The sequence below is a fragment of the Mytilus galloprovincialis genome, chromosome 6, assembly GCF_965363235.1.
Source record: "Mytilus galloprovincialis chromosome 6, xbMytGall1.hap1.1, whole genome shotgun sequence".
NCBI classification, from domain to species: Eukaryota; Metazoa; Mollusca; class Bivalvia; order Mytilida; family Mytilidae; genus Mytilus; species Mytilus galloprovincialis.
Window position 1 is genome coordinate 42,230,535 of NC_134843.1, and position 72,089 is coordinate 42,302,623.

The 72,089-nt window shown below is 32.5% G+C and overlaps 6 protein-coding genes and 1 long non-coding RNA gene across 7 annotated transcripts in view; 4 read left to right on the top strand and 3 right to left on the bottom strand.

Annotated features, from left to right (window-relative positions):
• The window catches only part of LOC143079614 (lysosomal phospholipase A and acyltransferase-like), a 21,870-nt gene extending 19,068 nt beyond the window's left edge, over window positions 1-2,802 (bottom strand). The window contains exon 1 of the mRNA XM_076255055.1: window positions 2,687-2,802. Coding sequence (XP_076111170.1) covers window positions 2,687-2,762 — 76 coding nt within the window. The 5' untranslated portion in view covers window positions 2,763-2,802. The remainder of the gene's footprint in view (window positions 1-2,686) is intronic.
• Window positions 2,803-9,214: 6,412 nt separating this feature from the next.
• Window positions 9,215-24,999, bottom strand: LOC143079613 (lysosomal phospholipase A and acyltransferase-like). The gene is made up of 6 exons (XM_076255052.1): window positions 24,857-24,999; window positions 20,855-21,011; window positions 19,617-19,735; window positions 16,526-16,624; window positions 15,421-15,648; window positions 9,215-15,138 (listed from the first exon to the last, which is right to left on the bottom strand). Exons 1-6 carry the CDS (start codon window positions 24,930-24,932, stop codon window positions 14,624-14,626), a joined length of 1,194 nt encoding a protein of 397 aa, XP_076111167.1. The 5' UTR covers window positions 24,933-24,999; the 3' UTR covers window positions 9,215-14,623.
• Window positions 25,000-27,471: 2,472 nt separating this feature from the next.
• On the top strand, window positions 27,472-33,649 carry LOC143079617 (apolipoprotein D-like). Its single transcript, XM_076255056.1, has 4 exons — window positions 27,472-27,624; window positions 32,264-32,391; window positions 32,835-32,920; window positions 33,314-33,649. Exons 1-4 carry the CDS (start codon window positions 27,514-27,516, stop codon window positions 33,535-33,537), a joined length of 549 nt encoding a protein of 182 aa, XP_076111171.1. The 5' UTR covers window positions 27,472-27,513; the 3' UTR covers window positions 33,538-33,649.
• Window positions 33,650-37,714: 4,065 nt separating this feature from the next.
• On the top strand, window positions 37,715-40,776 carry LOC143078150 (apolipoprotein D-like). Its single transcript, XM_076253109.1, has 4 exons — window positions 37,715-37,926; window positions 38,487-38,611; window positions 38,916-39,001; window positions 40,489-40,776. The coding sequence occupies exons 1-4, from the start codon at window positions 37,768-37,770 to the stop codon at window positions 40,713-40,715; spliced, it is 597 nt and encodes a 198-aa protein (XP_076109224.1). The 5' UTR covers window positions 37,715-37,767; the 3' UTR covers window positions 40,716-40,776.
• Window positions 40,777-43,603: 2,827 nt separating this feature from the next.
• Window positions 43,604-46,569, top strand: LOC143078151 (uncharacterized). Its single transcript, XM_076253110.1, has 4 exons — window positions 43,604-43,835; window positions 44,300-44,478; window positions 45,688-45,823; window positions 46,237-46,569. The coding sequence occupies exons 1-4, from the start codon at window positions 43,702-43,704 to the stop codon at window positions 46,472-46,474; spliced, it is 687 nt and encodes a 228-aa protein (XP_076109225.1). The 5' UTR covers window positions 43,604-43,701; the 3' UTR covers window positions 46,475-46,569.
• Window positions 46,570-51,075: 4,506 nt separating this feature from the next.
• LOC143079618 (uncharacterized) lies at window positions 51,076-55,550 on the top strand. The gene is made up of 4 exons (XM_076255057.1): window positions 51,076-51,243; window positions 53,503-53,681; window positions 54,209-54,344; window positions 55,015-55,550. Exons 1-4 carry the CDS (start codon window positions 51,110-51,112, stop codon window positions 55,250-55,252), a joined length of 687 nt encoding a protein of 228 aa, XP_076111172.1. The 5' UTR covers window positions 51,076-51,109; the 3' UTR covers window positions 55,253-55,550.
• Window positions 55,551-63,460: 7,910 nt separating this feature from the next.
• Window positions 63,461-70,759, bottom strand: LOC143079619 (uncharacterized). Its single transcript, XR_012979447.1, has 3 exons — window positions 70,453-70,759; window positions 65,657-66,156; window positions 63,461-65,004 (listed from the first exon to the last, which is right to left on the bottom strand). It is a non-coding gene; the product is annotated as an uncharacterized LOC143079619 (long non-coding RNA).
• Window positions 70,760-72,089: the final 1,330 nt, after the last annotated feature.

The following is a 72,089-nucleotide window of genomic DNA, read 5'->3' on the forward strand; positions in this document are numbered from 1 at the left end:
GTTACCTAATTTGAAAATTGGGCGACAAAAGTCAATTTTGTATGCAAATTTGTTTAGTTTGGATTCTGTGAACTAATTTGCATACAAAACCGACTTTGGTGACACAAAATTGACTTTTGTGAGACAAAATTGACATTTGTGAGACAAAATTGACAAAATTAAATTTTGTCTCATGAAATTGAGTTTTGTCTCACAAAAGTCAATTTTGTCTCAAAAAAAGTGAATTTTGTCTCAAAAAGTGAATTTTGTCTCAAAAAAGTGAATTTTGTCTCATAAAATTTAGTTTTGTCTCACAAAAGTCAATTTTGTCGTCACAAAATTGACTTTTGTGAGACAAAATTGACTTTTGTGAGACAAAACTCAACTTTGTGAGACAAAATTCAATTTTTTGAGACAAAATTCAATTTTGTCAATTTTGTCTCACAAAAGTCAATTTTGTCTCACAAAAGTCAATTTTGTCTCACAAAAGTCAATTTTGTCTTCACACATTTGACTTTTGTGTTTTTATTTCCATATCAGGTAACAAAAGTCAATTTTGTAAGCAAATTAGTTTATATTTGCATACCTTTTTGACAAAATTGACTTTTGTCATCACAAAATTGAAGTTCTCATAAAAAAAGTCTGTATCACATAGTTTTGTACGACAAAAATGATTTTGTTATGACAGAATTGAATTTTGTAAAATACCACAAGAGTCCCATTTGGCGCCCCATAGTTTCGACATAAGGAACATATCCGATATCATCTGTGAAACGGTTATTCTATAACGGTCAACCAACTCGTGATGTCGTCAGTAAAATTAACGAAGGGATGATTTCAACTTTGAACTCTTTGTTAAATAGCTTCCTTGTGAGCAGCATTCCTCTCTTAAGGAAATTATGATAGGAAAAATAAGCCCGGATATATCGTATCAATTCGGAGATAAATACTTCGTATGCAAGCGCTGCTGGAATGTTGCTACATAGAAATGGAAAGTTCACAATTGGGAAGCTGAAATCATCTCTTTTGTCGTAAAGTTGTTTTCAATCGACCCTCATTGTCAATTTCTAGATGTAAGTCAAGATATGAGGCAGACTTAACTGTATCTGTAGTATCCTTTATATCTTGTTCGATGGGATAGATTTTCTCAATGCAGTCAACACATTTTGTATTATTTAGTTAGAGAACATCATCTATATAGCGGAACATCAAGTTAAAGGATGTTGCTAACTTCTTTCTTATCTTTCTTCCTAAAAAAATCCTGTATGAAGCCAGCCTCATAATAATAAAGAAACAAGTCGACAAGAAGAGGGACACAATTGGTTCCCATTTGAATCCCGACAGTCTGTTGAAAAACACATCATCCAAACGTAACAAATATGTTGTCAATCAAGAAATCAAGCATCTAGATAATGTCAGTTTCGGAGAATTTTCTGTTTGAATCAGAGTGATTCTTTGGAAAGTAGGATTTATCCTTCCCCCAAGACAAGATACTTGTATCTACGTTCGCCATTCTTTTTAATGAAACAAAGTAATACCAACTGTTTCAATTTGTCTTATATTTTGGAATGGGAAATACTTGTGTGAAGTGTAGAAAAGTCAAATGTTTTAATACTATTACAAGATGAGAGAGTGTTAGATTGTATGTACTCTAAAAGATCTTTGGATTATTTTAGTATCTAAATCTGATTCACGCCACCTCTAGAATAGGCAGTTTCACAATAACTTTGGACACCGGCGTTGATTGCTGATAAAATAGATGTTAATAATTTAGAAAGAGGTTTCGTGGAGCACTTGGAAGATCCAGCAATTTACCTTGTTTGTAAGGACACTTATGTAGTTTAGATACCCAATACAGTGATGGAAGATCCAGTTCTTTATCTTTGGTTGAAATTCCAAAGGAACTTAGAACAGACCTATGTTTATCCAGGATTTCCTCTTTTGTAAGTGTAGTGAGGGTATATGTTGAGTTTCCAAATGAATTGTCAATACCTAATTCATTTATTAAGTAGTTTTTGTAATGATATTTACATACAAAAACGATGTTGTTTGGGGCTTTATCTGCGGGAACAACAACATATTTGTCGTTGAGGTAGGACAAGTGTTTTGCAACATTTTTGTCTGTAAAAATTGACGTAGCGTTGGTATTGACCCATTTAGTTTCTTAATTCGGATTTGTATCAACGACATCACAGCCTTAATCAATACGGAAAGGGTATCTACGTCTTCTTTCTTGCGTTTAGCCCATTGCCTGGCATAATTTTGGACTAAATCGATAAGTATTTTGAAGTTGTATTTCCAATTAATGGATTGAGGCTCACAATATTTCGGACCTTTTGATAACAAATTTTCGCAGGGAAGTGTTTAACGTGGCAAGCCGGGTATTTTATCTAGCTGTTATCTGATCAGAAAAAACAAAACAATTTTTTTCTAAAACATTCATGTCATGGGATATATACCTTATAACATCGAACTGTATTGAAAAAAGAAGATGCAAGTTTGAGACAATTTTGAAATGTTTCCATGTTTTCTAATAAACAAGTTAGTAACGTCATGTTTTTCTTACTCATGCTAATGATGCTTCCCATCTGACATGTGCATGTGCATTTGTCCGATTACCTGTAAATAAAGGCAACAGTAGTATACCCTGTTCAAAAGTCATAAATCTGTTAAATTATGTAAGCTCTAAAACAAAGATGTACAATACCTAATATCACAGGATTCAGGATCTTACATTCACAATAAAAGATTAATATCAAACAGGTAAATATCAAACGAAACATATTTGAAAAAATCAAGCTTTTAAAATCGTAATACTCGTTATATAAGCAAAGAATCACACAGAAATAATGATTTCCGGAAAAAGGAACTTGTGACACGTTAATCGTAACTTGTGACACGGAAAAAAGAACTTGTGACACGTTAATTGACAATGAGGTCACATCTTTTTGGAAAGTGGTCACACATTATAATTCATACTAACAACGCATATTTTATAAGAACAAAATAAACAGATTTCCTCTCAATATCACTATTGACCGGATGAGGGACGAGAATAACCTTTCATTATTTTCTGTGTTACTGCACGGGACCAATATTTAATTCATATTGCAATACAAGAGTGCACACGCTGAAATGTCTCGCCTTCTATACTAAGCATTGATATTGTGTTGATAGTCCTAAGTAAAAAGCTAAGCTTAATAACAACTGTACCATAAACTTAACATTAACCAAGATAACTAAACAAAGACCAATGAACCTTGAAAATGAGGTCAAGGTCAGATGAACCATGCCAGGCAGACATGTACAGCTAACAATGCTTCTATACAACATATATAGTTGACCTATTACTTATAGTTTAAGGAAAATAGACCAAAACACAAAAACTTAACACTGTGCAATGAACCGTGAAAATGAGGTCACTGTCAAATAAAACCTGCGCGACTGACATAAAGATCATTAAATATTTCCATACACCAAATATAGTTGACCTATGGCATATAGTATTAGATAAAAAGACCAAAACTCAAAAACTTAACTTTGACCACTGAACCATGAAAATGAGGTCAAGGTCACATGACATCTGCCCGCTAGACATGTACACCTTACAATCATTCCATACAACAAATATAGTAGACCTTTTGCATATAGTATGAGAACAACAGACCAAAAAAACAAAAATTCAACTATAACCACTGAACCATGAAAATGAGGTCAAGGTCAGATGACACCTGCCAGTTGGACATGTACACCTTACAGTCCTTCCATACACCGAATATATTAGCCCTATTGCTTATAGTATCTGAGATATGGACTTGACCACCAAAACTTAACCTTGTTCACTGATCTATGAAATGAGGTCGAGGTCAAGTGAAAACTGTCTGACAGACATAAGGACCTTGCAAGGTACGCACATATCAAATATAGTTATCCTATTACTTATAATAAGAGAGAATTCAACATTACAAAAAATTTGAACTTTTTTTTCAAGTGGTCATTGAACCATGAAAATGAGGTCAATGACATTGGACATGTGACTGACGGAAACTTCGTAACATGAGGCATAGTATGAAGCATCCAGGTCTTCCACCTTCTAAAATATAAAGCTTTTAAGAAGTTAGCTAACGCCGCCGCCGTAGCCGCCGCCGCCGCCGCCGGGTCACTATCCCTATGTCGAGCTTTCTGCAACAAAAGTTGCAGGCTCGACAATATGTAGTATTAGTCCCAGTTTACAGATTGATATGGTCAATTTAAATTTAATTTATCATTTCAACTCATTTTCCTCGTTTATAACATCCCAATCTGGTCGTGAAATAAGAATTTCCGTCTTATACACGACATTTGTCTCTAAGAAAAGTTATGTGACTTATATACTCATCTCTGAATATGTTGTTTTACCTATATATCTTAATCAGAGACATTTACAGTCAGCCTTAAAATACCAAGGTTTAAGGTAGAACAAGAGGCTGTCACAACGACAGCAAACCGGATTTATTAACATTTATTTGTGTCCTGGCAATATCACAAGAACCATTACTGATGAATGGTGAAAGTGAAAATCGTCAATATCATATTTGACCTCCATTTTGTCATCAGTATCAACATATTAAAATTTGAAAAGCTTAGATTGAATGGTTCATGAGTAAATGCAACAACGTGAATGGAAACGCAATTTTACAATCTTTCAAGAACCATAACTCCTGAACGGTAAAAGTCAAAATCGTCATTATTGAACTTTACCTCTATTTTGTCATCAGTAACAACATATAAAAATTTAAAAGCTTTGGTTGAATAGTTCATGAGAAAATGCACGGACACGACTGGAAACACCATTTTTCAATCTTTCAAGAACCGTAACTCCTGAACGGTTAAAGTCAAAATCGTCATTATTGAACTTGACCTCTATTTTGTCATCAGTAACAACATATTACAATTAGGGAAGCTTTGGTTGAATAGTTCATGAGTAAATGCACGGACACGACTGGAAACTCCATTTTTCAATCTTTCAAGAACCATAACTCCTGAACGGTAAAAGTCAAAATCGTCATTATTGAACTTGACCTCCATTTTGTCATCAGAAACAACATATTAAAATTTGGGAAGCTTTGGTAGAACAGTTCATGCGTAAATGCACGGACACGACTGGAAACTCCATTTTTCAATCTTTCAAGAACCATAACTCCTGAACGGTAAAAGTCAAAATCGTCATTATTGAACTTGACCTCCATTTTGTCATCAGAAACAACATATTAAAATTTGGGAAGCTTTGGTAGAACAGTTCATGCGTAAATGCACGGACACGACTGGAAACTCCATTTTTCAATCTTTCAAGAACCAAAACTCCTGAACGGTAAAAGTCAAAATCGCCATTATTGAACTTGACCTTCATTTAGTTGTCAGTAACAACATATTAAATTTTAAAAGCTTTGGTTGAACGGTTCATGAGTAAATGCACGGACAACATTTGATTGCCGCCCGCCCACCCGCCCGACCGCCGTACATCCCTAATTCAATAACCGACATTTTTGTCACAAAAATCCGGTTAAAAAACCGACACAAGTGCCTGTGCTATTGTGTTCTATCCTTCAATTATCCTTTTTTCTTACAAAATAAAGAACTGTATTGCAATTTGGTTAGAATTTTGAATAAACCGCAACTACGTGTTGAGCAATACTAACAATCAAGTCATAGAAAGTTTATTCAAATGCAATTACGTTATCATTATTTCGTGTTTCGTAAGACTCTCATGTGACGGTCGAGTCCAAAAAAAATTTAAAAAGCTAAATAAATATGAAGTTGAGGAGCACAAGAACTCAACATTCCAAAAGGTTGCCAAATACAGCAAATGTAAACTATTCCTTGGGTAGAAAATCCCCAGTGTTTCAAAAAAATCCAAAACTTTAAATACAGTGAATCTATAATTATGGCCATATCAGTGATAATTCTTGCCAACAAAAAAAATTCTGTCTACTAGACTGGTGATACCATCGAGAAGGAAACCTACACCAGCAGTGGCATCAAGTGGTTGTAAATAAACTCGTCATAGATGCCAGGATGAATAATGTGTACGGCAAACGCAATTGTACAAAAACTCACCAGTGACGCTCGAATCAAAAAAGTTTAAAACGCCGAATAAAGTTTTGTAAACAGTTAATTTATAGATATGATCATATCAATGACTACTGGGCTGGTGATACTCTCGGGGAATTAAAACTCCACCAGTAGTGGCATCGACCCAGTGGTTGTAAATAAACTCATCATAGATAATAATAAAATTTTATATCCACGCCAAACGTGCGTTTTGTTTACAATATATTCATCAGTGACGCTCGAATGTTCATGTTTCTACTATTTGTTGTCATTTATTGTAACAAAATTATCATAAGCAATGAGAGAATTGATTTCTATGGCGTTTGCCGTACACATTATTCATCCTGGTACCTTTGATAACTATTAACACCACTGGGTCGATGCCACTGCTGGTGGACGTTTCGTCCCCGAGGGTATCACCAGCTCAGTAGTCAATATTTAAACTGAGAAATTCACATTGGACAAACAGGTGTTTTTGATGTAGTCGCTGAACCATGAAAATAAGGTAAAGGACAATGGAAATAAGACAAGTGTAAACTAGAAAACTGTTAATAACAAAGTAAATATTAGTGTCCAAGTCTGTGTCTCTACTCATGAAATTGGTGTTTTCGTGTTCTTATATCTTAAATTAGATTATTCAGTACAGATAATTAAATAGTATGCCAGTAAAAAAATATACAAAAACGAAAATTTAAGGTTCTAAAAAGTGTGCAATATTATCGATAGCAGACTAGGACCAATATAAAACATTACATTTCCGCATACGATTAAAACGTAAGCAGGTTCAAGTAGTAAGTACTTACTCCCATTCCCAATCTTTTACATTTTGCATAATCCCTTCAAAAATTATATTCAATCGTACATCATTTTAATCACAGTATCTATGATGAGTCTATTCAAAACCACTGGGTCGTTGCCACTGCTGGTGGAGCTTTCCTCCCAGATTGTATCAGCAACCCAGTAGTCAGCACTTCTGTGTTAATCATTGATATGATAATAACTATAAATGAACTTTTACAAATATTGAAAGGAGTAGGTCCAGTAAGACCCCTTTTTGGCCCCAAAATATAGCAGTTTTACAAAATTGTTAAAATAGAAACTTTTAGTTATTTGAGCTGCGTCGGATAGAAATCGACCTTATGCAAACGAAAATCAATACCTCTGTTAACCTATTTTGGGTTAAAATAATTTTTACGGAAAGTCTGTAATTGTTCCGAAAGTAGGTTTTCATAAGAAGACAACCCTTTTAAACGGACAAAAAATGCAGCTTTTATATCTTAGTTATTCCAAATTCGATCAAAGTCTTAGATATGTATATATGTACATGCACTTGCATAAGGTCGATTTCTATCCGACGCAGCTCATTTATTGGAACGTAGAATGCCTGTGCTACATGAATATGGGCTGTTTTTGACAATACAATGCAGTATATCGGGTACTAGCATCATTAAGTCATGCTAAATTACTGAAATCTTCACAATTTTAGCATTTTAGTTAAATTTTAGACGTTTCCGACTTAAATAAATGTGGCCGCATTTGTGTTCATTCTTAATATTGAAATGTAAGAGGTATTTAATAATACATAACATATATAAAGGTTGAGGATGAACACGGATGCGGCCACTTTCATATCTGACAAAAAACCATCTAAAAAGTGACATTTTTTGGCAAATTTGATAGATTTTTCATATTTAAGCTAGAATCGGAGCGTTTATAATGAGTAAATCAGTTAAACTCTTTCACATTAACTAATTGAATCAACTGAAATAGACACTTAAGTGTTTATAAAGTGTCCAAAATCTTTCGTCAGATGAAAGTGAAATTTGAGGCCAAAATCTGCCCTTAACCTTGTTCGAAATACCAAGGATTTTTTAGATTGATTAAGCTGTAATTGACAAAACCTTTCGGAAATTTGTGTCCTCAATGCTCTTCAACTATATTTGGCCTTGTTTGGTTCCTGTTCAGTGTTTTGAAGACGAAATTTTAATCGGATAGTAGTGAGGATAACGCATTAACTGACAAATAAGAGGTTAATTTAATTAAATAGGGGGAAGATTCCAATCCCGTGAAGGAATTGTTGATTAATATGAGATTTAGAAAACCTTATTTTCAGAAGCACAAGATGAAATATTCTTTGCATTTCCCATTACTTTTAACTGTTGTATTCATGATTTCTTTACGCACAGATAAAGATGATGACAATTATGGACATATTCTCTCCAAAGGATCAAACACTGTTTAATTTCATATCAGTATTTCATATTTTCGTACAATTAACGATTTTGCACTTGCTTGATTAAAATAAAAACACACTTACATATATGTCAGTCCTAGGTCATACTATTGTTTACTGAATAGAAATCTTTTTCAAAAATACTTTTAAAAACTTGAACAAGATGTCCTTTGAAGTTCATTGAAATCCAAGATGTCAAATCACAAAACTGTAATATTATGAACGACTTTGAAATTGTACATACCATAAGAAAGCACCAATAAACAAGAGGAACCAAAGTAAACAAAAAGTACCTATGTTGTAAATGTGAGTAAGAATAGTAATATTTTCCTTTGTGAGGTTTATATATTCAAATCAATAAAGGGCAATAGATCACAATATTTTCAATTGAAAGTTTTTCTAGTGTTTACATGCAGACAAAAGTAGCCAAGGTTGTTGTTGTTTGAATTCAGTATTATATTCCTATACTCACAACTCAGATCACAAATTTAAGTACTTCAATTTCAATGAAGATAATATTAATTGTAGATAACGATGATTGAACTGAAATTTGTTAATGAACACCACAAGTATCCCATTTTGTATTGGCTTCTAAAATGTTTATCACTAGGGGAAAAACATTTACAAAAAAATTAAAAGATAACCAAATTGTTCCGGGTAAAATAAATTGCAATTAAAATGACTGAGAGTCTAAGATTGCAACCATTTTTTTTTCAAAAAGAATTAAAATTAAACAATTATGGGACGTACAAACGTATGTAGAGACGGAAAAGGGTAAAACTTACCAATCCATGAACACAAACATATACCTTTTTATAATTTGTATATGTAGGTATTGAACTTTGTCAAACAGTATAGTAGCAAAATGTAAAATAACTTTCCAATTCAAATTCATCATTTAAACTATAAAGATATTTTTCATACATTTAATTAAATCAAAGATGATAAGACAAATATTGACAAGTTACCAGTACATTCAAACTGAATAAATACATTTACAATCACTTATCAAACAATAAAAATTTAGCTTAATAGATGTGTAAAACTCACATTCATTTTTTTTTAAACAATAATTTATCATTTTACACTTATGACTCAAATTTACATTACAATGCATTCATAAATGTGTTAACCATTTAATTGCAAGGGATCGAGCAATAATAAAATAAAAGTTCAAACAAAGATCAATCTAAGATTAAATCATCCTGAAGTCAAGCTGAAAACTTTTTATTTCAAAATCACAAGATTGCTGTTATAAAAATATAATAGAGTTGCTTTCTTGCAAGATAAAGGTGTACACATATTATTACCTTTTGATACAAGTCGGATTGTGTTATACCAAAGATTAATATAGTAAAGTTCACCATATAAATCTTTGGATATACAGGATTTATGATATGCAGATAAAATTGATTGCTACACAACATGATACATTTTGTGCCAGTTAAAAATGAAATACAAATAAAGTAAGAAAACACTCATTCAATACTCATACATACACCAGTTTTTTTTTTTACATGAATCACTATTTCATGCTGTATCTATCCTAAATGTATAACTGTAGCAATAGCACTTCTCTTAAATGTTAATACTTTGGTGAAGAATACGCAGATTCAAATGGAATAACACAATTCAGAAAGACTCCATCATGTTATTTGAAACAAAATATTAATTGTAGAACACAAAGGACAACTACAAAGAAACACTTGTAGAACTCCCAACCCTTTCCATCACGGGTATTTAATTAATACATTTTTTTTAAGTAATACAAATATAATATTAACTAGGCATAAGAAAACTAGATATGTATCTTCCTTTCACATCATTGAAACCTTTCATAGTGAAGCTTTGTTGATAATGGTCATTCAGCATCATTGATACAGATCCACACTTGTTTCCTAAAACTCAAACTTAATAAGGTAAAAAAAGGGGGGGTTCCAATTAACTTTTCGACATTTTGTTGACCTACCTTGATATGCCAACAAAGAACAAGATAAAGGGCTCACTTTTTTTCTCTTTTGGTTATTGGACTTATATAATAGGCAATATTAGTCTGCATTTTTTCTAAATAATTTTTCCACAAAATAAAAAATAAAAAAAAATTCCTTCAGTTTTATGAAGGAAATACTTGTTAAAAATGGATTACAAGTCAGACTTAAAAAAAAAATAAAGCACTGCCCTCAGATATGTGAACTTTGCTCTTGATTTTTGTAATTACACATGGAGAACAGGTGATAGACTTTCTACCGACTAAAAAAATTCATGAAGGGATAAAATTTGCCATTTTCTTTTAGGTTTGTTAAACAACCACTTCAATTGAATATCACCTAAGGGTTGTGTAGAATCAATTACCAATATAAATATGGAGATGTGATCTGATTGTCAATAAGAGAACAGTCCACCAAAAAACTAGGATGTAAAAGTTGACAGGTCACTGTAAGACCTTCGACAATGATGATAACCCCATACCATGTAGTAAATTATAAAATCTTTGGATAACATCATAACAAACTGTGAAACATTACAATAGAAAAAAACGCATGCCTGATCCATAAAAGCCCTTTGATAACAAAATGTGATACATTACAACATTGGAAACTAAATGCCTGATTAAATCTAATAACAAACAAGTCATAACAGATGGCAACCAATAGCAACCACTGGTCTACAAGCTAACCCATGTTCTTTCGAAGCTATGTGGAAATATAAACATACTTTTGTTGGCCTTTCAAAAATATGAAATCAGAAATCTTCAAATAAAACTATAAAAAGTAGCTAAATAATGAAATAAAAGTGCACCATTTTATAAAACAGTCAGTAGGAGTTTAATTTGCATCAGATCTTTAAATAGACTACAAGTTGCCATATGCATGAGATAAAGTTTTGTGGAACTGTGAAACTAGCTAACACATTTAACCACTGGTCATATACAGTATGACAATTTTTTACATTTAAGCCCAAGATTTTGACATGTACATAATAAATGGCACTTATTTTATATCCTAAACCTCTATATAAGGCACTAAATATATGAATGACATATGTTGTACAATGTATGTAAACTAATTTAAATCGTTTGAATTAAAATGAAAATTGCCATATTATATTATAAATGCACAAATGCTTAAAAGATGATTATTTATTTTGTAATAATTTATTTAACATTATATACACACTATACAGAAATCAAATGGTAAAAAACCTAAATCTCCCTCCTTCTAATGTATAGACAGGTTTTTGCATGGTAAATCCCTGTCTATAGTGTATATTGATCAAAATTCTTGGCATAACAGTTTTCCATCTCCTAAAACTTAACAGTGTTTAATATAAACAAAATCTGCAGTATTAAAAAGTTTGATGTAGAAAAGTTTCACTACACTATAAATCTGACTAAATACGGATTTCAAATATTATGCACCAATAAAATACCATCTGGTTATACATATCCGACAAGAAATGGCTCAATTTTTGCTGCAAAAAAAATATGAACCTTGCATCATTCTTACAATCATAAAATGATTTGTAAAACATTTTATCAAAAAAAAAACAGAGTTATTTAAGGTAAATAATTTTTTAGAACTCTCAAAACTTCAGAAAATCAACAAAAGTAAAATTTGAAAAATGAAATATAAATACAATGACAAAACTAAAACGTTGCATTTTTTTGTAACCATGACAACTACTAATTGCCAGCAATTTCAAAATTTTTTACCTAAATTTTAAATATACAACAATTACAAGGATATACACATTTTTAGGAGTACAATAGATGATGATGTTATTTGATTATCATTATTTGAATGCTAGAAAAACCTTTGACCACAGAATCAAAATAAAATAAAATCATACAATGCATCGGATATTAAAGATCTGAACACAGATTACCCGTACATACATCATCAAATAATTAAATAAAAAAAAATAGTAGAAAATATCTTTCCCATAACTGTGTCTCACTGAACTTCAGAGCCTTTAACTTGAACAAAGCAGATGGCTCATGGCACTAATATATTGACGCAGTGCAGTTACTGCAGTCGTACATTTTTGTAAATCTAGATTTTTTTGAAGGGGGTGTTATTTCAGACAACTGAATATATACTTCTGAGGAGCGCTGACAAAAATGTTTTGGACAATATTCTGCTAAAAGAAAATCAATAAATCATGAGAAACATGAGCTTTTTTTTTATGGCAATCAAATTTCCTCACATAGATTCAGCACTGTTCTGTATATATATTAGGAAAAACCAGCAGTATATTAAGGACTTGTCTTCAAAAAACTTTAAAAGCATTGAATTATATATTGCAACAAATATTTGTAGTGATTGTATCATTACTAAAACATTAGGTCTAATTATATTTAAAAAGATAACTGAATTTGACAATGTATGGAATGTTTTTGAAAAACTTTTATTGAATACCAGCTAATGTCTTTTTTTTTGTTTCACTTATGACTACTTCATTATAATCTATTTTAAAGAAAATATTATTGTCATGTTATGTACTTGATTGGTGTAGATGGCTGTTGCGAAAGAAATATGTCTCGGTAATTTTGAAATTTTTTCTTTTCAACATAATTATGGGATATTTAAAATATAGATAGGGATGTAACTGGATAATCCTTTTGTGTTTTATTTTTTGCTTTTCTTCTTTATTTATTTTTTTATTTCTTATCTTTTCAATAGAAAATGTAAAATATTTCCAATTAAGATTTATTTATAAAAATGACATTGTATTTATCTTATATGTATTATATTGTATGTATGTCATGTTGTAATTGTTGGAAATAAAAAATCAAAAGTTTTAAAAAAAAAGGGGTCTTATTATTGATAAATGTATTTTGAAGAAAAGAAAGATGATCTGAAAAGTTATTTTTATTTGATTTTTTTTTATTACACATACTGTTCAAAAGTTGAAAGAGGGCAAAAAGAGACTTGAATTTGAATTAAAGATGTTGTCATTTTCAGAAATATGCTTAAAGGTAAAAATAAAAAAGATGCACAGACTCCACTGGGAATCTGTGAACTTTTTAGTAGGCAAGAGTCTAGTTTGTCATCATAATGAACCAGACAAATTGCTTAAATTGCAGAAAATATCAAATTGGCATCAGCTATTTAGATATAACTGCAAAAAATAATACTACCTAACTACGACTACACTCAGGATCAATCAATATCATGAATATTGCACTAATTAACCTGATATATTTTGATTTAAAGGAGATGTTTGGTAAACTGCACTCAACAAATAGAAAAAAAAGTCTTTAATTGATAAAGTATAAACATGAGGTCTTCAACAATAGACAAGTGTCTCTCTATGCTAATGCTCTTATTCACATTGAGGCTTTCTAAGGAGTCTAGAAAATTTAACAGATATTATCAAAGTTTTTTTAACTTGGTTTTCAAGCAATTAAAGCTGTTTCTTTAACTCTCACTTTTATAGCTTCACCCTTAAACCCACATATTTAAACCCCCTACTTAATAATCTCTGTTTTTTACCTAAAAGTTACGACATAGAAAAAAATTTCTAAATTTAAATTATATTATGCATAAATAAAAGATTAGTTTACATAAGAATTAGCATTTCAAGGGACAATTGCTTCAAATATAGAAACATATCCCATGCTTTGAAACAATTTCAAATTCTAAAAATTTACATTCTCATACAATAAAATAGTACAAACACACTGGTTATTAGACTAGTTAGTATAATGAGACATCATTTGATCTTATAATACAGAAATCCATTATTACTTACAGAAAATTAGTGGAATCTGTGTAACTATAAATGGTATTTCTATGTTTTAACTACATGTATACGAATATTCTTCTGAAAAGAGTAAAAGATAGTTCTTGTCCAACCATTCTTGATTATTTCCACAAAATCAGACAAAATTCAGCAGTGTAAAATAAAATAAGCAAATAAATTTTAGAGTAGTTTTGATAAATTAATCAGATCTAGACTTTAAAGATCATTTTCCTATATTCTATGGAATGTTATGGAATGATACATGTATTTACACAACTAAAACCTAGGAATACCACTGAAACATTAGCTCTAATTCATGTTTGGTTGGGAATTTAGGTCAACTGTCTTTCTACACTTGTAGTATCCCTGAAGAGGTTGTCAAATTTTTGTAATAAAATCAGCTTGGATTTCTGTAATGTTATTCTTAAGCCTGCTATATTTCCTGGCAAATACTGGACAGAGGTGCTAACCTCTCAACCCCTACCCCCTCCCCCCCCCCCAAAAAAAAAAATATTGCATCCATAAATAAAATGATTCTTCAGCAACTGACACAAATCAACCCTAAACATTCAAACATCAACTTGTCAAGGTTTTCTTTAAATAAGCTAGAACAGCCTTATTGTCAAGAATCTCCATATGCTCGGCTCCTTTGACAGGAACATGATAAATTTTCTGGGGTTGTTTCCCTTGCCAGTGTAAACATCCCTTCAGACTACGAATATTTACTGTACCATCGCCATCATCTGTTCTAACATTTGGTTGTGAATCTGGCCACATATTACCAGTATATACAAGTGTTCCTGGAGTTGGAATGCCGTAACCATGGACACAATGAACCTCCACACCAGGGGGCGTCAGTGATCTGATCAGATTTGCAGTGTCTTGTCTCATGTACCACCCATCCATGAAATTAATATCCATAAAGAATTGTTGGTAATCATTGACTGTGTAATTCCTGCCAGGTCGTTCAATTAGGACTTCATCCTTACCCCAAAACATATCAGAAGGCATCAGCCAAGCAGAGCTAGGCATAGATCGCTGTTGGACTCTCACATTCAATGCTTTTACAAAGGCTACACCCAGATTATCACCTGAAATGAACCAATTTGTACACATGTAATTTTTTATTGATGATGCACATTCAATGCTTGAACAAAGGCTACACCCAAATTACTGCCTGCAGTCAACCAATTGAAACACATATTACTTTTTGTAGGTGATATTTGGGCTTTAAAGTGAAATTTTATGACAAATTACCCAGGCTGGCTTTCACCTGTTTCTTTCAGGAGACATTGTATTTGATTGAAAAATAAATATTAGTGTTCTTTCTATCTACCCTTAAGTATATAAACTCTAACAAATATATGTCTTACCTGAAGCATAGAGTCTTAGTGGTTTGACGGATCCTCCCCATACACCAGCTAATGATATAAATGACTGAATGAATTTATCTTTCCATGCCTGTGGCTGGTGGTTAAGGAAGTACAATGTTGTAGGGTTCCCCATGCTGTGGCCTAGCAAGATAACTTTTGTATTGTTGTTTAGAGCATATGTTTCCTCAACTAACGTTATTAAATTCTGGTAAAAATCAGCATACTCATCTGGAAAAGTGAAAGGTTCTGTTTATAATACGCACAAAAATCATTTGCAATCAAATAATAACAATTTCATACAATAAATTCTGTTTTTACTTTTTTACTTTGAGCACCACCATTCAACTGAGAAGAAATATTTTTTTAGTGAATTGTTCATGTTCAATGGGAGATAACTTTTTTTTTGCTGATTGAATGATTTTGTCATTTTAATATTTCTCTTCTATTCTGGTGTGTCAGAATGTTTTAAAATACAAATGTACAAGCCATTTCCTACTAAAACAAGAATGTGTCCCCAGTACACGGATGCCCCATCCGCACTATCATTTTCTATGTTCAGTGGACCATGAAAATGGGGTTAAATCTCTAATTTGGAATTAAAATTAGAAAGATCATATCATACAGAACATATATACTAAGTTTCAAGTTGATTAGACTTCAACTTCATCAAAAACTACCTCGACCAAAAACTTTAACCTGAAGCGGGACAGACGGACGGACGGACGGACGAACGAACAGACGGACGGACGCACAGACCAGAAAACATAATGCCCCTAAATGGGGCATAAAAAATCTTATTAAATCTAGCTTACATATATATTGTATATGATGACTGATGCTAAAGTAAATACTACACATGTACATGAATATTTATATATGTATTTCAACCAATGTACATGTACTACAGCTGTGATAGTCTGCTAATTTCTGTGTAAAATACCTTAAATTCAGAAATTATCGCAATGTTTATATCAATGCAGATAATGCAACTGTGTGAGTATTGCAATAACTAATCTCGCATTTTTGTCTATTTCTTTTTAAATTGACAGCTAAAATTCACACAATAGTTCCTTTGTGAGATATCTGGTAAAGTGTTTACACATACTTGGGGCTTTCCTGAAGTCGTATGGAGCACCTCTCACTGATACATTTCTCTCATATCCCCATTTCACCATGGCATTAACTATTGTCGAAAAGTAAGATGCTGGAAAGAATAAAAACAAATTAAATCTGGTAAACATTTTTTAATGCCATGTTATTTCATCAAAGTTTTTTTTTTTACATTTACCCCATATAATGCAACATTGCATACATTCTAATAGGCCTAATTTTTTAAGATTTTCTGCAATTTGTATATGTTGTTCCCCCCCTTTTCCTTTCTCTAAAATGTAAATTGTCAATGCATGTTAACACGTCTTCGGTTTTCAATTGTACAAATGTACTCATTACTTTTTCATTGTTTAACCAGATGCTCCGCAGGGTGCAGCTTTATACGACCGCAGAGGTTGAACCCTGAACGGTTGGGGCAAGTATGGACACAACATTCAAGCTGGATACAGCTCTAAATTTGGATTGTGATTAAATAGTTGACACAGCTTAGGTTTCGGACACAGAATGAATGTGGTCTAATGAACTTAAAAATTTTTTTTTGCCTTTGAGCAATTCACTATGCTGTTGAATATTAATCCTCTCAAAAAAATGTTTGAAGAAATTTTCTTTTTATTTATGAAATCTGAAATGAGAAAAATTTAACAACCACCCCCCCCCCCATTTTTTTCACATCCCCCTTTCCCTTTTTCCAAAACTGATCTCAATTCAAATTTCTAATGGAGTTTGCAACAATAACTACTCATTTAAATACATCATAAAATATTAAAATGTAACAAAAGGTGCTTGTTATCACTGAATAGTAAAGATTGTTTTAATTTATCAGTTGGTAGTAAAAGTGAATATACATTGTATATTGTATAAAACAATGATTTAAGTTGACTCAACTACTATTCTGGACAAAGAAAGATAACTCCAATCAATTGAAAATTTCTTGCTATTGCACAATATTGTGCAATTAGATATTTCTGGCTATTGCGCAATACTGTGCAATTGAAAATATTTGCTATTGCACAATACTGTGCAATTGAAGATTTCTTGCTATTGCGCAATACTGGGCAATTGAAAATTTCTTGCTATTGCACAATACTGTGCAATTGAAAATTTCTTGCTATTGCTGAATACTGTGCAATTGAAAATTTCTTGCTATTGCACAATACTTAATATAATAATTTTGGATCCTGATTTGAACCAACTTGAAAACTGGGCCCATAAACAAAAATCTAAGAACATGTTTAGATTCAGCATATCAAAAAAGCCCAAGAATTCAATTTTTGTTAAAATCAAATTTAGCTTAATTTTGGACCCTTTGGACTTTAATGTAGACCAATTTGAAAACGGGACCAAAAATTAAGAATATACATACACAGTTAGATTTGGCATATCAAAGAACCCCAATTATTCAATTTTTGATGAAATCAAACAAAGTTTAAATTGTACCCCGATTTGGACCAACTTGAAAACTGAGCCAATAATCAAAAATCTAAGTACATTTTTAGATTCAACATATTAAAGAACCCCAAGGATTCAATTTTTGTTAAAATCAAACTAAGTTTAATTTTGGACCCTTTGGACCTTAATGTAGACCAATTTGAAAACGGGACCAAAAATTAAGAATCTACATACACAGTTAGATTTAGCATATCAAAGAACCCCAATTATTCAATTTTTGATGAAATCAAACAGAGTTCAATTTTGGACCCTTTGGGCCCCTTATTCCTAAACTGTTGGGACCAAAACTCCCAAAATCAAACCCAACCTTCCTTTTATGGTCATAAACCTTGTGTTTAAATTTCATAGATTTCTATTTACTTATACTTAAGTTATGGTGCGAAAACCAAGAATAATGCTTATTTGGGCCCCTTTTTGGCCCCTAATTCCTAACTGTTGGGACCTCAACTCCCAAAATCAATCCCAACCTTCCTTTTGTGGTCATAAACCTTCTGTTTAAATTTCACTGATTTCTATTTACTTATACTAAAGTTATTGTGCGAAAACCAAGAATAATGCTTATTTGGCCCTTTTTTGGCCCCTAATTCCTAAACTGTTGGAACCAAAACTCCCAAAATCAATCCCAACCTTCCTTTTGTGGTCATAAACCTTGTGTCAAAATTTCATAGATTTCTATTCACTTAAACTAAAGTTATAGTGCGAAAACCAAGAAAATGCTTATTTGGGCCCTTTTTGGCCCCTTATTCCTAAAATGTTGGGACCAAAACTCCCAAAATCAATCCCAACCTTCCTTTTGTGGTCATAAACCTTGTGTTTAAATTTCACTGATTTCTATTTACTTATACTAAAGTTATTGTGCGAAAACCAAGAATAATGCTTATTTGGGCCCTTTTTTGGCCCCTAATTCCTAAACTGTTAGAACCAAAACTCCCAAAATCAATCCCAACCTTCCTTTTGTGGTCATAAACCTTGTGTCAAAATTTCATAGATTTCTATTCACTTAAACTAAAGTTATTGTGCAAAAACCAAGAATAATGCTTATTTGGGCCCTTTTTTGGCCCCTAATTCCTAAACTATTGGAACCAAAACTCCCAAAATCAATCCCAACCTTCCTTTTGTGGTCATAAACCTTGTGTCAAAATTTCATAGATTTCTATTCACTTAAACTAAAGTTATAGTGCGAAAACCAAGAAAATGCTTATTTGGGCCCTTTTTGGCCCCTTATTCCTAAAATATTGGGACCAAAACTCCCAAAATCAATCCCAACCTTCCTTTTGTGGTCATAAACCTTGTGTCAAAATTTCATCGATTTCTATTCACTTTTACTAAAGTTAGAGTGCGAAAACTAAAAGTATTCGGACGACGACGACGACGCAGACGACGACGCCAACGTGATAGCAATATATGACGAAAAATTAAAATTTTTGCGGTCGTATAAAAATCTTTTTCATTGTTTAAAAATCATGATGTACATTTAAACGAAGACCAAAAGATGTTATGCAGAGAATCATCCTGCCTAAATAACTGGTCTGATACACCTAAACCCAAAACTGGTAAGAAAACTAAACAGAACTTATCATTAGCTGTCTGAGACAGTCTGACATACCTACATGTACAAATGTAGGTCTTATACTTACTAGGACTAATATGGGAAGGATCAAGCCACTCTACCGTCCTTGTATCTCCCCATCCTGGTATCTTTGTTTCGACGCCTGGTGGATTATGGGTTATATGTTTCTCTCTGTCATATATTACTCTGAAAAAGGGAACAGAATAATTTGAATCCCTGGAGGATATTAATGACACATACAGGAATATAAAAATTTAAACATGTATTATATGATCTAATTCTATTACACATATTTATCTTATTCTTACTAGATTTTTTCCTTTTCCTGACCTGTTAATTATTTTTTATCTAATCAACATGTTTTTTTTATCTCATTTATTTCGTATCAGACTTGATGCAGTGGTAGAATCTATATATATCAAAGTGATATCAATTGATGACTTGTACTCACTTAAATGTATGCATATATATCAAACTTGAGAATGGACACTTATGTATAAATTTTGATTTTGAAAACTTTCTGCATCTAACCAGTGTTGAGCATGTCAACCTCATTCCTATCAATCAAAATATTTGAATTTTTCTTATGTTGTGCTGTTACACCATAATTCAAGGTTAGAAATTTAAAGGATTGAGAGCTCCTTATGGTTGTGCTGTTACACCATTATTCAAGGTTAGGAAGGGTTGAGTACTCACAACAAACTTTAACCCTACCTTATTTTTTATGTGTCTGTCTCATGTCAAGAGCCAGTCATTCAGTGGTTGCCTTTGGTTTAAGTCTTCCATATTTGAATTGGTCAGGTGTGTTGTTATAAATAAAGTCAACAGTTTCTAATTTGAATTGTTTCACAATTTCATGTCAGGGCATTTTGTAGCTTTCTATATTAATATTGTTTTTTACGAAAATGGTGACTACCAGTGAAACCCTGGTACAGTAGCTATAAAATATTGCACATGTACAATGTATTTTATTTGACAATGAACAAATCGTTTATTTGCAACTACATTTGTACAATAATCTGACAAGTTGCTATTCTAGTATTTGGCCTTAAAATGATTGTAAACATGATAAAAAATCATTTTCAGGATGAGGGACAGGAAAACATGTTTTTTCCTGTTGTTTTTAGTTAACATTATTTTCATAGTATAACCAATTCTTAAATTTTTTAAACATACATGTACATGTAAGTTTATAGTGGCTGATGTTTACAAACAGCTGTAATCATATAAATTGCACATGTGTATCGCCCTGTAGAAAATGAATTAGCTTAAAATTCAGAAAGCCAAATTAATCTGTTAACTTACCTCATGTTATCAGTGAAGCAATCTATTACAAAGGGAGCTAACTCTTCGAGATTTAGCCATAAACTAAAGTAGTAATTTGTATGAAGAACACACCAAGAATGAGGAGCAGTTGTCTTGTTTAGTTTTGCTACAAATTCACTTCCACCATCTCCAGGTACTGAAAATATTCAATGGGTTAAAAATTAAAAGAAGATTTTGTTTGTATACTTTCCAGCCTAATCCAGGGGTTCAAATTAACCTTTGGTACTGAAAAGGTCCAGGACCTATGACACTCCAAAGTGAAAGGTCTACAACCTAAATTCCAGGTTCTACTTTTAACTTGAAATATATGTCATAACTCAGTAAATTACAAAATTAATGTGCTTTTTATGTTAGGTAAGCTTGTTTCATTGTAAGTGTCAGACTGTCAGTGGTGTATAACATGTTTAACAAGTGAAACTGCGAGCTACTGCTCACTGATGATACCCCCGCCGCAAGTGGATAATATTAATAGTGTAAAAATATGCAAGTGTTCGGTAAACAGGAAGTTGTCGAGTGATGAATCTGAAAACGCATCACACGGTATAGCTGACTTATATAAATCCTGAAACCAAATTTCAGAAATCCTTGTATTGTAGTTCCTGAGGCTGAGAAAAATGTGACGAAAATTTTCAACTTGGCTATCATGTGTAAAATCATACAAGTGTTCGGTAAACAGGAAGTTGTCGAGTGATCAATCTGAAAACGCATCACACGGTATAGCTGACTTAGATAAACCCTGAAACCAAATTTCAGAAATCCTTGTATTGTAGTTCCTGAGAAAAATGCGACGAAAAATATTCATGGGACAGATGGACTGACTGACGGACTGACGGAAGGACAGACAGAGGTAAAACAGTATACCCCCCTTTTTTAAAGCGGGGGTATAATAATATATGATATTGTCTTGTATATTATGCATTCAAATAATGGTTTGTTTTTTTTGGTATTGGGGAGGGTGTCACTGTTTGGGTGTGTTGTCTCAACGACTGGAAATTAATTACTAATTATACCATAATTTTACCATTAGGCCAAATAAAAATATATGTGTGGTTCCAGTAACCCTACCTTCCCTTATTTTTCGGCTTAAAAATAGCCTACCCTAAAGATTTTATTGTCATTTTTTCATTAAGCACTGTTAAAGTCAGAATGTTGCTCCCACAGACTCAATGTAAAAAAAAAAACATAAAATAAAAAAAAATCCCTACCTACCTACCCTAACTTTTTTTCAGATGTAACTGGAACCATAAATACTTTTTTATTTGGCCTTATAACAAACAGTTCAAATTCAAAGCTGTTTACATGGTTTAGGTGTATCATATCTAGTTGCCTTATTATATTAGTTTCTCTGTGGAAATAAAGTAAGAAACTTCAAGATTTTTACTGGCACTTCAAAATTCGGAGGAAATTGGCTCTTAGAATTGCAGTAATATGTTTCACTATCAAAACATCTAAATGTTTATAACTTTATTTTATTAAGGATAAAATAAATTATTGTCACATTTTATTGGGTTTTGACATGAACATGATGAAATTTGTTAACTACATTTGTAATTAAGTAATTTTTTGTTTCTGTCTAAAATATTTCTTGCTTTTTAATTTCTTTCTTTTCAATATATCTTTAATTTGGTTAATAATTCTAGTGTTTATATTTCATCATCATAGATGTATTTTGTCACCTGCCTGGAATTTATCTTTAATTGCAATTGATCGGCAGAACAAGAATTACCCTAATCTGTCCCCAGAATCTGATCTGGTATTGTTATTGTCTTAATTTCCAGTTTATGACATCCATTATTTTTCAATGATGTTTAGTGATGTTTTTTCAGTCAGATACGATTTAACTCAGATTTACACATTATTTGTTCGCAATTTGCCGATTCAAGTTATGGGTTGAATAATATACAGTTTTTAATACATTGTAAGTATGCAATACTGTAGATCAAAATATATTTTGATCTATTGCACTGTTACATATTCAATAACTGTTACCTAATATTATTTCTAAGAATTTGTTAGAACTGACTGATCAGTATATATTAAAACAAATTCTTAGAAATAAATACATGAAAGTAACAATTGTATCAATTGTAATGTGTAAGGAGCATACATGTACATGTACAACCAATACTTTAAAAATTCAATAAAACAGACATGAAATCAAAGTAATTTAAATGACAAGAAATCATTCAAGTCAACATATTAAATATTTTTCAAAATTTAACGGCTATACCAAGAACGCTTAAAACACCCAATTTGATTGGACAACATGAATACCTTTCAACTAACCAGATTTCAGAATGAATAAGAGGTCATTACAGGTCAATGCAAAAGACTGCACACAGGTGCATAGAACTGAACGACACTTTCCAGTGCAATAGACCATGGAACATAAATTGCAGAAAAATAGCAAATAATATAGAAATATTAATAAAACAGTAAAATACTCTTTATTAGGTAATGAAATAACATAGCTGTCATGAATGATAAATATGAAAATAAATTTTGAGATTGTTTAGAAATTTTAGGTTAACTTGAAAGGTCTGCTAAGTAAATTTTTTTCCCCTTCAAATCTTAACATGCTTAAGGTCTGTAGGGCGTAGCTAGTAAGCAAAACGTAATAGTGGAAGGTTGCAATTGCAGGCCACTGCTAATTTGAACCCCTGCCACTCATTATCTTAATTTTTAACTGTCATTATATCAGCAACTGAGCATTCACTCCCATTCAGTGATTCACATTTGCACCCTACATGACTGCCCTCTCATACATTGTATTTGCACCCGATTTAAAGGTTTTGTGTTGAATAATTTTCTAATAATGTTTCAGTTAGTGAATAGCTACATGTATACGATAAAGATAAGTTTTTTATTAACACATATGGATGAGGGTAGTAATATTGCTCTTTACTGTCAGTTGTCAAATGTTCATTTTGGCAACCATTCGTGTCAATTTGGTTAAATTTTCCCGTAATCCTTATCGTGTTTCGTCAGAGGTCTCAAATAAATATCATTACCATTATTTTTGGAAATTAATGAGGGAGGATAGGACCTTTATTGGGACTTCAGGATCGGGTGTTACCTGTTACCTACATGTAATCTGTAGATTCCGTCTCTGTCAGGTGCACCACTATAAGGTGTAACTTAGGTGTTGCTATATACATTTACATATATACAGGGGCTAAATCACACCTTAACTACATGATTTATTATGGGTTTCATCATGAACTTCATGTTAACCGGGTATATACAAATAATGACCATAAATGGGAAGTTTAATATATACTTTGATGGGAAGTTAAAATATACTTTAAACCATGGGAAATTGTAATGTACATGTCATTCCTGCCAACTGTCACTATTTGTGGGGGATTTCCCCCATGGAGGCTTCCAGATTGAATTTTTGAAAGAGCAATTTTGTCCACAATTTTGAACAAAACAATTAGTTTTACAATGACTTCAAGCTTATAAATGTATGAACTAGCCAAAAAACAACATTAAAATGTATTTGAATGCCCCCTTCAAGGTTTTTTTATGACTATAACAGCCATCTTGCAGGCAAAACCCCTATGGGCACTTTGAAAAGTTGGCAGGTATGACATATGTGTATATACTTTAAAGCAAATATGTACATGAATCCTCTCCTGGCTTTATATTCGAATTCATGTTACATGTTTTTAAGCCCAAGATTTCGGGACCAGGACCACTCCTACCCCCCCCCCCCCCTTTTTTAATGTATCTGTGATTCGTTAAAAACCTGTTAATTCTTTAATTGTCTAGATGAAAGTCTACATTTTATCGTCATGTACCAAAAATTACTGTTAACGACATTAGGCAAGAATTTTTACCGTTATTCGTTATAAAGGTACCCTTATTACGACCCTCAAGGATAGTCGATAGAAACAAGTGCTTCTGCACCTGACAAAAGTGACAAAAAACTGACATGTGCATTTGCTATTTATATTTTAAAACAAAGATGTACATTACCTAATATCACAGGATTCAGGATCTTACAATCACAATAAAAAAATAAGAAGAAAAACGTAAATATCAAACGAAACATGTTTGATAAAAATCGTAAATTAAGTCGTTAAGTAAGATGTATATAAATACAGAATCCTACTTCCGGTAGGAATTATATCCGGAAAGGAAACTTGTGACACGTCAAATGACAATGAGGTCACATCTTTTCTAAAGCGGCCAAACTCATAATCTGTAATACTTAACAACGCACGTTATATAAGAAAAAAATATATAAAGTAGCACTATTAACCAGATGAAGAACGAGTATCTCCTTTTATTTATGTCTATGTTACGTTACTTGACTATTTACAGATCAGTGGCGGATCCAGGGTGGGGGACTAAGGGGGGGGGGGTCTTTTGGACGATCAATGCATTTGAAAAGGAGCCTATAGTTAGAACCCCTTTACTCTAGGTTGAGACCCCCCCCCCCATTTTTAAAAATGGCTGGATCAGCCACTGCAGATTGCTGATATCCTGAGCCGACATGCGGCTGGTCAATCTAATGATTAACTTGATCATTTCAGCTTATATGAACAAAGTGTAGTAGTCAGCCGAGAACCAGCTTAATTTTCCTGGCCAATGTGTTTATCAAATACAAATACAGATATATTCATTGGCACAAACTCATTAAACAATAAATAGTTAAGACCTATAGCATTTACATATAACTGGGCCCCCCTTTTTGAGAAAAAAATTGGTTGCTTATATAGGGAATCACTGAAGCGTGACTGGAGTGGGTCCCCTCTTAGGTCAGTCAGTGGGCCCCCACTTATGAAAATTTCTGGATCCGCCACTGGTTTTGAATGCTGTATTACATACCACTGCTCGTAGTCTGTTGTTATTTATGTATTATTGTCATTTTATTAATTTTCTTTGGTTACATTTCCTGACATCAGACTCGGACTTCTCTTGAACTGAATTTGGAATGTACTTATTGTTATGCGTTTACTTTTCACATTGGCAAGAGGTATAGGGGGAGGGTTGAGATCTCGATAATCATGTTTAACCCCGCCGCCTTTTTGCGCCTGTACCAAGTCAGGAGCCTCTGGCCTTTGCTAGTCTTGTATTATTTTTAATTTTAGTTTCTTGTGTACAATTTGGAGTTTTAAAATAGTATGGCGTTCATAATCATTAAACTAGTATATATATTTGTTTAGGGGTTAGCTGAAGGACGCCTCCGGGTGCGGGAATTTCTCGCTGCATTGAAGAACTGTTGGTGACCTTCTGCTGTTGTCTGTTCTATGGTCGGGTTGTTGTCTCTTTGACACATATTCCCCATTTCCATTCTCAATTTCATCAAATGTGAATCAGGGGCGGATCCAGCCATTTTAAAAAGGTGGGGAGGGTCCACTGTGAAACTTGTACATGTCCCCATTCAAATGCATTGCTCGCCCCCCCCCGCCCCCCCCCCCCCAATTGGGGGGGGGGGGGGGGGTTCAACCCCCCCCCCTGACCTCCTGGATCCGGGCCTGTGAATATAGGGCTAATATTTCCAATACGGACTGGACTGGCAATGATGTGAATATCGGGCCAAAATTTCCAATACGGACTGGCAATGATGTTTATATAGGGCCAATATTCCCAAATACGGACTGGCAATGAATCCTGAAGCACAATATATGGTTACATGTTATTCAGGATTCATTGCCAGTCCGTATTGGAAATATTGGACCAGGCCGAAAAGCAATATGACCAAGACGACGTCACCAGTATGACACATTGGTACATATTTGGTAATATTAAGGCTGTTTTCATCGTATTTTTTAACAATTTGTTAATTTTTTGTATTAAATTTGTTTTTCTATGTATCAGCTATCAATTTGTACATTCTAGTACACATTTGTTTACCGGACATTCTTTAACGTACGTTCGGTTTTCTCTCCAACAGTCTATTCCAGCAGCTTGTCCTATATCACCTTGAATATAGGAAGTGGACCCCCCCCCCCCCCCCCGAGCGTTGTGCAACTTTGAGAGGTTTCGTAGTTATGGTTACTGCATACTGAAAATCGACTGTAACGGATGGGGAAACTAAATCAGTATTCATTTTTGGTTGATTAATAGTGTGTCTCATTACAAAGAATATATAGATTGCTTTCTGTAGGTGAATTGCGTATTCAGTTTTGTCGACAAGACCTCTAAGTCTGTGCGAACTTAACAAGGGCCTGGATGGGTATTTCTTTTGCTTCTGTATTCTTCTTTTTTTTGTCTAATGATTTGTCATTATTTTTTTCGCCAATTACTCTCTATTGTCTAATTTTTGCACCCCATTATTTTCTATTCTTTATTTTTATTTGGGTCTATTTTTTCTCTCTATTCTTTCGTCGTTTTTTGCATGATTATTTTTTCTTTGAATCCCATCAATACCCAGCTTTACAGCTGGTCCTGGATCAAGGACAAGTGAAAACGTTTGACACCATGAGTTCAACTTGCTAGCTAACTCAAGTTCAATCATTTAAAAACCCAAACTATACAGTTAGCGACAATGGAATGTTTCCTCCCATTTTTGATAAGAAAGATTTCATAAACAAACTTATATAACTGTCCATACTTCTGTCCACGTGAGGTGATAAGCCGCTTCTATAAAACCAAGTTTCTGACAATGAGTGCCTTAAATCATCAAAATGTGGTACATCGTATTAGTAGCAGCGATAGTTACTGTTGCCAAAGCACAGGTCTTTGGGGCTCTGGGATGTCCAACAGTAAAGCCACAAGCTAGTTTCGACCTCCAAAAAGTAAGTTTCTTTTATTATTTACAGAATAGGATTCATTGTGTCACTGCAGAAGTCTTTGGTCTTGATTTTATACAGTTTTTTTTATGTGCATGTATTATTGTTTCGCTACTCTTTTTTTTCTTTTGTTTGTTTTTTTTTAGTGTAGCAGTTTTTTTTATTTATTAATAAGGAGATGTACTAATAATGACAATGAGTCAACTATTAACCCCAGTAACACTGGGGTAAAGCTGATGACCGTAACTGCATTCACGGTCATCCCAAGATGTCGGATGAAAAATTAGGTCAGTTTTTGTATTGTCTGTTAGAGTGTTTCTATATCATTTTCTTTACAAATCATACATTGAAACGATGTAAATTTATAAAAGAATCACTCGGAAATCACTAATTACTTCTGAGAAATGTGCATGAAACGGGAAATTCGATTTGAAAAAATCGCCAAGATGACCGTAAATCACAATCGAGATGACCGTAACAGAATCAGCGATTCATAACAAGGCTGACCGTAACTGCTTTTAAGATGACCGTAATTTGTAAATGATGACCGTAACTTTTAAAGGATGACCCTCAATTCTAAGAAATATCCGTATTTATATAACTATCTTTTTGTATCAAATGATTAATCGTGTTGGTATACACATATTAATATGAGAGTTTTATCCTATAGGTAGAAGAAAATAAGACGTGCTTCAAATGCTAAGATTACCATATGCATCTTTTTTACAGTAGAGGGTTTAATTTTTAAAATGAATTTGCCAAAAGACATGCAAATGAACAGGAATGGAAAACATGCTACAAAAGCGCGATAAAATGACACCTTACAAGCATAATGAAAAAAATGCGGTGCACAGCTTTCAACTGCTCGACAAAAAGTAAAATCACAAAAATACTGAACTCAGAGGAAAATCAATTCGGAAAGTCCATAATCACATGGCAAAATCAAATAACAAAACGCATCAAAAATGAATGGACAAGAACTGTCATATTCCTGACTTGGTACAGGCATTTTCAAATGTAGAAAATGGTAGATTGAACCTGGTTTTATAGCTAGCTAAACCTCTCACTTGTATGACAGTCGCACCAAATTCCATTATATTGTAACCGATGCGTGAACAAAACAAACAGACATAATAGGTAAAAATGTCAAAAATAGGGGTACAGCAGTCAACATTGTGTTATCATCTTAATCACTATAAAAACAACAAATGTAACGAAGAAGCACAAAAAGGCATACATCAAATTAACATCCTCATTTTGATTATATTATACGATTTTATTTGTCTATGTAAAATGCACCCATCAAGGAAGGAGGGTTTTGAGTACTGGTGAAAATTGCGCGTTTGAAATTCGCACAGGTAGACATGAAATCATTTTGTCGTTCAAAGTATGACGGGATGCATAAATACAGTCACGCAAAATAGATATAACAAAAACTGGCTTAACAGTTAAAGTAATAATAATAAATAAAATAATAGTGCGGTTCAAAGTATGACGGGATACATAAGTACAGAGGCACGTCAAATGTATATCACAAAAACAGTGGGTTAACAGTAAAAGTAATATTAATAAATAAAATAATTTTGTCATTCAAGGTATTCAAAAGATTTTGTTTTGTTTCTGGGATTCCTTTTAATGACATATAATAAATACACATTTTTAAAAATGCCAAAAATTGCATGTACACCCATTGATATTATATCGTCTTTCATTTTGTCGTGCAAATAAAATAACAGAAATATTTTGAAAATATCATTCGAATAAACTAGTGAAGGTGAGCTCCAGCAAAGTAGATCCTTAAAATAGTATTATACGAAAAGCGTATCACAAGGCGGAACGTTGTCAATTTGTATATATACAGAAATGTTATTCATACAGTCAGGATTCTACTTCTTCAAAATTATCTCCCCATTACGCCAGTTCATGCTCACAAACGTAGAAATGGAAGCCATTGTAGGGATGACCAATTTTGCCCTTGAAAACTGATAAATTTATCCACATAGCACCATTACGATCGATCGTTATATGTCAGTTATATCTTAAAAGACAAATGTATCTACTAGCTCATGAGCATTAGTTAATGATCTTGTCTGCATTGATTCAACTTAAAAATATTGTCTGTTCGGATGTCAGATGGAATTTTTGAAAATTCTTAAGCATTTTAAAAAATTCTTATTAAATATTTCGTGGAAGGGCAGACTAAACATTTTCAGTGGTTGAAGATTATAAACCCTAGTTATCACACACAAGAAAATCATATTTTTTCGAAGATATCCATTTTCATCATCCAAATTAAAAGACTGTCGTCAAGTACTTTTAGAAAAAACAGCTATTCGAACACACCTACTCTGTTTTTGTGATTCATTAGATAGGTGTCTCACTTGACCCATATATTTCATCTTTTCGTACTGTCATTTTTTTACGTTATAAAGTCAACCTGTAGCTTTGATATATAATAATGATAGAATCTGAAGCGAGATGCTTTATAAAATACTCTTGCTTTATACGTTTTAAAGACAAAATATACACCCCAAACATGCCCTAACATAAAAAGGTGCACTCGATTTTTCTCTTTTCGATACAATCGTTACCTGTTTTGGGGAATTTTTTCTTGATTCACATAATGGAAGGGCAGACACGAAAATTTCTAAACTAAAAGATTGATATGTTCTCCGTCCGTGATAAAAAAAAAATCGGAGGTTATGCATTTTCTACATCCAACTTATAGATACTATATATAAAAAAGAAGATGTGGTATTATTGCCAATGAGACAACTATCCAGAAAAGACCAAAATGACACAAACATTAACAACTATAGGTAACCGTAAGGCCTTCAACAATGAGCAAAGCCCATACCGCATAGTCAGCTATAAAAGGCCCCGATAAGAACCATGTCGTCGACTTGATATCTTATTGTTTTGCATTACTATGTAATAGATACATTGAAAACTTATCGAATGGTGTTTTTAAAATAAGAAAATTGTCGTTTTATTTGTTTCTATTAACTTTTTAAAATTTTGTTACTATATCAAACATTACAGTTAACATTTACCGCTTTCTCGATAAACACAGAGCTTCGATTCTTTTGTTCTATTTCAAAAGTGTTTCCGTGTGCATATATCAAGACAAATTAAGATTTTAATCTGCTTCCTCTGGAACCATACACATGGGCTCGATTACCAAATATTCGTATGTATTATTAATGTTTTTAAAGCTCCATTTATTGGCATTATGTTTTTCTGGTCTGTGCGTACGTTCGTCCGTTCGTCTGTTTGTTTGTCCGTTTGTCCAGCTTCAAGTTAAATAAAATTGAAATTTAGTACACATTTTCCCTATGGTATTCTCTTTTTAATTCTAATGCCATATTACAATTTTATCCCATTTTCATAGTCCACTAAACATAGAAAATCATAGTGTAGATGAGGCATCCGTGTACTAGGGACACATTCATGTTTCTTCAAATTTTCGTCGTATCGCTGTCAACTTGTGTTAAAATTTTAACGTCGATATCAATAAATATTTCATTGTTTACGAGAAATGTGCAATTTACTATCATTGTTATAAATCCTAAATATGGCCAATTATATTATAGTTTAAAAAAAGAAATTTATGAAACATATTTATATCCGCTAACCGAGCCCTATTGAGATCGACAAACTCAACAAAAAACCTTAATACAATACGGATATTTCTTAGAATTGATGGTCATCCTATAAAAGTTACGGTCGTCCTATATAAATTACAGTCAGTCTTTACAAATTACGGTCATCCTTTACAAGTTACGGTCATCTTTTTACCAATCACGGTCATCCTTGTTTTATGTTACGGTCATCTTGAAAATATTTTGATTATGATTTACGGTCATCTTAACGATTTTTTCAAATCGAATTTCCCGTTTCATGCACATTTCTCGGAAGTAATTAGTGATTTTCGAGTGATTCTTTTATAAATTTACATCGTTTCAATGTATGATTTGTAAAGAAAATGATATAGAAACACTTTAACAGACAATACAGAAACTGACCTAATTTTACATCCGACATCTTGGGATGACCGTGAATGCAGTTACGGTCATCAGCTTTACCCCAGTGAGTAATGACCTTTTTCATATTTTAACTCCTACGGCTTCGAGGATACGATAACATACTTTTAAACGATTTTAAAGATTTGTGTTCAATATATTTTGGAGTGCAAATCATATGATATTTGATTTGAACGCAATTGTCCTTCAGCGTTACAAGGGCAAAACTAAGATACAAACGTCCTAATTGTTAAAAAGAAGATGTTGTATATGATTGCCAATAAGACAACTCTCTACCAAATACTATGTGACACCGACATTAACAACTATAGGCCAAAAGCTCATTCGAGCCCTACTTGTAATGAACTTGGCATTCAAAAAAGAATATCTTCCCGATAAAGTTTATAGTGACAGTGCATATCAACAGCACAGTTACTTAGTCTTTAGTTTTTTTTTATGTTGTGTCATGTGTAATGTTATATGTATGTTTTTTTCTTTTTCATTTTTAGCCATGGCGTCAGTTTATTTTCGATCTATGAGTTTGACTGTCCCTCTGGCATTTTTCGCCCCTCTTTAATATATAAACGTTAACATATATATAGCATTTGCTTTTATATTTTCAGTATCTTGGTGATTGGTATGAAATATACAAATTTAAAGCCAATTTTGAAAATGGACAAAAGTGTGCCCATGCCAACTATCTGTTGAAAGACGATGGTCACATTAGAGTCAACAACTCTGGAAAAACTGCGTAAGTATGGTAATTTAAAACAATTTCTTATCTTATATGTCCCTGTTTTTTTAACTAAATTCCAAGATTTAAGATTAATTACTTTTTTCTTGCATTCATTCACGATACACACATGCGCAACAAGATGAAAGGTAGTAACATATATGAAACTTGCAGACATATTTACAAATGATTAATGGCAGTGAATACCATATGGTTTTTTTATGGACAGGGCAGTCATCTCCTAAAAAGGACATGGACCGAGGCGAATTTGAAGTCCAAAAGTTATTAGATGTGCGACAGATAATAAACTGCCGAGAAGTGCTAGACACTAATCATTTTGTTATAATTCATATATTTTATGAATACCAAACTGTTTCAGTAATAAGTGTTAAAGGATGAAAAAAATCTACTTACATATCGACACGAAACATACTCTTACTTTATAACTTTTATTTCCATAGTGATGGTAAAATGGTACAAGCATTAGGGGACCTGTATATGCCAGACTCAACTAAGCCATCAAGTCTGAAAGTTAAATTTGCCAGCGGTAGGTTACCATGGTTACTATTATGTTCAGTCTTTAGTGCAGCTTCTTTAATTTATTAACTCAATATTCCAATTTTTGGCTCAATTAAAGTTTTACAAATACCAAAGTGACACTTTTCATAGTTGGCTTTGGATAGAGAAAAAGGAATCTCTCAACATTGAAACCGATGTTAAAGCTTTATGTAACAAGTTTATGTGATCTGGAGAATTCAAGACTGTCAATATTATCCGGCCTATTTTCGGAACAACTTTAAATTGGTATCCAAAATATCTCAAAACGGTTGATTTATATGACGGTTTTTGGTTATGATTTAGTTTAGTTTAGTCTTGATTATCTATTACTTTTTCCTTTATTCTGTATTTTCAACATTTCTTTTTTTCGTTTTGTTTTCAGCTGCTCCATATGGAAATTATGTAGTTATTGATACAGATTACACCAACTACACTCTCATATACTCATGTACCAGTATTTTGGGAATCAGCCATTTTGAATTTGCATGGATTCTTGGAAGGCAGAGGACAATGGACCAAGCACTTGTAGATAGACTTTTTGCAGAACTAAAAAGTTATAATGTAAACGTTGGACATTTTATGAAGGAAGATCAAACTGGATGTTAACTAAAAACTATGTGATATTTGTATTATTGTTTTGAAATTTTGCATTTGTTATGTTATATTTGTTTTTTTCTATTGACTAATAAAAAAATAATAATAAACACATGTGAATGTTTCTACAACTTGATATGATTAGTGGCAGGAAACTTTTACAAGGTTTTCTCGTTTGAATTGTTTTACATTGTCTTATCGGGGCCTTTTAAAGCTCACTATGCGGTATGGGCTTTGCTCATTGTTGAAGGCCGAACGGTGACCTATAGTTGTTTTAAATGTCTGTGTCATTTTAGTCTTTTGTGGATAGTTGTCTCATTGGCAAACATACCACATTTTCTTTTTTATATGAAAGAATAATTTTGAATGAATGCAATTTTAACGACAAGTTTCGTTGTTTAAAAAAAAAACTCCACCCTAAAACTGTAGAATTGAAAGATGAAGTAGATTTATAAAATCCAAAGATCGGCATAATATAAAAATAAGAAGATGTGGTATGGTTGCTACCGAGACAATTAAACTTGATTACAGCAAACTAACAAGTAGTTAACAATCTAATGTATAAAAGATTGATTGATTGTTGGTTGCTTAACGTCCAGTGGCAAAAGTTTCATGCATATTCAGGACAGAATGTATAAAAGAAAGTGGGTTACTTACTATAGTTTATAGACCATCGGATAGCAAACCAAAACGAACGTGAGTCTGTTTATAATGTCAATCATTGGTTTAGCTTTAAAAGGACAAAAAACTTACATATACTATTTAGATGAAGTATCGTCCTCGACATGAACTATTTGCCACTGGACGTTAAGCAACTTGGCCTGCAAACAATCTATATATATGTGTTGGTTTAATTTTATCATGTCGTTGCTGTTGTCTGAAGACATGTTTGGTTTCCGAGCAATAACTCCATGTAAAGTAAAGTGATCTCTATGAAATTTTAATAGAATGTTCAAAACAAAAGAAAGAAGTTGGCCGGGATTGATTTTGGGGGTTATGGTACCAACAGTTCAGGAATTGGTGCTAACGGGGGGAAAAAAGGGGTCAACAACAACAAACAAAAAGTAAAATCACAAAAATACTAAAATCCAAGGAAAATTCAAAACGGAAAGTCCCCAATCAAATGGCAAAATCAAAACCACAAACACACCAAACGAATGGGTAACAACTGTCATATTCCTGAAATGGTATATACATTTTCTTATGTAGAAAACCACACGCTACATCAAAACTAGATGATACACATCGTATTTTAGGCTCTGACAGAAAACTTGACACGAAAACTTGACACGAAAACTTGACACGAAAACTTGACACTTTCGTTTACATATAAATGGCATTGGTGCCTGAGTCGTCTGAGAGACTCCTGATTTGTGATAGAATGAAACAGGGGTTAACATGTTTTGTGAGATCACAACCGTCCCCCTATACGTCTAGCCAATGCAGAATAAAAAACACACTTGCAATACGCACAGTAAGTTTTGGAGGAGTCCGAGTCCGATGTCAGAATACTATTAGGTAACAAAAGAAACTAAGCAAAATGACAATGATACACAAATTTACAATGGACTTCTAGCAGTTACTGACATGCCAGCTCTACACCTCAAGTAACTGATTGAAAGATTATGTCTTCATCATATGAAAATCAAGTACAATCCCTTCTGTTAGGGGTTTAGTATCATACCAACATAATATTTATAAGAAGAACATAACTCGTAATCATGCCAACAACTAAATTTAGAATGAATGTGTTTATTTCCGATGCAAAGACCCTATGAGTGAATCTAATATACTGAATGAGATTCCCCTATCCATTACGGACCCTTAAGGTGTTATGGGTGTCTTCCTCCATCTTGGATTGAAAAACACAGAAAATCAAAGGTCCAGATAAAATTTACCATCAAGTTAGCAAAATTGGATGCAGGAATGCAGATGTTTAATGTGAATTTTCATTTATAAGTACCAATTTATAAAAATATAACTTCTAAATATTGATATTTTTGCAAATGTTAATTATTTTTGGATGTTTTTTTTTTTTTTTTTTTTTTTTAATTGGCATTTTAAGGGGAGGTAACAGTGCATTTTCTGAAGGATTTTACATGGAATTTTCCTATTTTGTATTTTAGCCGGAAAAAAACGTACGGTGACCCTATCTTTTCTTTTGATATTCTCAAAGCAGTGTCTGAAAGCTATCTTTTCCTGAAGTATTTAACCATTCTATCATTTTGTTTAGTTTCTAATCACAAAATGGTGTTTTTCCTGTATAATCAATACAAAATGTGTCATTTTGTCCTGTCCTGTAGCTTAAGAAAATGCGCGGTGACCTATCATTTTTATTATATTTTTCAACATGTATCAATAGATACAACGTTTTGGCAAAGTATGAATAAATTCTGTCATTTTTATTTTAGACTCCAAAACCACCTTAATTCATTGTTTTAATTACAATTATGTCGTTATATTTATCCAATAGGACGGTCAACAGCCATCCATCTAGTCATAAAACTTATCAGTCATTTACATTGTATAGAATGATCAGTAGACTGTTCATTAGAATGTAGGACAGAAAGTCAGAGGACAAAAAGTCACGGACAAAAAGTCACAGGATAAAAAGTCACAATTCAGTTTTTAGAATATTTTTCATTAAACAAGAAAAAAATGATTTTAATTAAAAATTTATTCAATAAATAGATCTATCAATACTGATCAAATGATAGTTATGAAAACGTAATGTCAAAGTGACTTTGTACTTAAATGGCTTCATGGTGCCAAGAAATATCTCCTTTGCATGATTACAATTTAATAAATTTTCATTTAAAAAAGCTTATGATCAATGTCCTACACTTAGAAATGAATAGATGTAATAAAAATAAATATTTCAAGATCTTTCTCTTATATATTTAAACATTTGTCAAAACATTAATTGTGACTTTTTGTCCTATCAAATTTGTGACTTTATGTCCTGTGACTTTTTGTCCTGTGACCTTCTGTCCGTTTACCGTGATAATCTTATTGAAACAACAGACTGCAAGGCATTTTTCATATCAACGGTTAACGTTTTACACCAGATTACATCATTTTGTTTCATAAGTGAATTATTGTTTTTCGAATATCACAAAAGCATAACATAAATACTGAACTCCAAGGCAAATTATTAAAAAGGGGGAAGTCCATAAAAACTTACAAAATCAACCGCTTTAAATCAACAGAACAAGTGACAAACAACTGTAATATTCCTGACTTGGTGTTTTAGTTAAACCTGGTTTTATATCTATCTAAGCCATGCAACTACTTATATGCTAGCTGTTAATAGTTCCGTAATATTGACAAAATTGAGTAAGCAACCCAAACAGACATAATAGGTTAATGTAATAGTATAAGGGATTCAGCTCTAAAACTATGTAGTACAACAGAGTAAAAAACAAATGCAAATAAACATACAAATGAATATAATAAAGACACTGGCAAAAAGAGTAGAGTAAATAGCAATAACTCATTATAGTTTCCAAGACGAACAAGTTCGTTCCCGGTTTGTGGTAACGAACAAGTTCGTCCCCGGTTTGTGGTGACCAACAAGTTTGTCCCCTGTTTGTGGTGGTGTTCATGTTGTTATATTTTTAGTTTTTTGTGAATTGTGTTATTGAATTTACTTTCTCTGTTATTTTCTATTTCATGTTCTTGTCCAGTTTTTGTTCGAATTTGGATTGTTTCTCCTTTTTTGAAAGTAATTATGAAATTGTCATAGTTAACTGAACTTGTTGTTACACATAAAAGGACGGCAGGCATAATCAAGACTCCTTACTCCAAATGACAGTGACTTCTAACCGCTTCGATGTAATAAAAAGAGAAAGAAAAAAAACGCAAGAAAAATATCATTTCTGCCTTTTCAAGATCTCAGAATCAACCAACGAGCATTCAGTGTAATTTGTTCATCATCAAGTTAATCATTTTTTTAATAATCAGTCATTTCGGCTGCTTGTACTCCTTGTGTTCAGTTCTATCGTAAAGAAAGGATTGCGTACCTGAGTACTGGTTAAAATTTCGTCCTGTAAGCAAATTTTGTTATTAAAACTATTATGACTAAAGTTCAAGGCTATTGGTCAGTGAACTTAATAAAAAATTTCCTTAACTGCAATGGAATGTCCAGTCTCGATAAAATTTCGTTTCATAAACAAAATTACATAAAATTTCACACCGGAATCAACGTGATGGAAGATAAGCTTGTAAACATGGTATAAAAGCATGCCATTACCGTGTGTGGTATCACAAATACAAAATACTCCCGCTAAGATGTGGTCAGCTCTTGTCTTTCTTGGTTGTGTGTTGGCAACTACTGCTCAGGTAGTCAGGCCCGGTGGATGTCCAAAGACTGTTACTCAAACAACGCTTGATCTACAACAAGTAAGATTTTGATTATCATTTCTCTCTCTCTCTCTCTCTCTCTCTCTCTCTCTCTCTCTCTCTCTCTCTCTCTCTCTCTGTCTCTCTCTGTCTCTGTCTCTCTCTGTCTCTCTCTCTCTGTCTGTCTGTCTCTCTCTCTCTCTGTCTCTCTCTCTCTCTCTCTCTCTGTCTCTGTCTCTCTCTGTCTCTCTCTGTCTCTCTGTCTCTGTCTCTCTCTCTCTCTCTCTCTCTCTCTCTCTCAATGAAATGAAATGAAATGAAAGGTTAAGGGTTTTGCGATTTCCCCTTGCTGTTCAATGATAAGATAGTTTTTGTGTTGTTATCTTTTCGTTATATTTAGGGCGGAAATATAAGTCTTAAAATGCTTGTATATATAATATTAAGGCGACAAGGTCTCGGCATTTTGAAGTCAGGGTTAATTTGATGCCTGACAAAAAAATGGTGCTTTGTATTATCGGAGAAGAGACAATTGATAACACTACCGATGTTTCTTCATAGCAACATTTTGTTTTATTAGTAATAGAAAAATGTTCTTAATCAAATTTTAATATTATTTTCAGTATCTTGGAAACTGGTATGAAATCTACAAATTTTGGGCAATTTTTGAAGTTGGACAAAAATGTGTAGGTGCCAACTACCAGATGAAGAACGACAGTCATATCAGGGTGGATAACTCTGGCATCAGGTGAATATAACAATAAAGTTATTACTAGTATTGTCGCAAAAGAAAAACATGTCATTTTGTTCTAAAATACAAACAGATCGTGAACATATGGGTAAACGGATGGGAGAAAAGGACTAGTTATGAAACTAATATTTGTTTTTTTCAAGAGTTCCCCCCCCAAAAACTGACTATTAAACGGTTTTTATATTTTATAAGTGATTCCATTTTCTAGCCCTTATTACAGCGGAAATAATATCCAGTAATCAAGTGTTGTTTTGTATATCGCTTTTTGTAATTTTAAGATCAATTTTCTTTCAATTTGTAGATCTGGCAGTAAAGTAGAAGCAATAGGTGACCTTTATATGCCAGATACAAAGCATCCTGCTAATTTAAAAGTGAAATTTGCTTCAAGTAAGTTTTTATATCCAAAATGCTTTCAACATGGATACCAGGATTGAATTTGTGTACACCAGACAAAAAACTCACCAGCAGTGACGCTCGAATCAATTAGCAAAAAGTAAAAAAAAACCAAATAATGCACGAAGTTGAAAACAGTGTTAACTACATTATTTTGCACATTTTGAGTATTTTATTTAAAAAAAATGAATGGGAGGATATTACAAATTCGACCAAAAGTAAAGCTTTTTCGATGTCCTTTAATAATGCAAAATTGTGAAAAATGTCTGTATGCATTTATTTTGTCATGCGGTGGTTTTGAGCGTGTATCAAGTTTCAGCCAGATGTTTTTGCATTGCAGAATTAATTGCAGTCTGTCCTGTTTGCAGCTCAAATAGGTCCCAAGATAAGGTTAAACAATTCCTCGTGTCACTGGATCACTTTTAAGCAATATATACAGTTCTCAACTGATCTAATTCTCGGTTTTGAACATCTTTAAAGATTGCAGGTCTTTTTAAATGAGACGCTAGTTCACAAGGTGGCACGTTTACCTTTCAATGTTGCAAGTCGGATTTGGCCTTGCTGGAGCCACCTTTTTACCTAAAGTACTTAGCGTTTGGTGAACAGGCACATGTCTCAGAAAAAAATGTCCTATATACCTTAATGTTGTATTAGGGTATATAAGAAAAAAATTTCTGAGACAAGTGTTATATTAAGGTATATAGGAATTTTTTTTTCTGAGACAAGTGTTATATTAAGGTATATAGGAAAATGTTTTTCTGAGACAAGTGCCTGTGGTTTGGTGTGCGTAGCTGTATCGTCTTTTACCATTTACCATATTTTCCGAATCAAAAATTAAATTGAAATTTCAGAAATACACATGAAACAGCTTTTACAATCAAAGGACATTAATAGATACAAATTATTAAGGTTTTATTTTTCATTTGAAAATAATAATTTTAAATTGTATCTATGAATGAACGAATTTTGATCTATAAATGCCATGATAATGTTATAATTCTACTCTCTTATTAGTGACATTTATTATCGTCATAAATAATGCGGCGTAAAGCAAACCACAATCAATCAATCAATCATCGTCATAAGTTTAGTACCACATCTTCTTATTTTTATAACACTATTATTTAATCTGAATTCCTAATAATAAGCGGTATGTTTTTCAATACTTTTTATTCTATAAGTATACTAGTTAATTATACATGATAATTTTCATTTTGAAAGTTGGTTAATACGTGTTTGGTTCGTATTGTTTCATTCAAGCAAGTGATTTTTCCTTCATTAAAACACTGCTTATATCTTTACCGAACATTAAAATTCCAATTAATTACCAAACTGCTCAAAAAGGAGACAAAAATGGAATAGACAATGCGCATTAGGCTATACTTTTTCAAACAAATTGCATGTATGAATTTGTGTCAGTCAGAAATAACTTTATTGACTAACTAAAGAATTTTGTAATCATTAATCACATTTTTTTTCAGGTGCTCCATACGGAGACTATTGGGTGTTGGACACTGATTATAAAAAGTATACATTGATTTACTCATGTGGTCCTTTCCTTGGACCACTCGGACATGTAGAGTTTGCGTGGATACTCAGTAGACAAAGGACTCTGGATCAATCTATTGTGGACAAACTTATGACAAAGGCCAAAGCTTTTGGAATAGACACAGGTCATTTTTCAAAGACCGATCAAACTGGATGTTAAAAGACATTTATATTGTTTGTGATAATCTACTCTGTTTTATATCTTTGTTATTTCTGAATAAAATCATTTCTAAAGAATTTGAACACTTACCATGTTGTTTAACCTCGCAAAAATGTGTAAGAGCCTGGCCGAAGCAAGTAGACTGTACTCGAGTACATGTAGTCGCTTGTGGCCCTCTGTACTAATTATTTTCGTTTATTAGACTATGGTCCGATACCATAATTGTCGTCCCTTGATTTTCGTTGTCTCAAATTGCAAGTAGGGGTGTGAAATTACGCTGTAAAAAAATTTGGGTCCAGAATTTTAAAGGAAAGTAGTAATTTGGTCCAGCTGAAAAAGGTTAAAAATTAGCACTTTGGAAGGTGTGAAAAGATTTCAAGACGCCCTAAACATAACATTGTCCATATTTTGAGTTAGAGCCGATTAAGTTTTCTATAATTTTGATATAATTTGTCCGAAAAATAGTACAACACACTGTAAAATTTTCTTTAAGAAAGCGCAGGTGGGATTAATTTAATTTTCATTTATGTTCTAAAAGAAATGCACTATGAAATAATTGTGGTCTCGGACCATATAAGCTTTTATCAGGCCATTAAAAATAGGTGGAAGATATCAAATGGACAATCAGAATTATATATGTCGAAGATAACTGACCAAAGCATAGAAAAATTAATAAGAACAAAAAAAAAACAGCGAAATGTCAAAAAGCAGTATACAAAACATATTTTATGTACAGATAACTAACGACTGACCAACACGAACATCAAAATAAACCGTTTGCAAATTCATTTCACAATAGTTCAAATTGATATTTCAGTGCCTTTTACAGCTTATAACACGGTAGGGGTATACGGCTTGCAGTGGTTTACATCATTGTCATCTATCAATGTAATTCTAATATGCCCTTTGTGTTTTTGTTATATTTCTATTTATTTCCATTTGTATCTATCTGATGAGTTAAGCCTTTTTCAACTGATTTTTATAGTTCGTTCTTATGGTGTACTGTTACACCACTGTCCCAGGTATGGGGAGGGTTGGGATCCCACTAACCAGTTAAACCCCGCCACATTCTATACATGTTTGTGTCTGTTCCAAGTCAGGAGTCTGTAATACAGTGGTTGTCGTTGCTGTGTTACACATATTTGATTTTCGTTCTTCATTTTTTTTGTACATTAATTATGCCGTTGGTTTTTCGTTTGAATTGAATAACAATTGTGATTTTTGGACCTTTTACAGCTGACCATGCGGTATGGAATATGCTCACTGTTGAAGGCCGTACGGTGAACTATAGCGGTTAATTTCTGTGTTATTTGGTCTCCTCTGGAGAGTTGTCTTATTGGCAATAATACCACATCTTCTTTTTGTATACCTATAGTGTATATGGACTTTGGTAACACTCTATCCATGGTAAAGAAGGTGTCCTATAATCATAGCATACCACATTTGATGTTGATATTCATTCATTTATTTAAAAGTCGTTTGCGACGTGCTCTCTCATATTAAGTTAAACTTTTAAGTGAATAGGCCTATATTCTGTCTCAAAAAATCTTTATGTGAAAAACAAATGGGAAATGTAAGATATGTTAAAAACTTTAGTTTTTCAATGTAGGTTACCGTATTTAGACGAACTGAATGGACAACGAGGTGTCTAGATATGGCAATCGAAAAGTTTCAGGATCCTCTTTATCAGTAAGACCAGAAATGACACAGAGTGTTTGTCCATTGACTTAAACAATTCTTTTAAAGTTATCAAGATTCTACATTCAAACTTCGTATAGGTATATAAAATCCCTTCTATAGCATGTCCAAAATAGACGAAAATACAGCTTCCACATACACTTCACAGAAAAATAAAAATTGAGTACCATCAACTCAAATGAAAAAAAAAAAGGTAAAAAATGGGATTTGAACTCGTGTACTTCGGAAAGATAAGCAGTTCCTGCTTCACAATATTGACAACCCTATCAAAATTATTAGTTACCCGTGTTATAACACTCCGTTGGTGCTGTTTTATTCTACAATATACAAATTTTGAGCCACCAAAAACACAAATATCAATTTACAAAATGTACTGAAAATATATCATTTATCATAAAATAAGCGATTTTTAATATTTTACTAGCTTTTGACTTTCATCGTTTATTTCAATTTCCATGTTCTGGATACTGATGTTTCTGAATGTTCGTACACACATAATGAAGATCAATGAATGAACAATAGAAATACACCAAAGAAAAACAATTTATTACTAAACAGTTTGCTTTAAATGTTTAATTGAAATAAAAGAATGAACATAGGAAACAAATATGACAAATGCATAAAGCTTAAAAGTTCAACAGTAACACCCAAAAAAAAAAAATGCATTATTATACATTATTTGACATGCGTTTATCAATTCAACTTTGAACTTTTGACACACGATTGTGAAGTTTTACGATCCACTCCCTCCTCTTCAGAAAAAAAGAGGGAGGAGGTAGATCGCAACCCTTGGCTAGCGAAGAAGGTGAATACCGGGAAGGTACATTTTTTAGTACCTTTATTGATATATATCAAAAAAGTGTTGAGTGTTCCTTTGAAAATACGGAAATCCAAAATAAAAAGGTTTCCGTCACTGTTTTCCTTGACGTGCCGAATTGACGCAAGTACACAAGTTTATACTGGTGTTTCTGAATGTTCGTACACACATAATGAAGATCATTGAATGAACAATAGAAATACACCAAAGAAAAACAGTTTAAACAGTTTGCTGTAAATGTCTAATTGAAATAAAAGAATGAACATAGGACACATCAACTATATGACACATGCATAAAGCTTAAGTTCAACAGTAACACCCCAAAAAAATGCATTATTATACATTATTTGACATGCGTTTATCAATTCAACTTTGAACTTTTGACACACGATTGTGAAGTTTTAAAAATCTAAAATTCATTTACCCTAGTTATGTTATTCTACTATCAAGTTATAAATATACTGAGCTAAAATGGGAACGCAGGCGAACATCAAACTAGAGTTTACTGACGATGGAATTGCGATAATACGAATGTTGAATGGAGAAAATCGACTGAATAATTCGTTTCTTCATGAATTTAACAAGGCTTTGGATCTTGTGTTGGAGTAAGTGAACATTTACTTATATCTATATCCTGAGTTTGTATAACAGGTAAGTTTAAAATGTAGAACGTTCAACATTTTGACACTATTTTATAGTATTGTTCGAATTGATTTACACATATAATTCTAAAGCTCTACTTAGAAATAGACTAGCTAGCCAATCAACAAATTATGTGTATTGGTAAAATTATATTCAAATCTGTTGCTTTCATGTAGATAAAAGAGTTAAAGTTTTAAAAGTCCACAACGCCTACAATGGAAAGTACAGCACTGCAGCATTGCAGCACTGAAACTATGAAGTCAAATTGAAGAATGACCTCCTCATCCTTGATTTGTGACTTTAAAAATGTTTTGACATTTAGATTTTCTTCGAAAAACAAGCACTTGTTTAGTTGCCTTTAAATTGTCCAATCTTTTGTACGGAAAGTTTTGTTATGCGTTTGAGCTAGACATACATTTTTTTTCAGAAATAAAGATTGTAAGGCCCTTATTACAACTTCGGAAGGGAAAATTTACAGCAATGGTATAGATTTGAAATGGATGGCACCATTAACAGACAAAAAGAGGGATCAGTTCAGAGCATCCCTAACAGATTCCATATGGAGGGTTATGCACTTTCCAGTTCCAACTGTAGCAGCATTAAATGGTTTCTTTTTACATTTTAAAACCAATAACTTTAAAAAAGAAATATTTTGTTTTTGCTACGTATCGCTATATGTATCAAGGATTTTATCCGATCGAATAGCAATTTTTAACCAGTTGACGTCCGTTATTGTTTTGAAGTGATCTTAAAATGTTCTACATAGGAAAATGCCTGTACTAAGTCAGGAATATGACAGTTGTTATCCATTCGTTTGATGTGTTTGAGCTTTTGATTTTGCCATTTGATAACGGAGCTTCCGCTTTGAATTTTCCTCAGAGTTCAGCATTTTTGTAATTTTACTTTTCACTTAGTTTTTTTTTTTTTTTTTTTTTTTTAGATTTTTGGGACATTTTGGTTATTCATTCTCAGTAATTCAAACAAAAATTGTTATTTTATTATTTGGATACAACTATGAATATATTTTTGTAACAATCATACGTGATTACTCATCTTCGCTAGCCCGCTTGAAGGGTTACGATCCACTCCCCTCCTCTTCAGAAAAAAAGAGGGAGGAGGTGGATCGTAACCCTTGGCTAGCGAAGATGGTGAATACCGGGAAGGTACATTTTTTAGTACCTTTATTGATATATATATATATATATATATATATATATATATATATATATATATATATATAAAAGTGTTGAGTGTACCTTTGAAAACACGGAAATCCAAAATAAAAAGGTTTCCGTCACTGTTTTCCCTGATGTGCCGAATTGACGCAAGTGCACAAGTTTATTTCAAAATAAAAGTTCGCAGTAAAAAAAGAAATCGACTCTTTGAATTTTAAAACACACACACATACAAAGTCTTGCCAAAATGAATGGTTAAATAACATAATTTAGTAAGGGAAAATGTAAAATGTTTTAAACACATTCTAAACCCCACCCCTGCACATGTGTGTCAAATACTTTTTTATCGGTAATTTGTACATTTGTTTGTATTGTATTATGAAAATTATTGATGTTGTAATGTTTATGCCCTTTGGGGACCGTAATTGGAAATAAAATATATTCTTCTATTCGACACTTATAATTAAGCAGTCTTTGACTGAGGGGGTCGCCCCAATGTGAGATTAGTTTATGGTTGTGTGTTGGTTTTTTTTGCAATAATGATTATAATTAAAAATGGCAGCAGAAATTTGAATATAACATTTTAGAAATATAAATGTTTTCAATGTATGGGTATACAACCATATCACAAATATTCTAGGTCATACATTTGCTGGTGGTGCCTTTCTTGCAATGGGACATGATTACAGGGTGATGCGGTCAGATCGAGGATGGTTATGTTGGAATGAAGTTCACATGAATTTACCGATCAAAGATGACATAAGAGGTGTTATAAAGTAATTATATTGTGTTTCCTATCTGTCAATTTTAATTTTTGTAAAGATATCACTGCTTACGTTGATCTACATTGTGTGTTAGTATCATATTGATTGGCTGGGTTTAGAATTTGTCACTTCAATGACTGTTAAACTGGCCATAGTTATAAGCTTATAAAACAGCGAGGTAGAATACACAATTAGATTATTTAAAACTTCTGTTCAGTATTTCAATGAGCATGTACAAAACAGTTGCACAGTTTCAACTTCATACAACCTTAATTAATTTTTTAACTAGTTATACATCTTGGCTAATTTGCCGATTATATGTTCACTATGAAAATTACTTTATACATATCCATGAGCACATGCGGCTTAAAATTGAAACTGTAACAAACAAAACAAAGCTATTTTATTTTTTTCTTCAATTTCAGCAACAAAATTTGGAATGTTGATGCCCACCGTGAAGCTATTGTATTTGGAAGGAGACTTACGGCCCCAGAGGCTAAAACGTTAGGCCTTGTTGATTCAGTTGTAGACATTGATCATCTTCTTCAGGAGGCAAAACGTTTGGCAAAGCATGCTCTTGGGAATAATAACATTGACAGGGAAGCATTGGCAATGATGAAAAGGAATACTTATACAAGAAAAGTTCATACCTCCAAATTGTGATACGCTTGCAATGACTTTAGCCAAACATATGCATTACTTAGGTTCAAATGTTACTGTACAGTTGTATTCACAATAAATTAATATTTTATGTTTTATTCAAGTACCTAAATAAAAGAGGACATGGAACGTGAGTCAATGAGACAGCACGCTTAAACTTTGATTAAAAACTATTTTGGTTATGGTAATTGTTTATGTATCCACAACGTTCCGGACTCAGACAGAGCTTGCCGTATTATACACACCTGTTTTTTGTGGGATACTCTAAGGGAGCTACCATTTGATTTTTATGGGGGGGGGGGAGGGCCTAGGATGAAATTTGAAAAAAAAAAATTAGGCAGGACAGGAGTTTTGAGTAAAAAAAAAGGCAGGATGAGACAATTGCCAAAAAAAAAGTCAGGACGACAATTTAGGTAAAAAAAAGTCAGGATAAACTAAAAAAAAAGCAGGACCAAACAGAGTGAAAAATAAAAAGGCAGGACAGAGATTACGGCTAAAAAAAAATGCAGGACAAAATTTTTCATCCTAGCATCGGGTGTGGGATTTCTCGCTGCGTGATTTTTGCCATGACACTTTTGTGTATATATTCCGAACAATTGACCATTTAAAGAATGACTAATATTTTTTTCTGTCTATGAAGAAATAACATAAAAAATGTGGTGCACACTGAATAACGCGCGGGTTATTTACAGTTTTTTTGTTATTTCGAATAGACAGAGAAAAAATTGCAGTCATTTCTTATAATTTAATTCTAAATTTCATTTTAAACCGTAGAAAACCATGAAAAAACGTTGATGACGTCACGGTCACATGACTAAATTATGTCTATGGGCTGACAACAAAATAACGTCAGCCAATCAGAAGACGCGTTACATCCAAAATTAAATTATCTATTAATATCAAAAATCTCAAAACCGCAATTTTGATATATTTTTGGCAAAAGTTGTATGATCTTGTATGTATCGCTGAAAAAAAATAAGAACATTAACGGTCAACACCCGTGAATTTTCCTCGAGGAATTTTCCGTTTGAAGAACCTCGACTATTTTTTGTTTTTTTAATACGAAAACTTTGCTTTTGTTATGGAATGCCGGATATCCTGTATTGTTTCAAAATTGCCTTCAACAGCAAATATGCTTCAACACTTACTTACTTAGGTTTACTTAGGTTTTTTTACTGATACAGGAACTAAAATTCCTTTTCATCAGTCTCTATATCTAAATCCTCTCCACTTTCGGTGATTGTTGATTTATAGTCTTTGTACATCATTGTTTGGTTCTTTCAGTATTTGTCCAGTCTCTTCTTAAATGTTTTTGTGGTTGGTGATGTCACTATAATTTCGGGTAGTGTATTCCATGTTCTCACCACTCGTAGAGCAAATGCAATCCTCCTTAATTCTGTTCTTGCTCTCTGTGGAAATATTTTCAGACTGTTGCCGCGTACCCCTGTTCGTGTAGTCATATCCTTCCATAATTTAACAAATTGTGCCGCCTCTTTGTCATATTTTCAGTTCAGTATTTTATATAATTCAATCATGTCATCTCTCGGACCCGTCTAAAATTTAGAGATGGTAGTTTTAATTTTTGCAGTCTTTCTGAGTATGTTAATTTCTTTAATCCTGGTAGCTGTTTAGTTGCCCGGCGTTGCACATTCTCAATCATGTCAATATATTTTATTTAATATGGATGCTATACTGAGCTTGCAAACTCTAAATGTGTTCTTACGAGTGTCTTGTATAGTGGTACAAAGGTATATGTATCTAAATATTGGAAAAGTCCATTTCAGTAGTGCAAACATGGAATTTGCTTCAATTAACTTTCTCATTTATATGTTTTTCGAAATTAATTCAGAGTCCATTATTACTCCAATGTCTTTTTCTTCAGTAACTTTTTGTAGTATTGTCGATTTCAGTGTATATTTTGAGTTTGGTTCCGGTCCCGGTTTACCTATGTGCATATGTTTGCACTTGTCGGGGTGAAACTTTAATAACCAAGTATCACTCCATTGCGATAGTTTATTTAAGTCACTTTGAAATTGAGTTTTATCCTCTTTCTGACTAATTGTGTTAAAATTTTTAGTATCATCTGCAAAGAGGTATACGTCGGAATCAACCAGGTTTGGAAGGTCATTTATGAAAATTACAAAAAGTAGAGGCCAAAGCACAGATCCTTGAGGTATAATACCTGAAGTTACTTTTGACCATGATGATGTTTTATTGTTTATTGAAACGTGTTGTATCCTGTCACTATCGACCAATTCAGAACTGAAAGTTCTGTGCCATATGCTCTGAGGCTTGTTCATATAATCTTTTGTGCGGAACAGTGTCGAATGCTTTCATATAGTCCATGTAAATAACATCGATATATTTCCCATTATAAAGGGCTTATAGCTATTTGTTCAATACATTTAAAAGTTGAAGAGATGTATATCTGCCTGATATAAATCCATATTGACGATCAGTAAAGAATTTGTTGATTTTCATATGTTTGACAATATGTTCACGTACCAATTTTTCCATTACTTTGCACACCACTGATGTTAGGCTAACATGTCTATAGTTACCAGCAATACATTTTTTCCTTTAAAAAAAACGCTAATTTGTGCTTCTTTCCATCTACTTGGAACAGTACTATTTCTTATTGATTGGTTGAATATTATGCATAATGGTTTTGATATTGATTCTGCTAACTCTTTGAGTATTCTTGGATGTATCCTATCTGGTCCCGGTGATTTTTCAACCTTCAGTCCCTTAAGTATCTTAGCTATGTCTTCCTTATTTATATTCATTTGTAGCATTATATTTTAGTGTTTTTTATTGGTGAAGACACTGTTGAAAAACGTTGCTAAAATTTCAGCCTTTTCTTTGTCGTCATCAGTCTTTCTAGGCGTTTCGTCGTTTTGGTCTGTTAATAGTTCACCTATTCCTGATCTTGTTTTAGACTTGGACTTTATGTATTTCCATATTGCTTTTGAATTTTTCTTAGCATTTGTTGAGAGTTTCTTTTCGTGTTCCCTTTTCAGTTTATTTGTCATCGTCTTTGCCTGATTTCGTACTTTATTGTATTCAAATCTTATACTTGGATCTTTAGTAGCAATTGTTTTATTTTCTTGAACGCTTCTCCATCTCTAATAATTTCTCATGAAATTTTTCCCAATTTTTATCTATATGATCACCTTGGTTTAATAGCACTGTTCCCAATTTGTCTCCAATATTTCTTTGTTAAAATCTGCATAGTTACATCTATCGTAGCATATTTTTGTTCTATTGTCAATTTTCAATTTTGTGTCACAGTTATATTGAAATTGTATCACACAGTGGACTTAGGTACTCAATATCGCTTACCATATTTTCTTCGTTCGTGAATATTAGGTCTAATACATGTGGTGTGTCTGATCCCCTCCATCTGGTTGGTTTTGTTACATGCTGGTACAAGTAATTGTCTTGAACACACTGTGTTAATCTATATTCATCCGACTCTATGTTATCACTCTTACAGCTGTGTGTTTCCCAATCAATATTAGGGTAATTTATATCTCCCATTAATAGTATATGTAAGAAATTCTTTTATGTTGACTCAGTAATTAGATTTAAAAGATTTTAATTATTGTTGCTGAGAGCAGTTTCTGACGGTGACTTATATATAATAGTAGTCCCAGTAAAAGAGCGTCATTGTTATTTAGTGACTGTGCAATTTTCACAAATATATTTTCTTCATAGTTTATTTCCATATTTACTTCTTTCGCTCCTAGTGTTTTGTGTACATATAATATCATACCTCTTCCTTTGTCACTGTCAATGTTAATTGAGAAAAGATCATAACTGTCTATTAAATTTTAATTAAACTCTGCCGGATTCAATTTATAAGCACTGTATTTAATTAGGTTTAACTTCAGTTATTCCAATTATGGCATTGGACGATAAGTATTAATTCTAGTTTGGAATTCTGCAAACTTATTTCTAAATTGGTCGGCGTTCGTATAAAAACAACTCAAACTATTAAGAACATGAAACATATTTACATCTTTATCTACATTTGTACAATTTCTTTTTCTTATGTTTTTAGTTTATATTGCACCCTTATTATTCGTCGAGCACCCGGAGGGCCTCTTAAGTTGAAGGTGTACTTTGCCTGGCTCTTCTTTTCTTTTTCCTTGACTTCCGCAAATAACCTTTTTCATCCTCTTTTTTCTGATTTTGTTATGTCGTGGCTCAATGATATGGCATTATATTTCTTATCTGTTCCCTTTAGCTTACTCGCGTTTCTCAAAACAACTATTTTATAATCGGGTGTTTCACTTTGAATTAATAACAGTCTATATGAGCCTTGTCTTTATCAAATTTACCAATTTCTCTTAACACGTAGACTTATCCTTTTAACATGTTTAATGATTAAGTATACATGCAAATTATTTGGACTCACAGGAAACGCGAATCATATTTCCAACATGAGTTCTTGTATTAAAAATATAGAAAACATAAATATCAGTTATTTAAATCAGTTTTCCACATCTCAAATTAAAATGATGATTACATGCGTCTTATAGATTAGGTTCACGTGTTGTCTTTCTTTTTTAAAAAAGAAATCTGTTTGTGCACGAAAAAGGTCACGTTATCTATCATGTGACATTAGGGTCAGAAATGGGAACGACACAGAAGATTACCACAGAGTTTACTGCTGATGGATTTGGAATTATTCGAATGTTAAATGGACAGAATCGGTTAAATATCGACTTTCTCACTAAATTAAACTCAGCACTTGATCGTGTTTTAAGGTAGAGTTATATATATATATATATTATTTTTTGGTTTATATCTGACATAGTCAGTTGGTTAATACGGCTATTTTACTGACTATTTCATAAACATTTTTCCGTGTCTTATACTGTTATATTCGACTCTAAATTTTGTTGCGACAGTTATTAAACGTAGATCGATCACTGTCTGTAAATACATTGCAACACTAAATTTCGATGATATCATATATAAAGTTTTAGCCAGTTTTTAAAGTTTATTTAAAAATAAAAAAAAAAATCACTGTATATAGTTAGTTCCACGGTTTTACTTCAACAATTAATTTACTTGGATGTCTTCTCCTGCAAACGGAACTCGTCAGAAACATATATATATAGCAGAATCTTCAGTTTGTTGAAGGAGGCTATTATCCGACAGAAACAGACACAGAAATATAAAACATGATAAACAGATGTATTGTTTACGTGCAAGCTGTAAATTTATAGTCGCCGTCAGCTGAAATTCGTAGCGGTTATCGGTAAAAATAATCTAAACTATCAATCGCGTTCACTCGAGATATAGTTTTTCACATTCCATTCATAAATCGCAAAAAGAAAAACCACTACTGACCTACCTTTTAAGTGATCGCACTGTAATAATCCTGACCTTCACTTTTTCCAGAATATTTTCCATTGTAATTCCGCCATCTTCGTTTCTATGATGATCATTTGTTTACATATTACATTCGTCACTGTACGCAGTTTCCTGAAATGTTCCTTTCATTGATGTGATAAGGTTTCCCGCGCTTTATGCAAATTTTATGAAATTGAACTCCACGGAAACACTTCCGGTAAAAACAATGGCTGATTCCACCATTCAAAATCGTCTATGAAAAAGTGAAGGTCAGGATTATTACAGTGCGATCACTTAAAAGGTAGGTCAGTAGTGGTTTTTCTTTTTGCGATTTATGAATGGAATGTGAAAAACTATATCTCGAGTGAACGCGATTGATAGTTTAGATTATTTTTACCGATAACCGCTACGATTTTCAGCTGACGGCGACTTTTTTTTTTTTATAGTAGTCTTTATTAAATACGAAACACATGGTTGCGGTTGCTGCATTTAACATGTTTAAGAAAGCCGAATGAATCTCTTATCAATGGCAAAGTTGAAGTAATTCCTTCAAAAATTCAGTGGGAGAGACCACGCCTTGGTTGACTATACCATGGATATCATTCACGGTTTCGCTCCGGTCATTCTACATCAACATCGTTGCTTTGGATGACCAACCCGATGGGTACCACAAGTAAAGCTAGCTGGAACCGCATATTCTTACAGAGCACTTTTGTGTACAAAAGTTTTTTTTTTATTTAAGTTGGTTTTTCTTACTTCCGGGATTTCATTTTAAAATTATGCAGGTGTTGCTTGTCTCTCGTGGTCTAGCATACAATTATTCTCATTTAATTTAAAATTCTAATTTAGTCATTTTATATAGGGTTGAATAACTTCATTATATAGATGGTTAATGTGTTAAGTAATTTATGAGGATTAGACTAAGACATTTGGAATGAAGCCATATATCTCCATTCAGACTTATCGGGTTTAATCACTGACGAATAACACGAATGTTGTCACTTGTGGAGCAGGAACACCTAACCCGTTAGAAGCGCACGAATTTACCCCGTTTCTATAGTGGATAATTTATTGTTAAATATTGAAGATTTGTGAAGTGTTTTTTCGACTGCTTTTGTACATTTTTTTCCATTGTATGGTCTTTTTGCATGGTCTGTCCTTCTTAGACTTTATACATTCGCTATATGTGTATCAGTAAATTCGGTCCAGTCTGAGTAAAATGTGTCCCGCAGCCCAAACTTTGTTTCCTAACTATTCAAGGCCATATTGTTACTTATGCTGGACAATAAGTCCCAGGATAAATTTTCCAGGGAAATAATTCCATAGCTAGTAAAAAAACACATGTCTTACACTTATTTTTTAGTAAATTCTGTAACCATTGACATTTGACACTATCAACTTGTGCCCCCCCCCTTTTTGCACACATATTCACCAGGACTTACTTATCTTATTAAAGGGGGCCGTAATTACTACTCAAGCACCTAGAGTGCTCTAAAGATACCCTGATAGTTTATTATCTATGTTGCACCAACATGGTCTCGTCTGAATTGATCAGCACGTAGACGATACCATATACAAGGACGGTCAAGATTATTTTTGTCTCCAAAAAGCCAAACAATATATCTCCTAGCAAATGTTAATATTGTGTCATTCGTCATTCATTTCAGTAACAAAGATTGCAAAGCTCTCATTACAACATCTGAAGGAAAGTTTTACAGCAATGGGATTGATTTGGATTGGCTATTAAAACAGCCCGAAGTAATAGCAAAGAAGTTTTCCAGCCTTTTACACGATACACTATGGAGGATCATGCACTTTCCACTACCGACTGTGGCAGCACTAAATGGTATGTACAGTAGTGTTATATTTTAATATACAAAGTGGGATTTGTTTTAAGGATGATTAATTATTATTTTATCCAGGAATATATTGGTTTAGAGAAACGGGGTATTTAGAAAATAATGGCTAACTAATGACATAGAAACATGTAATTGTTATGCTTTTCACCCCCTCTTATGGGTGTTATTCGTGCTTCATAAAGTTAACAACTTTAACAACAACGTCTGAAGGTCGAACTGATTCCGCATAGTAAAATTTTAACAAGTTTTCAAAATGGTATCTGTTCTTTGGTCGGGTTGTTGTCTCTTCGACACATTCCCCATTTCCATTCTCAATTTTATTTCAATTTCTTTTACACGTGTTAGCACAATTTCTATTCACCCTGATAGCCGATAAAGGCTATGTATGATCTTATAGACTTTACCAATTATCTAATAAAATCATCGACATGCAGACGTCGATTACATTTATTATCAAAGGGTTCAGAAAGGGTTAAATTGCCAAAGAATTGAAAAAAAATATTTTTATCAACAGGTCACACGTTTGCTGGAGGAGCCTTCATGGCAATTTCACATGATTACAGAGTTATGAGGGTCGATCGTGGATGGATATGTTGGAACGAAACGCACCTCAAGTTGCCAATTGGTGAACCTCTGCATGAAGTTTTAAAGTACGATAACTTTATGTTAATCATTTATGTTGTCATTGCTAAATGTGATTTCAAAAGTTTCCGGTCATACGATTTAAGTTTAAATTTTACAAAAAGTAAATAAAAGCCAATGACATTATACATTCCAGTTTCCAAAATCAGTATAGATAACGTTTACAGCTATAAGCGGTGACGTTTACTACTTGGTCAACTCAAAAATGAAAAGGGTTTTGTAATGAATAAAAGGGATCTAGGTTATATGTCAATGGGATATCATGCATTAGAAATCTAAAATACCTTTAGAGATCAACACAGGGTTTTCAATGGTAAAACTTTGTTGTCATTATTCATAGAAATCGGTTAAAACTTCCGACGACGAGCTGCTCCATATTTGTGAGTTGTAATAAATGGTCAACAGAAAGTCATTTACAATAACTACATGTCGGCAATATATGACAAGATAAAAGCGTCCTAGTTTAGAAAAACTAATTTAACAGTAAATGTCCATTCTTTCAAAATATCTATTGTAATAAATTATTTCTTATCTGATATTTCTGTAGTTAAAACTCAAAAATGCAATAAAATAGAACCATCAAGGTAACCACTAAATGTTTGGCAGACGTTGTTTTCAATCAATCACAATAATTTGCAGACTTCGTACAGTGTGTAATACATTTAAAAATTGTTTCAGCACGAAGGTTTGGAATCTTGATGCTATGCGTGAAGCCGTTGTGTTTGGAAGACGAATTACAGCACCTGAAGCCAAAACATTAAGCCTGGTTGATTCTGTCGTTGAATTAGACAAGCTAATTCCGGAAGCAAAGAGATTGGCAAAGCATGCGCTTGGGAACAATGACATTGACAGAAACGCATTAACAATGATGAAATCGAACACATATGTCAGGAAGATTCTTTCGTCCAAACTATGATAATTTAAGAAAAATCAAAATGTTATGTACACTTCATCAAGAAGATGACATGTGGAGTTGTTTGCTGTGCAAATCATATATGTTTATTATAAATTATAAATAAAAAAAACAACTGATTTGTACGGCGGTCGACACCCTCCGCTGGATTATAACTGAAAATGCAATCAGCTCTTAGACTGTATGATTTAATTTTTAGCCAGAAAAGACAAAATAATAGTAATCATATCCTATAGAACAACAGATTTGTTCGAATATAAAATTAAAATAATAATTAAAAAAATAAATAATTGTCAAATTTTGCCTGCCTGGTCTTGATTTTTTTTATCATCAAATACACCACAAGATTTCATCCCTGTTTTTTATATGGGATTCCTTTTGCTCAATAGTTCAGTTTTCATTATTGAGTTGTGAACTGTATTTGTGTTTTCTTTTTCTTTGAGCAATGTCATTGTCTGGTGGTTTTTTTAAGTTATGGGTTTTGATTGTATTTAGATTATGGTATTGGTATCTTCTCTCACATTAATATGTACTGTCCAAACAGTTTTTATGGTCATCATTTTGTGTTTTGGACATTGCATTCCGTTCTTTATAAATTATAATAAGGGAACTGACTTAAATTATCTATAGTCGAATATACGGAACATTTCACATTGGAAGTAGAACAACAGTTCGAAGTTGGAGTAAAAAAAGACTCTCTAGTTTTATAGTCTCATTTCAATTCTCAGTTGGGTTTTCAACCAATCACATTCAACTGGATCCTCCATTGCTCTATTATATACCAACCAAAAGTTGTACTACGAAAGCGTGTTTTAGTACTGCCATTAGACTCTGATGTGTGAATTAGCCAGAGAAATGTAGAATGCAAGTTTAAGTAGACGTAAAATACGAAAAGATGGCAGGTGTTATAAATGCCAAAAGTGGTTTAGTTTTGATACAAGTTGACCATTGTCCATTTTTATTTCTTATTTAAAATGAGAAGACAATACAACACTATTCCCCGGATTTATACTAGCTTTTGCTTTATAGAATTATGCCAGACATCAAATAAACAGAGAAAGAGTATACGGAAAATATTAATAAATTTAATTTAGTACGTAGTTTGATCGAATGTTAATTTAATAGCATCCGACCAAGGTCCTGCAGTTAAGATTGTCACATGTAAAACATCAACAGCCCGTACAAAAAGTTCACATGAATAAGTTTCGGATTTTTGGAAAGACCAACAATGTTTTTCTAGTATTGCCTTTGTGTGTGTGGTATATATTCGTATAAGTGGAATATGACGATTGATGAGTCTTGTGCGCACTCCATTTTTTCGAAGTTCAAGTTCATAAGTCAGATTTTGAAATGAGTTTGAATTTTCAGGAGGCATCCACTCAATATCTGTCTGGGTTGGAGACCCTGTGTGAAAATGATAAATTGTTTGTTTTGGACAAATTCTACTAGGAATATTGCATTGATCACTGCGAAGCGTTGATGAGCAGGTTCGTTCACGGACTTGTACACTGTTGTCTATTTTGTTAAGAGTAGTAGACACATTATTTTGCAGCTTCATCCTCTTTTCTCTAAAAAAATGAAACAGCTATAAAAATGTTGAAGTTAAAGGAAAGGGCAAAACCTTTAAGAACTATAACCTGATGTTCAATATATATTAGATTGTTGGTTTTCCTTTTTGAATGGTTTTACGCTGGTCTTTTTTGAACCCATTATAGCTTGCTGTTCGATGTCAAGGCTCCGTGTTGAAGGCCATACTATGATATATACTAGTTTACTTTTACAAATTGTGACTTGAATGAAGAGTTGTCTCAATTGCACTCATACCACATCTTCTTATATCTATATAGTCGGCTATTTTGTATGAATTTCTTATTCGTTCCATCTTATATATGTAGTGTACATTCTCAGGTGGTTTCTTATACAGATGCTTCCAGTGATGCCACAGATATCAAATAACGTATTATTTCCACTAAAATAATTGAAGCAAAGATAACATAGAATAAAAGAAAAAAAATCTGGCTGTTAGTTCCCTTTCCTGTGGTCAATTCTGTTTGTAAAGGTAACAAAAGTTTCGGAATTGTCCTTGATATCTTTTCTTTGGTTAAAAAACTTAATGAGAAGACTATTATCATACTTTTGTTATTCAAACATTCCATCTTTTATATTTAAATTTGTCCTTTTGTCTTTCTTTCACTTTCATTGCAGAAAGTAGTTCAAAAACGGTGTTGTTCCGGGTATTGCACTTGCTCGTTTTTTTTCTTGATGACGTTACAGTATATATAATTTACTCGGTTATGCAACCTGTGATATCAGAGTTTGGGCGGCATGATTTCATAGTACTGTGAACTTGCTAACCGTTACTGCGATAATTTTTGTGTGTCTACAGGGGTATATATGTCGGATGTGAAGGGCGTGTGCCTTTTAACGAGGGTACCCAATTAATAGACGAAAGCACACCAACAGAAAAGAAAACTTATGACATTCAAATCTAAAAATATATTTTACCTGATGGCATCCGAATCCGAATTGTTTTCATACTGTTTATGACATTCAGAAGGTATATGTACCAAGACTTCATCCAAATAACAAACTTTCCTATTAAACCATTCAACAGAATGGATTTCCATTTTATTTATATAAATGCCTTTGAGGGTATATAAATTGGCTTGGGTATTTGATCAGCATAACACGGTTGTTATAACTATTATCTATTTCAAATACTATAAATACTATTAATATGGTGATCGATAAACTGGTATTTAGGAGGTTTCAAAAGGTTAATCCTTTAAGTTATTCTACACTCCGAGAATTGCTCTCTTTATGGGTATAAGAGAGTTCTTTTTTATACATACAATGTATGTTAGTCTCCCATAAGCAGGCATGTGAAATTGCAAGGCCAATGTTTAAAATGGGAAAACCAAACATTACTTAATACAAAAACTTAAATACCATGTACACAGCTTCAAGTCTTGCAGATGAATCTTGATTGAAGTTGAATCCTTTTTCAGGATAAACGTAAAACCAATTGAAAGCTTGGCGCGGACTATGTTATAATTAAGCTATTCTTATATGCGACATAAGTATCAAGTTTATCGTAATTCTTATATCATTGTATTCTAATCTTGATTTATCAAAAAAATATAATTATCAGTATTTTGACGAGTGACTGGTTAAAATAATGTTTATCCAATTCTTGAACCAATGGAAAGCTGAATACTAAAATTTATGATAAAAGGGATGATTTTTCATTTCCTATCGTTAATTATCCGTTTTTAGATGGTGACGTTCCCTTGTCACCATCTTACGGTGTTTATATATCTCAACTTGTACGATTCGCTCGTGTATGTAACAATGTTTTAGATTTTAACGAGAGAAATTTATGTATTACTGAAAAATTATAACACCAGGGTTTTCGATATCACAAACTAGTCAAAACATTTACTAAATTTTATCATCGGTATAAAGACATCATTCGTAAATATAGCTCAACATGCAGACTTCTAATACGTTCAGGTATTTCACATCCAATTTTTTATGGTAATATTCTTTATAAAGCACAAAGGTGTCAGTATTCACCTCAGAAACTTACAAAACCTTTGAATAGACTTATTAAGAAGGGATATAATTACGATACTGTTGTCAAATCATTAAAGATTGCATATTTTGGCGTTAATATTGAGTCACTGATAAGGTCTTTGCATCGGAACTAAACACATTTATTTTAAAAACAGTTGTTGGCATTACACGGGTTATGTTCTTCTCATATATGTTATGATGGTATGATACTAAACCCCTAACGGGAAGGATTGTGCCTGATGTTCATATGATGAAATCATAATCTTTCAGTCAGTTTAATTGAAGTCTGGAGCTGGCATGTCAGTTAACTGCTAGTAGTCTGTTGTTATTTATGTATTATTGTCATTTTGTTTATTTTCTATGGTTACATCTTCTGACATCAGACTCGGATTTCTCTTGAACTGAATTTTAATGTGCGTATTGTTATGCGTTTACTTTACTACATTGGTTAGAGGTATAGGGGGAGGGTTGAGATCTCACAAACATGTTTAACCCCGCCGCATTTTTGCGCCTGTCCCAAGTCAGGAGCCTCTGGCCTTTGTTAGTCTTGTATTATTTTAATTTTTAGTTTCTTGTGTACAATTTGGAAATTAGTATGGCGTTCATTATCACTGGACTAGTATATATTTGTTTAGGGGCCAGCTGAAGGACGCCTCCCGGTGCGGGAATCTCTCGCTACATTGAAGACCTGTTGGTGACCCTCTGCTGTTGTTTTTTATTTGGTCGGGTTGTTGTCTCTTTGACACATTCCCCATTTCCATTCTCAATTTTATATATCATAAACTTAGTCTTCTGTGCACGATTTTATCATTTTTTTTGCAAACAAATCGTATAATCGTCAATTTTTTTTGTACTCTCTGTCTGTCTGTTATAAAGTGAAATCATGTCAGCTCATTAATTGTCGTGTTTTGAAACCGTAGTTTACCGATTGTCACCTTATAGTAAAAATTATCAAAGAAGCATGGATATTGAGCACGTGAATAACAAGTATTGTCCATTTGACTTCTATATATTTGCAGAAAAAAAATTCTTGAAAATTCATTTTTATAAATTAAAAATTTTTTTCTCGATGTATGTTAATATATGATATATACGAACTCTGACAATTAATTTCATAATTTTTGGTCAATAATTGAAAAAGATTCCCATTAGGTCTCTATGTTAATTTTATTTTTTGAAGTGTTGATTACCTGATGGAGTAAGTATAAGTAGTGTAACGGCCTTCCAACCAAAACAAAAACAACATACATGTGCTTTTAATGTTTGTTTATTTGTACCATGTGACTTTGTATATTTAAATATTAAGATGACCTCTACTGACCATCAACCAAACTTAGAGTTCATGTCATGTGATTGTAATAATTGTTATATATATGATAGGAAACTGCAATTTCCATTTTCTGTTTAAAAAAATATTAAATATAGTATAAACTAGTAAAATAGTACTTTATAGGCAAAGGATATGAAAATGAATATTGTTTTATATGTTTACCTTCATATGTTCTGTTAGTGGACATGAGTTATGACCTAATTTACCAACTATAAAAACATTTTTTTAATTTTCCCAAATTGTTGCTTCCAAGATGTGCATTTTGCACATTAATAAATAACTGAATGCATATTAACTTTAGTCTGTTTTTTTAATAAACTTTTCAGAGCCTCTTTGTATTGTTATAAAACTCACCATGCTAAAAGCATGAAAAGCTTGTGTATAGTACGTTAACTTATATAATGACATAAATTCAATAATCAAAACTATCAAGCGATGATCATTTTCATTGGTGTCCTTTAATATTCAAATTGGTAAAGTCACATGGTTCAAATAAACAAACATAAAAGCACATGTATTTTGTTTTTGTTTTGGTTGGAAGGCCATAACACTACTTATACTTACTCCATCAGATAATCAACACTTCAAAAAATAAAAATAACATAGAGACCTAATGGGAAACTTTTTTAATAATTGACCAAAAATTATTAAATTAATAGTCAGAGTTCGTATATATCATATATTAACATACATCGAGGAAAAAAATATTAATTTATAAAAATGAATTTTTAAGATTTTTTTTCTGCAAATATATAGAAGTCAAATGGACAATACAATCAGATAATAGTTTATTTTAGTGACAGATCCATGCGTATTGCGATCACCTGATTTTTACGAGAAGGGTCATGCTAAGGTCACTTCCATACGGAAAATATGTTGGCGAATTGCTTCCTGGAAGCAAGCAATTAAAAAAAGTAAACTTCTTTTAAATGTTGACAAATTAAAGAATTTTCTTCAGAAAAAAGGATATGAACATACATTTAATAATGAGAACTATCCATTTTGTTATAAAAAAACATATGCATATTTATTTTTTTTAATTTGAGGTTTTATATGACTTTAATTAGAGCTTGATATGCATCCAGCTATAATTTGCCAGCCATCTACAAGTTACCTTTAAGTTCTTTTGTTCAATCTGCCTTATTCTCTTTCTAATTCATTCACAAATTGTTTGAAACACATGGCGTTTTAGAGATTAAGCTAAATACATGAATTGAAACTCTCTTGTGATGTAGCCGTTAAGGCTAGCACCACATTGGCTTGACCCCGCTATCATTCGTATGTTTTCTTTAACACAAAAGTCATGTTCACATGGTCAGTAAATGTCATTTCCTTGACAATTAAGTACACATCCGGTTATTTCGGTATGTTCCGTAATTGCGATCATTCACGAGGTTCCAAAAAATTGATAGGATCCCTAACTCGAATAATTCAAGCCCTTTCCGTGTCCGATTTTCTCCCACACGAGGTGTAGCCTTCGTAGATCAGCGGAATATAAAGACTGAATTATTCGGGTTATAGGATCTCATGCATCCATAAGACATGTCGAGTTTAAAATTAACAGATACTTAAAGATTTTGCGGCATCGCACTATAAACGTTTGAAGCCCGCTTGTTGGAGTTCCTGTCAATATAATACTTCCATGGTAGTACACAAGGAAACAATAATGCAACTCAGTTTTGTGTAAATTTTTATGACGATATTTTTACAATGGGTTATTATTCACATTTACATGTTATATATTCAACAAAAAATTACCTAAATACCTTAATATAACGTATATAGGTACCAAAAACATTTTCAGAGACGTGTGCATGTAGTTATATGCAGGTATTAATATGATATTTCAAACAGCAATGTTTAAGAATACACATATGTAGGCAACAGTAGTATAGAAACTAAAACCGAGGAAATACATCAACTATAAGAGAAAAAAAACGAAACAACAGAAACACTAAAGTTCAACAAAAATAAACGACAATAAAACATACATAGAAATGACCTGTTAGATAACAACTGCCATATTCCTGACTTGGTACAGGACATTTTAAGAAAAAAATGATGGGTTGAACGTGGTTTTGCGGCTAACTAAACCTCACATTTTAAGGCAATGTTAAATGACAACATTTAAGTTACATGACAGGAGTACTAGTACATTACAAATAACACAAGAACAACCGAGACAGAAAAATACATATATAAATGATATAATAGCACATTTCGACAGGTTTACTACGAATACCTTGAATTAATTTAGGACAGTACACAAACACAGCATAATAGAATTACAATCAGTGCGTCACACGAAGTATCAACGCCACAAAAAGTTACGTCACAAGTAAATTTCAAAAATGTATATAAATCGGGATTAGGTTTGTTATTATATTATTTGATAAATAAAGATATATTAATTTTACACTTTGTCAGAAATTTTCATATCATCAAGTTGGTATATATGATATTATGATTCTATATTTATTAATTAAATCTTGTTGATGTCATTATGGTGTCAAGTTGTATCAGACAGCCTTGTTGTTTGGGTTAATGCAATTAATTTTCATATCCAGTTATACATGTACCAAAAATAAAATTTTACTTTTGTCTTTATTTATTGACTTTCTTAGTACTTTGATCAGAGCGTCACTCATTACAGTCGGAAACCCGGTTGAAATAGAACAAAAAAATCGAAGCTCTTTGTTAGAGAAGGCGATCAATGTGTACTGTAATGTTTACTATAGTGACAAAAAATTTAAAAGTTAATAGAAACAAATAAAATGACAATTTTCTTCTCAATTACGAAGTGTTTTATTTTAAAAACACCATTTGCATAAGTTTTCAATTTATCTAGTACATAGTTAAGCAGAACAATTAGATATCAAGTCGACGGTATGGGTATCTTTCAAGTTGGATAAAAAAAAATGCATAACCTCCGATTTTTAAAACAAAATTACCACGGACGGAAACCATATCAATCTATCAGTTCAGTAATTTTCGTGTCTGTCCTTTCATTATGTGACTCAAGAAAAATTCCAAAAAATGAGTAACAATAGTATCGAAAGGAGAAAATCGAGTGCACCTTTTTATGTTAGGGCGTGTTTGAGTTGAATATTTTGTCTTGATATCGTACAAAGCAAGAATATTTCATACATCGTCTCGCTTCAGATTCTATTATTTTTATGTATCAAAGCTACAGGTTGACGTTATAACATAAAAAAAATCACAGTACTAAAAGATGCAATATATGGGTCAAGTGAAATACCTATCTAATGAATCGCCAAAACAGAGAAGTTGGGTTCGAATAACTATTAACTGAAAGTACTTGACGAAAAATTATAATTTTTTGTGTGTGATAACTAGGGTTTATAGTCTTCAACCACTAAACAAATCTAGTCTGCCCTTCCACGAAATATTTAATTAGAATTTTTTTTAAATGTTTATGAATTTTCGAAAATTCCACCTGACAACCGATCAGACAATAGTTTTAAGTTGAATCAATGCAGACAAGATCATTAACTGATGCCCATAAGCGTAGTTAATACATTTATCTTTTAAAATACAACTGACATATAAGGATCGTAATGGTGCAATGTGGATAAATTTATCGGTTTCAAAGAGCAAAATTGGTAGCGCGTCATTCCTACAATGGCTTCCATTTCTACGATTGTGGAAAGGTAACAAGAGCGCAATTATTTGTTTACATTTTACCGGCAAGTTTGGTACTCAGAATAGAATCCTTTACGGCTTCTGATTGGTTGATACAGGATTGGAATTACATTTAATCGAAAGCTTATCCAATTAGGTTTAAAAATTGCCGAAAATCATATTCACATTTTACGAAGTATACAAAATATCTTCCATTTCTGCACGTCGGACCCATTAAAAATATGCCTTTTTTATTAAGCGAAAAAAGTAGACGATCTTTTTCAACTGCATTTTAAGTCAATTTGAGCCGCATGACTCTATATATTTTTTTAGTTGTAATGCAACACTGGTATTTCTAGTAACAGGAACTGCTACCCGTTTTTCCCTAATTTGTGTAGTCTTCGAGAAAAAAAATACGGAACACTAGTGGTACCCTATGGAAAACGCATTACGAATAATTGCGCTCTTGTAACCAAAATGAACTGGCGTAATGGGGAGATAATTTTAACAAAGTAGAATCCTGACTGATAAGTCTTGTGTAAATGAAACGCGAGCCTGGCGTTTCAAATTATAAGCCTGGTACCTTTGATAACTATGTATTGTATTGATCACTGAAAAGAAAATTGTATTCAAAGCATTTCAAAAAAGAAGAATTTCTTGTATTTTGTTATAGACTGTTGTGTGTCTTATCATCGACTATTTAGCCATAGTTTTGCCGATGTCTCTTCAACGTCTCTTCGACTTATGAATTTTTATTGTCTATTTGGTATTTGCCGCTTTTTTTTTAAACAATAAAGTAAAAAAACACCAAGAGAAGTCTACATTTTCAAAGAAAGGCAGACAAAATCATGACCAGGAAAGGGAAAAAGACAACTAACAGCAAAAAACATGGAATAGACTATAAATAATGGATTCGGAAACATAATAAAAGACGCAAACAACGTCAAAAAAAAACAATTAAAAAACATCTTGACAAATAACTATTCTGCTACTTCCATACTTAAGATGTTTCATCTACGGCTTCGGGATTAACTCTACTTAACTGCACTTTTCCGCATGTCAGAAATTTCAAGATTTGTCTTCTAAATATCGAATTCGAGGCAAAGTAGATGATTGGATTCGACATCGTACTCATAACAGCCAGCACTTTCTTGGCCACCTGTGTCCATGATGCTGTATGAAGTGTATCATCTAAACCAAGTATTTCCTGTAAAGCATGAAGTAAACTGGTGATAAGTATAGTTTTGAAATGCAGAAAGTATTTAATGTTCATGCAAATACAATATTTAGGATTTAAAATCGACCGTTATATAATGTGTAGATACCTCTAAGTTAATTTTTGGTTTTGTTTTAATCTTAAACTCATATGAAACGAGTGACTGGGGAAAATAATGTTTATCCAATTCGTGAACGTATATATCTTCTGTGCACGATTCTTTCATTTTTTACGCATCCATATCGTATAATTATAAAAAAAAAATATTTCGGTCTGTTATGATGTGAAAATATGGCAGCTAATTCATTGTCGTGCTTTGAAGCCGTAGTTTATAGAATTTTCTTGAGAAAAAAGTATATATACATAAAGTTTTATAATAAAACAACTAGCCATTTAGTTATGAAAAAAACATATGCATCATTTTTTTGGAAGATTCATATGACTTCAACATTATTTTCTTCAAATGTTTTAAACAAGTTGTAACAGTAGAAGTGTTTCAGATACATAGAAATATTTAGAAAATTTCAGACTTATTCTTTAGTCTCTGTTGGATATTTATCTTGTTGTCAAATATACCACAACTCCCCATTCTCCCATTCTGTCAAAAATGAAATATTCTACACATCCAGTATAGATGACTCACCTCCATCCCAAACAAAACGAAAAATGGTGACCACAATAGGATGAATACAATTGTTATCAGTAGAAGAATTTTGACAACCTTCATTCTCTTGAGAACCTGTATGTCGTTTTCAGGTGAAGTTTTTCCGACTTTCCAGACGTAGCGCATTATCTTAAAATAACAGATTGTGATGATTATCAAGGGTACAGCGTACGAAAGGACAATAGCAACGCATGCGTACAGTGTTTCAAAATTTTCCACAATGCCATGTGCTCCGCATGATGTAATATTGTATTCATCTTCTTCTTTCCGGTAGGTGCTGTATTCGTAAAGCTGAGGTGAACTGATAACGAGACTCCAAATCCATGTTCCGAGAACGATGTTTGATGTTCTCACTGTAGTCAACTTCTCTAATTTTAGTATTTCTTTGTATCTATCAACAGCAATGGCAACCATTGTATAGATCGATGACGATACTGTCAGGAGGGGAAGAAACATTACCAGCTTGCAAACTGCATCACCTGCAACAAAAAGATCTCAGTAATTTCAATGATTCACAATGAATTTTAAATACTACTACTAATACTAACACTTCTTATATTAAAAATCAAAATTGGGGAGAGGGCTTAACAAAAATGTTAACCAGAAGCTCGTGAAATTGTCCTCGGTTTGATGACAAAGACAGACAACGGCTAGTAACAAACACAAATGAAATTGCAACTAGAGGTTCCGAAACAGCTAATTGACAATGAATGTGAAAAGCGTTTGTTGTTAGATACGTATAAAATTCAAACGAATATCGAGTTAACCTTAGGGAACTTGCTGAGATGAAGTACTCCAGGTGAAAAGAGACTAAAAAAAAATAATATTGAATTAATCAACTCACCATGGTGACGAAGATAACTGTTATACTAATGATCTGATTAGTAAAGTAGATTGTTCTATGACGTATGTTAGAATTAACAATCCGGTCAAAGTTAGGTCTTCACTTTATGTGCTCAATATTTGATACGACAATTTAAACAATTAGGTATTCGAAAGCATCTGTTGAATTTATTTGCATAATTATAAATTAATTGTTTACAAAACTTTGAATTTTTGAAAAAAAACTAAGGCTTTTCTTACCTTAGCTGTATTTGGCAAAACTTTTAGGAATTTTGTTCCTCAATGATCTTCAACTTCGTACTTTATTTGGCCTTTTTAACTTTTTTTGGATTCGAGCGTCACTGATGAGTCTTTTGTAGACGAAACGCGCGTCTGGCGTGTATACTAAATTTAGTCCTGGTATCTATGATGAGTTTATTTCTACCTCAGGAAAAGATTACCCTAGCTGTATTTGGAAAAACTTTTAGGAATTTTTGGTCCTTAAAGCTCTTCAACTACGTACTTTATTTGGCCTTTTAACATTTTTATATTCGAGCGTTACTGATGAGTCTTTTGTTGACGAAACGCGCGTCGGTGTAAGTATAAAAATTTAATCCTGATATCTATTAAGAGTTTATATGCCTTAAAATGTGTAGGAAAGACCAGTGTGTTTTTGTTTTAGCTCGCCAATGTAAAACCGAAGCTACCAGACCCATAGTTTTGTAAACCAGACGCTCAAATTAAAAAGTCATAAGTCCAAATAAACAAGTATCAGCATAGAAGATAAAACATTGGAAAGGTTTTGCCAAATACAGCTTCGGTAACATATTCCGGGGTAGATATATTTACCATAATATGTTTCTTTAAAAGCTATTTGTTCGATTGCTTCATATATCTACAAAGTGGAACATATTTTTCACCTTTTATCCCTTACTCTATAATTCTATATTTGATTAAACAATAATAGGGAAGTAATTCTAGACAGAGATGAGGACATTAGTCTGATCTATTCTATCATTTTAGTTATCATGTCTGTTGCATTATGTTGGCCCTATTAGTTTTCTTTTCAGATAATTATCCTCTTATCCTCTTATTGCTATTATAGTAATACACAATACACGAATGCATTCATATTTGCGATAAAGATAGATTTAATTCAAAAGAAATCAACAGACAACAAAGACATATATATAAGATTTGAGATAAAGCCAATAGAAAAAGAAACGATGGCAAAACCTACTACCAGCCACATCAAGTATAGGTGTCCAGTAGATCAGGTTACATCAAATCACATTGTTTATTAATTGTTCATAGTCTTATGTAGACGAAACGCGCGTCTGGCGTACACAATTATAATCCTGGTACCTTTGATAACTATCATACACATTTTTTCAGTGTAAGATTTAAAAAAGAATAATGATTATGCCCAAGAACGGTTAATGTCGAATATCAAGACAGGACCAGATAAAGATATTCACAGGAAAGGAGAGATGATGAAGATGAGAAGAAAAGAAGGGAAGGCAAACAAAAAAGCATGTTAAGGCAAGCAGAGTTTTAAAAAAAGTATGGCGGATATTTGAGGCAGATATACAGATCGCGGTGTGAGATCATTATTGACCTACGAGTTTGAATGTCTCCTTGGTATGGTGTGCTTCTCTTTTGTGCTTCATTTGTATAAGGAATGATATTTAAACACTTCATCCATTCCGTTGTTAGTAATCCGAAGCTAACATGCCTTTCCGGAACGCATCTTTTAGTTGCACACTTTCTATTTACTACTGCTTATATTATATCTAATTTTTCTAAACTTCCTGTTCGTCATTTCAAGTAAATACCAAATGCATTGAATAAATTATACGATATAGCTTACACCTTGTCGCTATTATGGACATCATAGACGTTCCTTTAAAATTGATGTCTCAAAAGAAAATGTTTGTCGCAACAATGCAAATATGACTGTTGTAAGTCCTTAGAATATGTGGACTCATGCAGAAGATTCCGTAAATAGTAATTACATTTGTAATTTGGTTTGGATCTGTTTATGGAAAAAGTCATTTCAAATGCTATTTAGTATTACACAACATGTACCATAAACATTACATACATCATTTGCATTGAAAATAGAATTTGCAACATCATGCTTTGCAAATTAAAATGATTTCAACCTTACTGGCTATTTGTTTCTCATATGCTTCACAGAGAAAAAAAGTGATCAGTTTGCTTGAGTTTCCTATTGAAAACATATTTTTGAATTTGGAGGTAAACTTTTCAACAAATTGTCGGATTCCCATGGAGAACGAACTGCGCAACTCTACTTGCCGATGTCTATTTTCATATAAATCGGAGTTCCTTTAGATACTTGTCAAAAACAAGAAAATCAAAGAAGCCAGGTTATTTTCAATAATTTCACATTCTGATAAATTGATGATGTTCTTTTCATAAACAATCCAAACTTTTCTGATTGGGCTCCATTAATGAATCATCCAGATACGGAATGACACGGCTTATTTTTTAGACTTATACTTCGAATTTATACACGGTCATCTCAGTTCCAGAATCTATGATAAACGAGACGATTTCCCCCATTTTAGTATCAATATACCAACTTCACCTGCATATGGGATATGCAGGTCCCAACATATTCGGTAACTAAGAGCTTCTACATAGACTTTGTAAAACGTCACCAGTGTCTGAGCAGAAAGTTGATGATCAAGGGGTAAGACATAGAACGTCTCGTTCTGGTTTTTTTTTTAAATAGATCACCAGAAGGTACCAAGACCTTGTAGATAAATATTCCGTATCAACTCTCAAAAAATCTAGATGGTTTTTAAGTATAGATTCCGGGTAATAACGTTGTTTATCATCTTAATAACGTGTTATTGTTTTCTTTCATTTGTCTTTATGAATATGTGTTTATTTTGTTAATGTATAAGTTTAAACATATTTATTTATAGTGTGTTTGGAAACAAGTTATTACAACTTATATTAATCCCTTTCCACTTTACTGGTGCGAGTGTTGGCTTGTAGGGGCATTAGCCTGCTCTTGTTTTTTCATATATGACGTGGCTTTGTACATCCCGTCATAGTTTTATTGTGTTATGGTAGTTTTTTTTTTTGTATTCTAAGTCTTGTCTTTCAATTTTGCTGATGTGCTTTTCTATATGCCATTATGTGATTCTCTGTTACACATTTTTATTTTTGTCATTTTTACCTATTACGTCAGTTTGTTGTGTCCACATATAGAAGTTGATAAAATTGAATTTTAGGTGACAAGTGAGAGGTTTAACTCGATATAAAACCAGGTTTAATACATTATTTGCACCATAACAAAATCCCGTACCAAGTCAGGAATATGACAGTTGTTATGAATTCGTTTGATGTCTTTGAGCTTGCGGTTTTGCCATTTACTTAACGAATTTCAGTTTAGAATTTTCTTCGAAGTTCGGTTTTATTATTTTACTTTTTGTATAATTCAGAACGACATTTTCTTTTTGTCACCATTTACAATCGTCAAACACTTTCCAAAAATATCTAATTCAATCATAAATCTTGTTGTAGTAGATTTTTTTAACCAGAAGTGAATGGTCAATACAATAATTAAAAATATTTCAGCATCTATTGTTATTTGAACTAGGATAAGATTTGCAATATGAGAAGAAAACGGAGTCGTTGATGACTTTACGACAAAAATTACAGTATAATTGAAAAGGTTAATGATTATTTTTTCGTTTGTCTCTTTATTTCTTGGTATCTTTTTATTTTTAATTATAATTCGAATGGAAATTTTACTAGCTTTTTAATTATTAAAGTTAGTGTAGACTGATCACCCTCTTCATTTTTATTCATAAGATGAATATCTTACTTGTGTTTGGATCAATATTAATATTATAGCAGGACTCATGTATAAGTTTTGATTTAATTAAGCGGTAAATAATAAACAAAAATGCGTTTACCTCCAACAAAACTTTCCCCTTTATGAGATGCGTTGTTTATCCTTACTGGAACAGCAACTCCAGCAAGAAGAATATCACTGATAGACAAGTTGACGATGAACAGTTCTACTGAAGAATATTGTTGTTTTTTGGTAAACAGTATGCCAGTGACTAATAAAATGTTTAAACATACAGCAAATATACACATCAATGATAATGAAAGCGTTAATCCAGGAATATCCCCTAGGTGTTCATCCCCTGACATTATGTTATAAAAACGATTCCAATGTTCTTATTGTCTGTTATAACATGGTCAGGCGAAAAAATAATGAGATATTGATTATTATTAGCAAATTAATCCTCTATGTACCAGTCTTGACAAAAACTTGTTCCGGTCATATTACACTCTGAGACCATAATAGAACAAAAATACCGGCATAAGCCACTCTTAATTTCATTTTATATTTTCTCTGCCATTCTTCCTGCAATCCGTTTGTTATAGCACAAACGTTTTCTATAATTTATCGAAATAAACTAGATAATTACATAATGAATTTATGGCTATTAAAACTTGATGTCTCTCAAAGCTGATTGAAAAAATAACCTTGTCTCCGACAAAATTAATATGTTGTCCCAAAAAATGCAGAACATGTAGAAAAAGTAAAAATGATTTTCGCGCGAAATTAAATGAGCATCACTATCAAAAGGTGTTAAAATTTCATCCGCCAAAAATACTCCCTTCCAATGACATTCAACTAGTCATCCCTATGATTTTTTTTTTAATTTTAACCTGCTTGTAACTCAGCATTTTTTTCTTTTCATACAAATTACATAATTCATTATATTATTATATTCATCATTATTTCAAATATATTCATAAAAAAATCACGTTTTTGACATTTTGTTTTCTGAACACTTAATCCACACAAGGCCTACATTGGCTATCGACTGCATGTTTTCAATCTATGTGAACATTGATTTTATCAATGGGAACGTAGTAGAGCTTAGTTAGCTCAATGTGAACACGATCGTAGGCTCATCTGATAGGGTAGTACACTTCTCTTAACTGTCCAAGGAAGGTTGACAAAATAATTTAAAAAGGTAGATTTGTTATGTTCACTGATTATTTTGACTACTTTGTTCTTTAAAATTATGATGAATATGAATCAAAACGTTATGAAAATTTACTTAAAAAACGGATACAACCCTTGATATTTTTCAAATCTTAATTTCAGAAGAAAGTTGAAATATGAGTATTTGTATTGTCAATTTCCACCTTTTATTTAATTATGTTGAACAAATCAACAACAAAATAAATTAAAAGGAACTTGTAAGGCAAACATCGTTTTCGCATTTTTAAATATTAAATAGCAAAAGTCAATTATGCATTTAAGCTTCATTTTTAATATTTTTACTTGATGTGCATCAAAGTAAAAAAAAAAAACATGTTTATGTTTCAAAAATTCTTATATGAATAAATGGAAATTAAGAGTTTATGTTGCGGTAAAATGTACTCTGATTATATATATCTTTTACCTTTCACCACTGTTCATACAGCCTTCATTTTCATTTTTAGGGACCAAACACAAATAGGGCTTCAAACAACCATCAAAGTAACCATTATCCAAACATAACGAAGGCGTTTGCCCCTAACCCTT

What these genes read in the sequence shown, in the direction of transcription:
- LOC143079613 (XM_076255052.1), bottom strand. Translation starts at nt 24,932, where the DNA reads ATGTTTCGTTTGATATTTACGTTTTTCTTCTTATTTTTTTATTGTGAT. An exon ending in TCCTTCCCATATTAGTCCTA is followed by an intron (nt 16,625 to 19,616) that starts GTAAGTATAAGA and finishes TATTCTTTCCAG; the next exon opens with CATCTTACTTTTCGACAATA. An exon ending in CGACTTCAGGAAAGCCCCAA is followed by an intron (nt 15,649 to 16,525) that starts GTATGTGTAAAC and finishes TCACTTTTCCAG; the next exon opens with ATGAGTATGCTGATTTTTAC.
- LOC143079617 (XM_076255056.1), top strand. Translation starts at nt 27,514, where the DNA reads ATGTGGTACATCGTATTAGTAGCAGCGATAGTTACTGTTGCCAAAGCA. An exon ending in CTAGTTTCGACCTCCAAAAA is followed by an intron (nt 27,625 to 32,263) that starts GTAAGTTTCTTT and finishes TTATATTTTCAG; the next exon opens with TATCTTGGTGATTGGTATGA. An exon ending in AACAACTCTGGAAAAACTGC is followed by an intron (nt 32,392 to 32,834) that starts GTAAGTATGGTA and finishes TTATTTCCATAG; the next exon opens with TGATGGTAAAATGGTACAAG.
- LOC143078150 (XM_076253109.1), top strand. Translation starts at nt 37,768, where the DNA reads ATGCCATTACCGTGTGTGGTATCACAAATACAAAATACTCCCGCTAAG. An exon ending in CAACGCTTGATCTACAACAA is followed by an intron (nt 37,927 to 38,486) that starts GTAAGATTTTGA and finishes TATTATTTTCAG; the next exon opens with TATCTTGGAAACTGGTATGA. An exon ending in AAAAGTGAAATTTGCTTCAA is followed by an intron (nt 39,002 to 40,488) that starts GTAAGTTTTTAT and finishes ATTTTTTTTCAG; the next exon opens with GTGCTCCATACGGAGACTAT.
- LOC143078151 (XM_076253110.1), top strand. Translation starts at nt 43,702, where the DNA reads ATGGGAACGCAGGCGAACATCAAACTAGAGTTTACTGACGATGGAATT. An exon ending in AACTGTAGCAGCATTAAATG is followed by an intron (nt 44,479 to 45,687) that starts GTTTCTTTTTAC and finishes CAAATATTCTAG; the next exon opens with GTCATACATTTGCTGGTGGT. An exon ending in GACATAAGAGGTGTTATAAA is followed by an intron (nt 45,824 to 46,236) that starts GTAATTATATTG and finishes CTTCAATTTCAG; the next exon opens with CAACAAAATTTGGAATGTTG.
- LOC143079618 (XM_076255057.1), top strand. Translation starts at nt 51,110, where the DNA reads ATGGGAACGACACAGAAGATTACCACAGAGTTTACTGCTGATGGATTT. An exon ending in GCACTTGATCGTGTTTTAAG is followed by an intron (nt 51,244 to 53,502) that starts GTAGAGTTATAT and finishes CATTCATTTCAG; the next exon opens with TAACAAAGATTGCAAAGCTC. An exon ending in GACTGTGGCAGCACTAAATG is followed by an intron (nt 53,682 to 54,208) that starts GTATGTACAGTA and finishes TTTTATCAACAG; the next exon opens with GTCACACGTTTGCTGGAGGA.